The sequence below is a fragment of the Akebia trifoliata genome, chromosome 11 (assembly GCF_017979445.1).
Source record: "Akebia trifoliata isolate Shusen 1 chromosome 11, ASM1797944v1, whole genome shotgun sequence".
Classification (NCBI taxonomy): domain Eukaryota; kingdom Viridiplantae; phylum Streptophyta; class Magnoliopsida; order Ranunculales; family Lardizabalaceae; genus Akebia; species Akebia trifoliata.
The window spans coordinates 44,133,996-44,191,507 of NC_141385.1; the positions used below are offsets into that span (position 1 = coordinate 44,133,996).

A 57,512-nucleotide genomic window follows, 5' to 3' on the forward strand; every position below is an offset into this window, starting at 1 on the left:
CTCTCTCTCTCTCAGGTTGATGGATCCATAGCGTTGTTCAGATTGATGAGGATGAGATCTAGGGTTTTGGATTTCACAAAATATATTAATTTTGATTTTTTGTTTCCCAAATGTGTTAATTTTACACGAAACAAAACCTAAAAACAAATAAAAATTTGATGATTGAATCTTGGATCAACATCTCAGGTTTTTATTTTTAATAATATTAATTCTGATTGATTGTGCAGACTTACAGTGCTACTTGTTCTACCAAATACTGGATTCTGAACTCATTACAGGTAAACTCTCCAACCTGAATAAAATCATGTTTATTTTCACAACCTAAAAAAACTGAGGATTTCTTTGAAACTCTCTTTTGTTGGTTTTTATAATTTACTCTCTCTCTCTCAATGATCCCTTGGTTTTTTGTATAAATATATCTTTGTTTGTTGTATTTTTATTTTTATGTTTTGTGCTTTTATGTTAGAATTTGAGTTAATAGTGATGGTTTGCTTGATAAGAAATGTGGAAAAATCATGCCTTTTTAGGTGAAGTGATTACTGATGAGTACTAGTTTTTTACTTTTGGAATTTTCTCATTTTTTTGTGTTAATTTTTATGGGGTGGTTGGTTTTCTTTGTGTTCTGTGCTTTTATTGTTGAAATTGCTTGAATTGTGATGGTTTGGCTGTTAGGGTTTGTAGAAAGGTCTATCCTTTTTGGGGGGAAATACCCAAATAGTAATTGGTAGAGTTTCTCTTTTGTGGGATTTTGATGTTTATTGGTCTGTGTACAATATATGTGCTCTATTCTGAGAAATCCTGCACTTATCAGAAGGGGTTCTGTTGTTATTATGGAGTTTGATTTGAGGATGGTTGAATTACCTTCTATGGAGTTCCTCTCAGACCAAAGTAATCTTTTTTATAATATTTTTAGTTATAAGTATGTGAAAACAAGATAATGGGTATTACCTCCAAGTTTCATTTCTTCTTATGTCAGCTTCTTAGTATTCTGCACTTACCCTTATGGAGACTTGCTGGATTAGTTTAGTAATGTTTGTGAACCAAATTAGATTCTATGCTGTTTGTTTGACATAGGTCCTTGTATGGGCTTCCTCTTTATGTTGTTTGTTTGACATGGTTCAAGTTTATGTTGATGTTTTAAATAATCTAAATCCAAATCTTATGTAAATAATATCCAGTGCAAACAAACCTGATCAGAAAGTAAGTTAAATAAATCATAGGGACACTCCTATTTAAGGCATATTTTTGAACGTTAGTCTATTAATTTGGCATTGAAGGCTTTGTTCTTATACAGTCTAGTCTTCAGATTCCCCTTTGAATGGTTTTTACTTATCGATGGATGCATGTAGGAGGATGTGCTAGAAAGGACGAAAAAGGCCAAGGAAAAAGAGGCACGTGAAGCACAAGGGTTCATTCCCCAATCTACAACGATAACAACACCGACCTCCACCAAAGATGCTGCCGATCCAGTAATTTCAATATCATTTGGTCTTATTTAGTTTAATTATTGTCAATTATTTGTAGCTTCGACAGAATTTTCGATCTTAACAAAGAGGTTTACATGTATATTAATTTTGAGTTATTTAATTTAATTTGGAGCTTGTTTTATGATTTTTCTTTTTCTGATTTTTTTTTTATATTATTTCGTTCATTGTGATTGGTGGATTAGAGGACCGTGCTATTGTTTGTTAAACCTCCAAATTTGACGGTCATACTCTATGGAGTTTTTTTTTGTTTTTTTTAAAGTCCATTCTCCAATAATTTGATAGTCCAGGGCCGTCAAAAAAAAAATTCTACAAGAGAATATTTGACGGGCATATTTGACGGGAGGGTCCATCAAATTTCTCAAAATTTGACGGGCTAAGACCGTCAAATATGAGCCTTTTTCACATAGTGTACCACCCCAGCATTTGGGATTTTGATTACGTTCAGTCACTAAAGAGTGATTACACGGTGATTATATATAGTTGTTGATCTAATTAATTGATAATGTTGTTGCATGTTAATAGTCTTTACTCTTTATAATTAATTATATGATGAACTCATCCGTCACCTTTTCATTCTACTATTCTAGGATAATCTCGTAGTTCTTGGTATGTAATTAAAAATATGTTGTTAGATAGATCCATTTTAGTTTTCCATTGAGGCCACACCATAACCAACGCTTGAGAGATCGATAGTTGTTCATAAATACTAATTTTACTGTTAATTCCACAGGAGGAGACGTTGGAGAGACGAGCCCAAAAGTTGGAGAATGTAAGGTGTACGATCAATGCTGATAGTGTGGCACTATTAGAAAGGCTAGAACTGGTTGATGACTTTGGAAGGCTAGGATTTGGGTATCTGTTTGAGAAGGAGATCAAGAGAGCACTCGATTTCATATCCATTGAAGACTGCAATCTTGGGACTGAGGAGGGTCTCCATGCTACAGCACTTCGCTTTAGGCTCCTTAGACAACATGGATATGAGATATCCCAAGGTACTAGCTAATTACTTTTAGCCTGTCCCTCAAATATCAATACAGAGTGCTGATTATGTAACTCAACCTGACAGGGTGACTCAAAAACTCACCCACATGGCATGGGTAAAGAACCGTAGATTCTCTCCCTCGGGATACACAATCTACCTGGCCGATCTGTCATATGCAGTTGTGTATCCCGAGCGAAAGAATCTATGATTCTTTGCACATGACACATCGGTGAGTTTTTGAGTCACGCTGTCAAGTTCAGTTACAAAATCATTAGTCATCAATAAATCTTCACCAAGCTGACTCAAAGCTTGGTCAAGTCAAACCAAGAAACTCGATGGAACCAACTCATGGAGTCAATTCATCAACTTTGCCGAGTCAACTTATATATATAATGTTTACAAGATTGTACTATATCTTTTCAAATCTAAGGTAATTCAATATAATTTTTTTTTTATCTAATTATAAAACTACATGTTTACGAGATATAGATGTTTTTAATGGCTTCATCGACAACATGGGCAGTTTCAAAGCAAGCCTATGTGAAGATGTTAGAGGAATGTTGGGTTTGTATGAAGCTTCTCACCTTGCTTTTGAAGGAGAAAGCATCTTGGATGAGGCTAGAGGTTTTACAACTACACATCTAAAAGAAATTAAGGGGCCCGTAGCTCCAAGCCTTGCTAAACAAGTGAATCATTCCTTGGAACTTCCCTTGCACTGGAAGATGCAGCGATTAGAAGCAAGATGGTACATTGAAGCATGCAAGAATTACATTAATACTGATTTACTTGAATTGGCAAAGTTGGATTTCAATATGGTGCAAGCTATACACCAGAAAGATCTGAGAGACTCATCGAGGTAAGGGTATAACAATTCTAAAGAATTTTATGCTTAGATGATCATGGGTTGATTCAAGTTCACTCAAGGTGGATCCTATATTTATCCATTCTGCTCTTCTATTCCATGTAGGTGGTGGATGGATCTTGGCTTGGGTTCACACTCTGAGTTGAGTTTTGCTCGAGATAGGTTGATGGAGTCTTTTTATGGACCGTTGGAATGATCTTCGAACCTGAGTTTGATTATTGCAGGAAAGAACTTACAAAAGTAAACCAACTACTAACAACGATTGATGATGTTTATGACGTCTATGGTACCATAGATGAACTTGAGCTCTTTACTGATGTCGTCGAGAGGTTGGTGGGATATATGTTCTGATTACTAATTATGCCATGTTTTAATCATCATGATTCAAATTTGGTGTGTATTTACAGATGGGACATTAATGCCATGGAACAACTCCCAAATTATATGAAGATATGTTTCCTATCTCTATACAACACTGTTAACGAAATGGCTTATGATATTCTCAAGGAAACGGGTTGGAACATCATACCCTACCTAAAGAAAGTGGTATTGCTTCACTACTTTCATTTCTATTTACATTTTTATCCTCTTGATCAAGTCATTATGTATGACTTTATAATTTTCGTGATCATTTTTATTTATCTCAGTGGACAGATATATGCAAATGTTACTTACTGGAAGCAAAGTGGTATTACGACAAATATACACCAACGCTAGACGAGTACTTAAATAATGCATGGTTTTCAGGAGCGCCTGTCATGCTACTTCACTGTTATTTCTTTCTAAAGCAAATCACAAAGGAGTCATTATAATTCATAGAGAGATATCCAGACATTATACGTTGGACATCGATGATTGTTCGACTTACTGATGATTTGGGAACTTCTACAGTATGTAACCTACAATTTTTAACATCAATTCAATGTATGTTATAATACTAGAATCCTTCACTAAAAACTTGCACTTATATTTTTTTTATTATAGGCCGAGCTTGAGAGGGGCGACGTGCCAAAATCAATCCAATGTTACATGCATGAAACTGGAGTTTCTGAGAAAGTTGCTCGCGAACACATTAGTCATTTAATCAGCGACGTGTGGAAGAACATAAACAAATATTGAGTAGATAATTCCCTTTTCTCTGAAACTTTCATTGGAATTGTAGTAGACCTTGCTCGAATGGCTCAATGCATGTACCAATATGGAGATGGACATGGTGCTCCAGATAGAGAGATGAAGGATCGAGTCGTCTCGTTATTGGTTGAGCCAATCTCAGTAATTGATTCGGGTCTTCTTGTTGCTTGTTTAGTCAGAATCTCTACATGTTTGCTTTAATGTTTAGTTTAATGTAATAGCTAAATGTATTCATATTTGGTTTTCAATGCATTGCCCAAGACTACAAGTCATGGAAGTGTTATTCTTCCAACACCAAAATATCGTGGTGTTTTACATACATGAGTAACAATCCCAGTATTTTTTTTTTTTTTTGGTGATGTCTACCAAGTATATATATGTCTACAACATAGCAATTGTCTCCGGATGCATATATATCCTTGCATACATTAGGCTTTTGATCATAGGGGCATACCATCCCTTACATCTACCTAATTTCTTTTCAACTTTGTTTCTAGGACATTGTTCCTGAAAAAATGCATCTCTTGGCCTCGCCAGGTACACAATTTTTCATGCCAAACCTTATGAGTTCCTTACAAATACAAGCTCTCTAAGACAATCCTAATAGTCTAGTCGGTCAATTCGTATGAATCTTTCTTTTGTTTTTGATCAATAAGCAACGGCCATAAAGGCCTCTGCCCTATTTTAAAAAAGAATGCCAAAGCTGTGGAAAATTACAAGTCAAGTCCTCCAGAACAAAATGAAAGATAAATCAGGGGGAACAACATCTTGACTTTGAAGAACTGAAAAATAACAAAGAGCACCTCTTCAATTGATCTCAACAAAACTAGGTGCTTCCAAGAAGGCTGTATCTTCTTTAGCAAGCATTGGACAACATAAGAAGAATCAGAATTGATGAAGACGTACTTTTGTGAAGCTCTCTTGGACATAATATTTCAAACCTTCAAGAATTACTTATAACACATTTTGAATTTCTCATATCATTGACATCAGAGTTGGAAGTGCAATAGATCTCAAGGTATCGGATTGATGGAAAAATCCTCCACAATACATACACCTCAACCACGTTTTGTGAGTGTTGATAGAGTTTGCATTATTTTTAATCCAAATCATACTGATTTTCTAACAAAAAATTCCCTATATGTAAATCACTTTGATCTTTATTTTTTAATATAATTTAGTGAACGAGTATTCTAATTCATGTCATGGGGACCCTATAAACACTATGTGAAAATGCGGTAAATTTGACGGACCATACCCATTGAGTTATTTTCGACGGGTCATGTAACTGTCGAAAAGGCTTTTAAATTTATGGGCACAATGTGTGAGTAATTTTCCAGAAATTTGACGGCTATGACCCATCAAATTTTTGAAAAATTGAAACATGAACATTCTATTTCTGTTCTCTAGGGCCATGCCCAGTATTACAGCATCTAATAACTTGTAACCTACAAATACGATATCCATATATTTCAATATAAATATCAACCATCAACCACGATTAACCCATTCATACTTATCCAATTCAATCTATCCACGTTCCATCTACTAATACAGTTTCATCACTCATAATATCTACCCTGTATTTTCATTAAAAGGTAATTAAAAAGAGTAATGTTAAAGACACCCCACGTATTAATAAGGGAAACCCACATACCATAGCTAAATTGTTTTATGTTAAATGGTTTAAAAGTTTCAGAATGAGCTGATTTTTGGTGAGGATTATCTTTATGGTGAGGAGATAATCCTCACAAAAACAGTCCATTTTGAAATTTCTAACCCCATCAAAACAAGTTCAAGAATCGGAAATCATTCATTTTTTTGTAAACCAGTTTTGATAGAGTTAGAAATTTTGGAATGTGCTGATTTTGGGTTGAGGATGATTTCCTCACTATATAGATCATCCTCACCAAAAATCAGCTCATTTGAAAACTTTTACCTATATAAGACCCAAAAAAAAAAAAAATGGTTATGGTGGGAGTGCCTTTGACATTACTCAATTAAAAATTTGTTTTTTATATTTTATATTAAATGTTGTATAATAATAATAATTATTATTATTATATTTATATTATTTTGAATTGAATTTTATCGGATTTGATGCATAAAAAATTAGCCCATTCCGAAACTCTGGACCCATGTAAGACCAAAACTTTGGCTGTGAGGTGGAGTGCCCTAGGGAATAATTAATTGGGTGCCTAAAAGTAAAAAAAATTAAACTACTGTACATATATGTACCGGGTTCTGGCAAATCGGGCAACCCGAGGGTTGTGTCCAAGCCCAATCTGATTGAACTCAATCAAAAAATTTACAGCCCGAGCCCAAGATCGAATCTGAGTCTCTTGTGCCTAGACCTAACCAATTGTAGGGTTGAACCCAACAGGTTCGGGTTTGACCCGCCCAAGTTGCAGCCCTACCTTTATGAGACAGGGTATGAAAATGGATTCATTCAGTTTTTTTTTTTTTTTTTCTGATTTAAGTGGTGAAGAGATCTACGACTTGTGGCTTGATGGAAATGCAACATGCTTTTTTCGGTTTCATGCAACAACTTTTGAAAATGGAAACGTATTCATTGATTCCTCTTCTTTCTGAATGCTTTCCCGTATTAGCTCTAGATGAAGAGAAGAGCATGGTTTTAAAACTTGTCCGAGACTGAGACGTATCACCAGAGTTAACTCGGCATCGGAGTTGCACGAGATCAACTCACAAAATCACTTTTTTGACCAAGATTTAGGACTCATGTTCAATTTATTGATTTTTTGAACAAGATGTCTCAAACTAATCAGAAAACTTGTCCAAGACGATTTGGTATAGGGCCTGGATGAGACGATATGCGAAACCAAGTTTTAAAACCATGGAGAAAAGGGTTAGGGATTGAGGAAAAAAGGAGACAAGCTTCTATTGGCACCCAAACTATTACTAATTACACCCCAATTAAAAATAAAGAAAAATGAGTAAATGGATAAGAATTAGTAAAAGCTGGGTTGCCAATAGAAGTTCTTTCAAAAACAAGAAAAATTCAGATTTTTTTGTTTAAGATTTTACATGAGCCCAATCATAATCGTACCAACTACTAAAATTTTTTGAACGGGTGTTGTAATGTTGAAATAATAATTAGACACAAACCTTTTTAATGTTTGAATGGTGTGGTCTAACATTTAATTGAGGTGATAAATAATTTATGAAATTGGGGTACCAATAGCAACTCTCAAAAGAAATTGGTTTTGGGTCGAAAAAAACAACCGGCCAAGGTCGACGAATTTCTTTACAACTAGATTAGCCCGTCGAAAAAAATTCAAGTGGCCAGGCTTGTCGAATTTAGCACATATTCAGAGTCGAATTTTGGCGTTTTCATGTGGTGAAATCCTTGGGATAAGGCATTGATGACAGATGATTTTCTGAACTCAATAAACACCCTATTTCAGTTGTACCACAAAAAAAAAAATGTAATTAAAAATTTGATATTGCCAATGAGAGGGTTAAATTAGATTCATTAACTGCATTAAAGTCCCATTGAACTTGATCAAACAATTACTGAAGAAGTTAAGGGTATGTTTGGCTCTAGGGATAAGGGCAAGATTTTCTTGGATGAACACAAGTGATTTGTTTAGTCGACTTTTTCAACCACTAAATGCTGAATCACTTAAAGATAATCAAGTTAATGATTAATTGGATTCTACTCGGTAGCATCAACTTGAGTGATTGAATTGAATTCAAACAAGCAATGGTATAATACATACAATGAGCTCTTGAGGAGGAATGTATCAACAATTTTTAAATTTTACATTAGTATACTCAACTACTGTATAAGGTGAGTAATAATAATGGAAACAATCTGTCAAGAAATCAGAAGAGCTTGCTTGCAAACTCTTCAATGGTTGACGAAGAAGAAGACCCAGCAAGATTTCTTAGTTCAGATAAGCTTCTTCCAAGCTGTAGAGCCACCTTCATTTCAAACAATTCCCCATTCTCTCTCCTTTCAACCATTTCTTCTTCTAGAGTGGATTTTATCGACTCTTGCAACAATTGGAAGGATCCTGCACAGCTCCGATACATCTCGAAGACCATTCCAACTTGCCCACCATGCTCCAATGTGTTTACTACGCTCGCCAACGCTCCAGCAACGACACCCAACAGCACGGGCCATGACCCATGAGAAGGAGATCCAACAAAAGCGGACCCAAATGCTGCAATGCCAGTAAGTAAAGGTCCTACAATTGCTAAAATCTTGTTAACTTTCAAGACCAACTTGCTTAGCTTCACATATTCGGCTGTGTCCTTCCTTTTCATCACCCCCAAAATTTCCTTCATTTCCTGTTCAAGCTTACCACTCCAACCATTTTTCTCCAATTTTCCTTTATTTTGTTGTAATCTTTGTTGTTGTGGCCACCACACAGCAGGCTCTACGGTCTTTGGGAACTTGTCGAGCATCACTCCTCCAAGCAAGGGAAGTGGGTAGGCCTTGTCGAGCGCCAATACCTTCTCCATCGCGTCATTTACATCCATAGAGGTAGGAACACCAAGAGCAAGTGTTGTTTGGATTTCCCCATGGAGTTTCTTGAACCACCTTGTCGCATTCCTTTGCTCTTCAGCAAGTTGTGAGGGCTGGATCTTGTTCATCACCAACAACATCCCCGTTGCGGCCGAATACAATAGAGTGGAGGACAACTTAAGAGCTAAAATGGGTGCTCCAATTCCACCAATTGATGCTAGTCCTGCTATGGTTGCGGCCGTTACGGTGATACCATTGATTGAAGTAAGTAGAAGATTGTTCCAATTATTCCTCTGCTCTCCGATGTTAGCGTGCATCTCCACTCTATCCGCTACAGCCTCCTTGATCGCGTGAAGCTTTGCGATAACCTCATCATCTCTTGTATTAGTAGTCCTCAATATTTCTTCATGTATAGTGGTTGTGTGTCCAGCTTTTTTGTTTAATTCCTCTACCAAGTTTATAGTATGTAGCTTTGGAAGGGATAGACGCTGGGTTCGGACTTTCGGGGCATGAAGAGCGGCCTTGCTTCCTCTTTGATGACAACAACACGCCGAAGAAGATGATTGTAGGAGACTTGATGAAGCTTGAAGGGCTGTCATATTTTCAAATTTCAGTCTGGGATTTGGATTGAAGTTGCAAGGAGGTATGATGTTCTGTGGTAATAGAATGAGAAGTTCAGGGTCTCATCTCATTTATATAGTGTAGTTGGTGAAGAGTTGGGGAAGAAATTGAGTACTTTTTCACAGCTTGAATGGGCCAACGGTTAAGACTTTTTCTTCTCTTTGTCTTGTTCGCATTCATAGGTTGACTTTCTACCAGAACAGGTAAAACCTTGAACTTGGCAACTACTTCAACGTGTTGACGGAATCTAGACCACTATGTTGGCCGTTATCTCGTAAAAGACAATTACGGCTCTAACCTTACAAGTCCATGGCTACATTCAAATCTTAATTAATACAATATTTTGTTTAATTTTTGAATAATTTAGAAATGACACTTCAAGTTTAGGTGAATATTTGAGAACGCCCTCTTACTTTCAAACAGACGACATTCCCCTTTCACCTGGGTTTACTTTGGAAAATTCATATATATGCTTACATCTTCAATAAAAGAAATCCTTAATTTTTCTTGCAACATCCATGACTTTTTAAGCTCTTCAACTTCCATGGTAAATTAATAGAGCTTCTATTGCCATCAACTTTTTCTAACACCAACATAAGATGTGTGTTAATTCTTTGGTGTTTTACATATGAACTGGAGTGGTCTTAGTAAAAGTTGGTGTGGCAATAGAATTACTCTAAATTAATCTTTGACCTATTCAACATTGCCTTAAACCCATTGTTTTTCAATTTTCTTTGTCCCTCTTGAAGAAAATACTTGAATTTGTTAATTCAAAGTTTTTATCTTCTTTATTTTCCAAAAAAAAAAAATTGGATCCAAGGTTGAAGGTAGGGGTACAAAAACGTCCACAGTTCATTTTTTTCATTTTGGTGTTCAAGTCAGAACTCCTTGACCTAGGTTTTGTCTAGAGACTATATGAAATGATGTAAATACCATTATCTTCATCCTCAAGCTAAGAAATCTGATTTTTTCTCCTAGAAAATTTGTTATTTTCAAGCTTAAACCTAAAAGATAAAGTATTTTTAACAAATTTTTTTTCCAAAAGCGAATCTTCAACCTTAGGGTGAAGTTTTTCGCCCTCTTCTTCAAGCTGAAGATTCTATCTTCTTCAACTGTAGTTGAATTTCACCCTCTTCTTCATCCTTAGGGAGAACCCTATTTTCTCATCTTCTTCAACCTTCAAAATGCAAGAATAAGATAAGGTTTTGGAGAAGTTGAAGATCAATGGACTTTTGGGAAGGATTTTGGTAGGAGAATAGATTTTTTGATAGAAAAATCAATGATTTTCTACTATACATTGAAGAAATTCTATATTGAAAATGGCTAATTTTAGAAAGAAAATCAACTAGAACTTCAAGATGATGGCATATAGGTCATTTATGTTAGTCTCTCAAAAAATACTTAGGTCAAAGGAGGCATGTTATCAATTTCTTAACACAAGGGGGTCTCTCTAGTATTGATGGAAAAGTGGAGGGAGGCATGGCTTAGTCATCCTATATGTCATAATAATTGAAGCTTCTTTTACTTTAACGCTTTCAAATTAATCCTCTAATTACATTAATATTTGATTTTTTGCATCATTGCATTTTTGTTATCTACTAATTGAAATACTCATCAATATTTCATTGTAATATTTGTTTTATAATACTCAATACAAGAGTAATAATTATTTAAGAAATAAATAATAATAATAATTAATGAGATTCTTCAAGAAGGTTTTCCAATAGTTTGGGGGCAGCTTTTCATATTTTGAGAACGCAGATGGGAGAAGGATTAATTCCCAAAGTGCCGGAGCAAGGTTTGAAAGTGGAAGCAGCATCCTCGGTAGACTTGGGTTTCTAAGTGTGGGAGTTATGGTCCATGTTAAATAAGGGAAAAATAATTAAAATATAATATAATATTCTAGCATCATCATATTGACTGTCATTTTAAAGAACAATGATGAATGCATGCCGTTTTGGTAGGCGGATGACTTGGCAAGGGCATAGAGCCACACATCTTTTTCTTGTGTATCCCGATGAAAAAGATCTATAGTTTTGTATCCTAACCCTGTCAGCCGTGTACCAAAACCGCATGTATTCATGACGATTCTATTTTAAAAAGGTTTAAGTATTGGATGAATCATAAAAAATGATTCATAGAAAAATGTATGATCCCAACCATTAATCTGTTGCATCAACTCGAGTGATTCAATTTAACAAGAAATGGAAGAATATCATACAATTAGATCTTGAGTATTAATGTATCAACAATTTTTAATGTTATATTTGTAATCATGTACAAAAGATGAGTGACAATAAAGGAAACAATCTTTCAAGAAATCAGAAGAGCTTGCTTGCAAACTCTTCAATGGTTGACGGTGAAGATGCAACAAGATTTCTTAATTCAGATAAGCTTCTTCCAAGCTGTAGAGCCACCTTCATTTCAAACAACTCCCCATTCTCTCTCCTTTCAACCTTTTCTTCTTCTAATATGGACTCTATGGACTCTTGCAACAGTTGGAAGGATCCTGCACAGCTCCGATACATCTCGAAGACCATCCCAACTTGCCCACCATGCTCCAATGTGTTTACTACGCTTGCCAACACTCCTGCAATGACACCCAACAGCATGGGCCATGACCCATGAGAAGGAGATCCAACAAAAGCGGACCCAAATGCTGCAATGCCAGTAAGTAAAGGTCCTGAAATTGCTAAAATCTTGTTAACTTTCAAGACCAACTTGCTTAGCTTCACATATTCGGCCGTGTCCTTCCTCTTCATCACCCCCAAAATTTCTCTCATTTCCTCTTCAAGATTACCACTCCAACCATTTTTCTCTAACTTCCCCTCATTTTGTTGGAATCTTTGTTGTTGTGGCCACCACACAGCGGGCTCTGCGGTCTTTGGGAACTTGTCGAGCATCACTCCTCCAAGCAAGGGAAGTGGGTAGGCCTTGTCGAGAGCCAACACCTTCTCCATTGCGTCATTTACATCCATAGAAGTAGCAACACCAAGAGCAAGTGTTGTTTGGATCTCCCCATGGAGTTTCTTGAACAACCTTGTCGCATTCCTTTGCTCTTCGGCAAGTTGTGAGGGCTGGATCTTGTTCATCACTAACAACATCCCCGTTGCGGCAGAATACAATAGAGTGGAGGACAACTTAAGAGCTAATATGGGTGCTCCAATTCCACCAATTGATGTTAGTCCTGCCATGGTTGCAGCCGTCATGGTGATACCGTTAATTGAAGTAAGTAGAAGATTGTTCCAATTGTTCCTCTGCTCTCCAATGTTAGCGTGCATCTCCACTCTATCCGCTACAGCCTCCATGATCGCGTGAAGCTTCGCGATAACCTCATCATCTCTTGTATTAGTCCTCAGTATTTCTTCTTGGGTATTGATTGTGGTTATGTTTGTGTGTCCACCTATTTTCTTTAATTCCTCTACCAAGTTTATAGCATGTAGCTTTGGAAGGGATAGACGCTGGGTTTGGACATTCGGGGCATGAAGAGTGGCCTTGATTTCTCTTTGATGACAATGTGACGAAGAAGATGAATATAGGAGGCTTGATGAAACTTGAAGGGCTGTCATCTTCTCAAATTTAAGTCTTGGATTTGAATTGAAGTTGCGAGGTGGTATGATGTTCTGTGGTAATGGGATGAGAAGTAGTGCAGGGTCTCATCTCATTTATATAGCGTAGGTGGTGAGGTATTGGGGAAGAAATCAAGTAATTTTTCAAATCTTGAATGGGCTAACAGTTTAGACTTTTTCTTGTCTTTGTCTTTGCATTCATACGTTGACTTTGCAGCTTATACCAGAACAGGTAAAACCTTGAACTTGGCAACAACGGTATCAAGACGGAACCCACCCTCAACTTTTTTTTTTCTTTATATAACCTTATGAATTTGGGTCACTATTTGAATTTTCCCTCACAATTAGTCATCTTCAACCTCCTCCCCTTAGAAGAAAATCCTAGCTCTGCCCCTGCTTTGTCGTCTCTCATTCAAAAATGATATGACATGCACATTAACCTTAGTCGCCCCTTATAAATTAATGAAAAATCATTTAAACGAAAAATAAATAAAAAAACCTTTTTTATATATTCAAATTTTTATCATTCTCTTAGATGACGACAATGATGATGATCATCAAATTAATTTTTAATGTAAGATCCAAAATACTTAGACCAATGTTTTAAATACTTAAAACATAGTTCTAAAACTCGAGTTAAATGTCTATCGAACTGAATCAACTCAAAAACTTGCCAGTAAAATATAATATATTAAAATAATTTTTAATATTTCAAAATAAATAAAAACATTTATTTTTTTATTGACAAGAAATATTTATATATATAGGGTCCCGTTCAGCAACAAACATTTTGGCAAAACATTTTTCAAAACATGGGTTAGAGGTTTTGGAATGGGTTGATTTTTTGTGAGGATGATCTCTACGGTGAGCAGATCATTCTCACCAAACATCAGCCCATTCCAAAACTTCTAGCCCCAGTTTACAAGTTAAAAAATCTTGGACCGTCCATTTTTTGTAAACCATTTTTGATGGGGTTAGAAGTTTTGGAATGCACTGATTTTTGGTGATGATGATCTCCTCACCGTAAAGATCATCCTCACCAAAAATCAGCCCATTCCAAAACCTCTAACTCATGTTTTGAAAAATGTTTTGCCAAAATGTTTGTTGCTGAACATTTCCCATATATATATATAGGGAAATGTTCAGCACCCTAAGTTTTACCACACACTTTAACAAACGTTTTTTGTCCTACATGGGTTAGAAGTTTTGGAATGGGCTGATTTTTGGTGAGGATGATCTCTATGATTAGAAGATCATCCTCCCCAAAAATCAGCCCATTCCGAAATGTTTAGCCCCATGTTTACAAGTTGAAAAATCGTGGACCGTTCATTTTTTGTAAATCATTTTTGATGGGGTTAGAAGTTTTGGAATGAGCTGATTTTTGGTGAGGATGATCTCCTCGCCATAGAGATCATCCTCACCAAAAATCAGCCCATTCCGAAACTTCTAACCCGTGTAGGACAAAATGCGTTTGTTAAAGTGTGTGGTAAAACTAAGGGTGCCGAACGGGACCCATATATATATATATATATAGGGAAATGTTCAGCACCCTAAGTTTTACCACACACTTTAACAAACGTTTTTTGTCCTACATGGGTTAGAAGTTTTGGAATGGGCTGATTTTTGGTGAGGATGATCTCTATGATTAGAAGATCATCCTCCCCAAAAATCAGCCCATTCCGAAATGTTTAGCCCCATGTTTACACGTTGAAAAATCGTGGACCGTTCATTTTTTGTAAATCAATTTTGATGGGGTTAGAAGTTTTGGAATGAGCTGATTTTTGGTGAGGATGATCTCCTCACCATAGAGATCATCCTCACCAAAAATCAGCTCATTCCGAAACTTCTAACCCATGTAAGACAAACGCGTTTGTTAAAGTGTGTGGTAAAACTAAGGGTGGCGAACGGGACCCATATATATATAACCAAATAACTAAGTAAATTTTATGACTTGACTTGGTGCATTTTTGAGCTGATTCTAAAAGTCAGTTCCATCGAGTTTGGGACCGAGTCTTTGCAAAATCAATCAAATTGATGGCAATGTATAGAGCTTTTTTGGTCAAGATTCTATTGGATTTCATGATTGACTCAATCCCAAACTCAATTGACCAACTTGCCAAGTCAACTATAAAATGCACCGAATAAGGTAAAAATTTAACCAAGTTACTTGGTTATAAAAATATTCATAAATTAATATAATTTTATTTGACTCATTTGTCATCTTGTGAATTTTCTTGTTGAATTGATTATATGGGCATTTGAGTCGAGTTTTAAAATATTAAATATTATCTTGAGAGCTTGAAGAAGAGGGTGAAAAACTTCACTCTAAGATTGAAGATGACTAGTTTTAGGGAGATAATCGGTTAGGATTGAGGAGATATAATTTTAAGAGCTTGAAGAGGAGAGCAAAAATAAACTATAATTGAAGAATATAGAATCTTAAGCTTAAGGAGGAAGGCTAAAAACTTCACCCTAAGGTCGAAGATAATTGATTTTGGGGAAAAAAAATCTAGATTGAAGATGACTAGCTTTGGGAAGAAAATCAACTAGACGTTGAAGATGAGGCATATAGGTCATTTGTGTTAGTCTCTCAGAAAAGACCTAGGTCAAAAGAGGCATGTCATCAATGTCATAACAAAAGGTATATCTCTAATATTGATGAAAAGAGGAGGGATAACATGTCATAATGATTGAAGTTTCTTCTACTTTGAAGGTTTCAATTTAATTCCGTAAAGCATAATTGAAGCTCGAGATAGGACTTTTTGGGGTCCAAGCCTCAATGTTGCCATCGTGGAAGGAACCTTTCAACTGTTTGAGTGATTCTACTTCCCATTATACTTTAGTAGAGATTTCCAAGACTAAATGATGTTGTTCCAGAAGCTCCAAAACTTGTTTCTGTGATGCCATTGGAGTACTAATGTGGGTGTCTATCTTGTATTTGGGAGAGATGAGAAGAGAAGAAAAATGATGGAAGAAATGGATGTCCAAGTAAGGATGGCTCTTATACAAGTTGTAAAAGAGTTAACCCTAAATGTAGAAATATAGAGATAGAAGATAAAAACAACCATCGAACTCTTGCGTATTTGAGAGAGTCAAATCCTCCAAATTGGATTAAAAGTTCTCTCTTTATTCATTTTTATCCTCCCATATAAATAGATATGGAGAGTTCATACTTACATGGAAATAATTCCAATTTCAAATAACCTAATCTCCTATAATCCCTCACTAAATTACATGGAAATCCTATTGAAATAAAAAGTTGTTGAGAAAGATTAAAACAAATACTACCAATTCGGATTACTAGAGAATATTAAGGAAAAAATCAAGTAAAGAGAACTTATTCTTGGAGGAGTCTCCATCCAAGTCAGCATAGATGAGTTGATCTTTTGGGTGTAGATCATGGTTTCAAAACTCGTCTGAGACCGAAACGTATCGTCCGAATTAACTCTGTAGCAAGGTTGAATGACATAAAAGCACAAGTCATTTTTTTTTTTACTGAGATTTAATACCTCATGTTCAATTTTTTTATTTTTTGAACGAGACATCTCTAATGTATCGAAAAACTCATTTGAGACAACTTCGGGCCTGGACGAGACGAGATGTGAGACCAAGTTTTAAAACCATGGCCTAGATCTCCCATGCACATGTCACTTTGGCAGGGTTATTACATTTTCCATCATAGTTTACTATTAAAAATCCATAGACTCTTTGTAATTTTTTACACATTGGGTTTCTCACTTATTGATATTCTTTTATTGTAGAATTCAAGTCAAAATAAAATACCAAAACCTAGAGATTGATTCGGCCCTTCTCAAACGCGGTCTAACTAAAGATACTTTGGCCTCAATGTTTTCAAATCTTAATCTCCCCTCCAACCCCCCTTAAAAAAAAGTTTATCACATCCACATCAAGATTCTATCACCATTTTCAACCACTGAAGAAAAAAAAATCCTTGATTTTTATTCCCAAAAGCAATCATCTTTAATGTCTTAGTTAAATTTTTTTTACTTCATATCTTCAATCTTAAAATTCTATCACCATACCTTTTGTGTTATTTCAAGTAGAAAAATCAAGAGTTTTCTTGATGTTTAGAGGAGATAGAGAATAATTCATAGATTGCAATGCCTAATAAGTAAATAATAATCTTACTATAGAGATTAAAGAGCTTGAAAAATAGTAAACTTTTGGGTGAAAAATCAATGAGTTTTAGAGTGTAGATGCGGGAATTTAACTGATTTCATATTTATTTATTTTTTGAATAAAATAAGGTCAAGGGGGCATGACATCATTTGAAAATAAAGAGGGCCTTCTTGAATATTGACCAAAACATGAAGGGGCATTTCTAAATTACCCAAAATATAGCCATACATATAGTCTTATTCATACTAGTAAACTATAACACCATTTGTTGAATTTTTAAATCATCATGATGATTTAACTAACCCACGTGGCATACTCAATTGATACCCCTGACGTGACAGGCCTAAGAATCGTAAATTTGCTCTCCTTGGGATACGGAACTACGATTCCCCATAACAAATGTGATTTTGTATCTTGAAGAGAGTATAAGAGAGTAGATCTAGGATTTTCGAACCTACCACGTCAGGGGTGTCGATTGAGTATTCCACGCAGGTAAATCAGATTATCACGATTCATTTTAAAAAGAGAAAAATGAACCACTAAACATTAGGGCCATTAGCTCCGTTTTTGTTATACTGTATTTTATACGAATGTTAGATTTTGTCTTCACATCGTGAGCAAGGTAGCTAGAGACTAGAAAAATCAAGTTCAAGGTTTTGAATGTTGATAATATAACACGGTTTTGGTGCATATCCTTGACGCGTTTGCTCACAGTCCAACAGACGTTTGACATGTGGTACAAATGACATTAATAATAAAGATATTCTCTCTTTTGTCTGTTGGCCACATATTCATTTTTTTTAGATTTTAAATCTTTAAAGGGTTGTTGGGCCACATTGATCATCACATTTAAAATCCAATGCATAGTCTTTTAGATTTCAAGAAAATATTAATACTCAACAAAAAAAAAATTAAATATATTAATTTTTGAACTTGAGGTTGAAAATGCATCAAGCACCCAAATTTAAAAATAAAATTTAACTGTAAAAATAATTATTTAAATTTTTTTTTTTTTAATTTTAAAGTTAACATAATTTTATCATCTACGCCGCCATTGCTTCAGATCATGTTTTTAAATGCCACAAGTTGATTAGAAAGTTTTTTTTTAAACCATGTGCAGGAGAGAGAAAATGGCTGCAGGGCGTTATCCAAAAACCGAGTCATATTATCAAAATTCCAAGGTTTTACCTGTTCTAGTTGAAAGTCAACGTAAGAATATGCGAACGAGGCAAACAAAAGAAACAGTCTAAACCATTAATCAATTCAAAGCGTTGAAAAACTACTCAATTTCTTCCCCAACATCTCACCACCTACACTATATAAATGAGATGAGACCCTGAACTTCTTATTCCATTATCACAGAACATCAAACCAACTTACAACCTCAATTCAAATCCAAGACTGAAATTTGAAAAGATGGCGGCCCTTCAAGCTTCATCAAGTCTCCTATATTCATCTTCTTCGTCGCATTGTCATCAAAGAGGAATCGAGGCTGCCCTTCATGCCCCGAAAGTCCGAACCCAACGTCTATCCCTTCCAAAGCTAAATACTTTAAACTTGGTAAAGGAATTAAACAAAAGAGCTGGACACACAACCACTACCCATGAAGAAATATCGAGGACTAATATAAGAGATGATGATATAAGAGATGATGAGGTAATCGTGAAGCTTCACGCGATCATGGAGGCTGTAGCAGATAGAGTGGAGATGCACGCCAACATCGGAGAGCAGAGAAACAATTGGAACAATCTTCTAGTTACTTCAATCAATGGTATCACCGTAACTGCGGCAACCATGGCAGGACTAGCATCAATTGGTGGAATTGGAGCACCCATTTTAGCTCTTAAGTTGTCCTCCACACTATTGTATTCGGCCGCAACGGGGATGTTGTTGGTGATGAATAAAATCCAGCCTTCCCAACTTGCCGAAGAGCAAAGGAACGCAACAAGGTTGTTTAAGAAACTCCATGGGGAGATCCAAACAACACTTGCTCTTGGTGTTCCTACTTCTATGGACGTAAACGACGCGATGGAGAAGGTGTTGGCACTCGACAAAGCCTACCCACTTCCCTTGCTTGGAGGAGTCATGCTCGACAAGTTCCCAAAGACCGTAGAACCCGCTGTGTGGTGGCCACAACAACAAAAATTACAACAAAATAAAGGAAAATTGGAGAAAAATGGTTGGAGTGATAAGCTTGAACAGGAAATGAAGGAAATTTTGGTGGTGATGAAAAGGAAGGACACGGCCGAATATGTGAAGCTAAGCAAGTTGGTCTTGAAAGTAAACAAGATTTTAGCGATTTCAGGACCTCTACTTACTGGCATCGCGGCAGTTGGGTCTGCTTTTGTTGGGTCTCCTTCTCATGGGTCATGGCCCGTGCTGTTGGGTGTTGTTGCAGGAGCATTAGCGAGCATTGTAAACACTTTAGAGCATGGTGGGCAAGTTGGAATGGTCTTCGAGATGTATCGGAGCTGTGCAGGATCCTTCCAAATGCTGCAAGAGTCCCTAGAGTCCACACTAGAAGAAGAAATGGTTGAAAGGAAAGAGAGTGGGGAATTGTTTGAAATGAAGGTGGCATTACAACTTGGAAGAAGCTTATCTGAGCTAAGAAATCTTGCCGGGTCTTCCTCGTCAACCATTGAAGAGTTTGCAAGCAAGCTCTTTTGATTTCTTGAAAGATTGTTTCCATTATTATCACTCACCTCATGTAGATACAAATGTAACTTTAAAAAGTGTTGTTACATAAACCTTCAAGACCTCATTGTATGATATTCTTCGATTTCTTCTTAAATTCAATTACTCAAGTTGATTCACTAGATTAATGGTTGGGATACATGCATTTTTCCATATGAATCATTTCTTATGTTTCATCCATTCCTATCCTTTATATATATAGGGAAGCGTTTAAAGGCCCTAAAGAGAGCCTAACATTTTTCAAAACAGAGTTAGAAATTTTGGAATGGGCTGATAATTTTGTGAAGATCATCTCTATGGTGAAGAGTTCATCCTCACAAAAAATCAGCTCATTCCAAAACTTCTAATCCTAGTTTACAAGTTGAAGAATTATGGACCGTCCAATTTATGTACACCACTTTTGATGGGGTTAGAGGTTTCAAAATGAGCTGATTTTTGTGAGGATGATCTTCTCATAATAGAGATCATCCTTACAAAAAATCATTCCATTCCAAAACTTCTAACCTATACATTGAAAAATGTTCGGCACAATGTTTGGCTCTCTTATATATATCTTGATCGTGTATTTGTGAGATCCAACAATTGAGATGTATCATAGAGATCTATAATGTATTCTTAGGAAACATCTTTTATTCGAACCATTGGCTGTGACATGTACATTGCCGGGATCGTGTGTGAACATATGAGTTCATGTTTCATGAGTCTACAAATCTTGACCCATATACACACACGCGTTTGCCCATGCCTAAGGCATAGGCATTTCAAAACTTTTAACAATTTTTTATGTTTGCAAATTCACCAAACACATGCATAAAAAATTGAATAATTATGAAAATGATACACTTTTGAACTTATTTTCCAAAAGATAATTTTTCATTTTCAGAATAATTTTATATACCGAAAATATCCCTTTAAAAAAAAATACAATGCCAAAAGGATCCCATTGACACCATGGTTTAACTCGCCTGAAACCGAGATGTATCGCCCAATTCATCTCGGTATTAGGCATGAACGAGACGGATGGACAAGTCAAATTTTCAAATGAGATTTAATACCGACATTCATTTTTCAAATTTTTGAACGAGACATCTCAATCGTATCGGAAAACTCATCTGAGATGACTCAGTATCTGGTATGGACGAGATGTGACGCAAAATCAAGTTTAAAAACCATGATTGACACTGATTTTTTTTTTTTAAATAAAAAAATCTTTGTCAATGGAATCTTTTTGACAATGTACAAAAATAAATTCTGATCTCATGTCAAAAGGATTTTTTTTGTTTTTTTATTTTTATTTTTGAAATTACTCAATGTCAAAATGATCCTTTTTTATATGAGATCAGAATTTAATTTTTGATATTGTCAAAAAAATCACATTGACAAAGAACATTTAAAATAAAAACTCAATGTTAACAAGATCCCTTTGACATGAGGTCAGAATATATATATATTTTTTGTACAATGTTAAAGGGATCCTATTGACATTGAATTTTTTTTTTTAAATGGTATTTCAGAAAAAAAAAAAAATTTACCATTTTACTGTTCAAAGTTTGTTTTTTTTTTACCATTTTGGCAGAATAAAATTATTTTCAAAACTAGTAAATTACTATTTTCTTAAATAAGTTCAAAAGTGCTCCATTTTTGGAATTATGCCAAATGTTTGGCCATTTTGGTAAATTTCTCTTTTATGTTTCATATATGCATTTCATCATTGTCACTTTCAGCTTGTTTTTTATTAAGTGGTTCACAAGATTAGATTCGACGTGTTCTTTCCCTAGAAAATATGACATGTGATTATATATTTCCGAATAATTCCGAAGACGATGCACTTTTGAACTTATTTCCCAAAAGTATACTTTACCATTTTTAGAATTATTTTATTTATCGAATATATCCCTTTAAAAAAAATACATTGTCAAAAGGATCCCATGGGTTTAAGTTGCCTGCGACCAAGATGTGTCACCCAAGTTGTCTCAGTATCAGGTATGAACGAGACGTCTCAAACGTATCAAAAAACTCGTCCGAGACGATTCGGTATCTGCCATGGATGAGATGAGATGTGAAACCGAGTTTTAAAACCATGATTGACACTGAATTTAAAAATAAAAAATAAAAAATCTGTGTCAATGGGATCTTTTTGACAATGTACAAAAATAAATTTTGATCTCATATCAAAAGGCAAATTTTTTTTTTTTAATTATAAAATTACTCAATGTCAAAATGATCATTTTTACGTGAGATAGGAATTTAATTTTGTATAATGTCAAAAATATGACATTAACAAAGAACAATTAAAATAAAACTCAATGCCAATAAGATCCCTTTGACATGATGTCAGAATTTATTTTTGTACAATGTTAAAAGGATCCCATTGACATTGAATTTTTTTAAAATGATAATTTTGGTAAAAAAATTATCATTTTATTGTTCAAAGTTTTTTTTTTCCATTTTGATAAAATAAAATTATTTTCAAAAATGATAAGTTATTATTTTCATAAATAAGTTGAAAAATGCTCCATATTTTTAATTATGCCAAATGTTTGCTTCGTTTTGGTAAATTTGTCTTTTATGTTCCATATATGCATTTCATTATTTTCAGTTTCTACGTGTCTTTTTACAAAGTCAGAACTGGTGGATCACAAGATTAGACTCGACATGTTCTCTCCCAAGAAATCATGACATGCGAGTATGCTATTGGAACAAAAAACTATTGTTGGAGAGATCCCTGACAAATAAAAAAAAGTAAACTATTACTATGAGTGCACGCGTGATAGGCGTCTGTAGAAGTATACAGTAAAATAGGGATTGAAAGAATGTCCAACAATGATGTTGGCATCGTTGCTTGAGAATGGCATACTAAGATCATGTAAGGTAGAGCTTGGCCTTTGATATCACATAGATTGACATGAAAATATTGATTCTCTTGATAAAATAGGTCTTTTATTGAAATAATAAAAATAAATCCTTACTAAAGATGACAAATTAATAAATAATATAATCAAATTAATCATAATATGATCACCATCCTTATTCTTAAAATAACATGATTTGGTGTATCACAGTCATAATTACAAAATTCTCCAAAATTTTCAAAAAATTCATAAAATTCTCTAAATTAAGGGTAAACTGATTAATTTGATCAAATGATGAATTAATTGACGACCCTCAAGTAATCATGGAATATGGTAACAATTTTAACTTTCACCTCCAAAAAGAATATAATATTTAAAAAGAGGTTGAAGATGGTAGATTTTAGTAACAAATCCAATAAAATATTTTAAATAATCTCTGAAATTTTCCTAAATATATCCGAATAAACTGAATTGAACCCTCACTGAATAATTACTAAATCCAAACTTTATTACTATAATCACAATATATCTTATTATAATGCATCATAATCAATTACTCTAATTGACCCACTCATTGATTTTTAAAGTGTTAATCTTGTTGTTTTCCAACACAGTCCCATGGATTAGATAAACAATGATTTTGCTATTTTATATTATAAAACAAAGCGATGAATGAACTCATAAGTCATAATCTATCATGATGGTAATGATCATTTGGAATTAAAAGGAACATTCGTCAGATTCAATGCAAGAAATGGAGAATAATAATAAGAAGAAATGAGGGATAGATAGAGAGACGACGAAGAAGAAATGAGTTCAGTAGGCTATTGGGGGGTACAATGAGAATTAGAAAAAAAAAAAAAAAAAAAAAAATTAGGTGCGCGTAATAAGACACTTTGTCCTTAGAGATATTTTCCAAAACATGCCCAACTTACATCAAAATTCTAGTTCCGATATCTGTTCATTTTAATTCTCGAAACATGTTTTTCTAGGGAATTCGTCACTTTTATATCAACAAATTCATTGATATATTACCAACGAGATCATTCATATGACAAAATCATTACTATTTTATCAATGAATTCATTAATTACAAAAGTGATAAATTGACTAAAAACAATATTTTTTGAGAATTAAAATGAACATTCGTCACATTCAATGCATGAAATAGAGATTTACTTTTGTCTTTAAGGTGGGTATTGCGAGTAATTGGAGACAAGAGCCCAGATCGTATGTACGTAGAGTAAAAGATTGAAACCCTCCCTTCACACCCCGAATACATGCCATGTAAATATCCTTAGATTATGACTTACGTGACGTGTATTAAAGTGTGAGAGGAGGATTTTAATCCTCTACTCTCCACCTAGGGTGCAAGTAGGTGGTGCAAGCAATTAGGTGTGTGCAACTAGAGCTACACTTTTAATGAGAAAGTCAAGCAAATTTACGTCAGACAAAAACTGGAATTGAGTTGTATATTGTCGACCCTCTCCCATTCTTCTTGAAACCCTTCATTTTGATATTTTTTTTTCTCCCAAAGAGATTGGTTGTCTTCAATCAGGTTCGAAGCTCTAACCTCTCTCAGATCTGTTTTCATGGCTAACTCAGAAACATAGGTTTCTTATTTTTGGAATTTTAATATTGTTATCGACCTTGGATAAGCATAAAATTTTTGATCTCTTGTTCTGTTTAATCCCTATTTCCTTCATCCACTATTGTTGGTTTGGATTTTTGAAACAAAATCTCCAATTGATTGTGAAATTGTGATTCAGATTCATATAATTGTTAGATCAGAACGCTTTAGTTGCTAAAGTTCCGAAATAAGTTCTTAAAAGTTTGGTTTTTGACGATTTGGTAGGCCTCAAGAAGCAAGAATGTTGGGGATTGTGAGACGAAAAGTCGCTTGTGAAGGCGCCAATGCTTCGGTAGGATCCGAATTATTCTTTTTTTTTTTTATTTTTATGTGTTTGTGTATCAATCTTTGGGTCATGTTGTTGAAATTTATTTAAAAATATTTGATTTTATTAAGGGAGTCAAAAGTGTTTTTTTGTTTTTTGTTTTTTTTTTTTGCTTTCAGATTCTAGGGCAATCGATACAGAAGATTCGGCCTGCGGTATCTGCACCGAGAAGCTACACTTCAGCAAGCAAAGAGGTATTATATGAATTGCTTCCATTAGTTGCCTTAATGTAAATTACTCAGATTGAGAAAAAAAATCATTGAAGCTTGTTATTGTGTTAATGGTGAAATTGGAAATATTTTCATATGCAATGAGGAAGGTCTTTTAGTCTCTCACATCCACTGACCATACAGTTGTGTTCCTCAAGGAATCTAAAGATCAATTCAGGTTTTTGAGAGCTCTGCTGTGTTGTTGTGAAGCTATTTCGGGTTTACATATCAATCTTTAGAAAAGTTGTTGGGGTTGGGCTGCTAGTGATCTTCCAATTTTACCGGTCATTTGGGGGTTGGTCCTGATTCTCTACCGTCTTCATATATAGGTCTCCCTCTTGGGGTGCCTTACAATAGTTCTAGAATTTGGGTTCAGGTGATTGATAAGCTTGAGAAGAGATTGAGTATGTGGAAAGTGAGGTACCTTTCAAAAGTGGGAGGTTAACATGGATCAAGAGTACTCTTGCAAGTATACCAATTTTCTTCCTCTTTATTTTCGATTCAGAAGTTGGTAGAGGCAAAAATGGATAAGTTAATGAGGGATTGCTTATGGAGTTATAAGTATGAGAATAGAAAGTTTCATTTGGTGAAGTGGAAAATTATTTCTTCCCCCAAGAAAGAATGGAGGTTTAGGGATTGATGGGTCGAAAAGATTGAACAAGGCACTTTTGGGCAAGTGGCTTTAGAGGTTTGGAGAGAAGATGAGTAGTTTGTGGAGAAGGGTTATAATAGCAAAATACAGGGACAAAATGTTTAGTTGGGAGAGCAGGGAGGTTATTTCCTCCTATGGCCTAGTATGTGGAAGGGGATTCTCAAAGTGTTTCATGGTTCAACAAGGAGATTATTTTTAAGGTGGGTAGAGGTGATAGGTGAGATTTTGGGAGTGCAGGTGGTGTGACAATCTTTCTCAGTCTCTTCAGGATCCTTCCCTCTATGCAGCCTCGTTGAAGAGATTTTCAACGGTGCAAGACTGTCGGATTTGTAATGGGAAAGATTTCTCATGGGATTTGGGCTTTAGGAGAAATTTGAACGACTGGGAGATCAATGAGGTTGCATCACTTCTTGATCTCATTAGCTCCTATCATCTTGTTGAGAACAAAGACGATTGAAGAGACTGGTGTGTGAGTTAGGACAAAAGATTCTTTGTGCATTCCTTCCATAAAGTGCTCTTGCCCGCTTTTACTTTATCCTTCCCGGAAGTTGCAATTTGGTCCCCCCTTATCCCTTCCAAAATTTCTTTTTTCATTAGGACAACTTCCCTTGAGAGAATTCTTTCTCTTGGCAATCTGATTAAACAAAGTTTTTCAACTCCGATTTTTTTTTTGCTTCCTCTGCAAAAAGGAACGGGGAATCCGAGAATCACCTTCTTTTGCGTTGCCCCTTCTCCGTTTGTATTTGGTCCCACTTCCTTTCTCTTTTCCAGGTGGATTGGGTTTCCCTTATGGAGATTTTATCCTTTTTCATTGGGTGGTCTCTTAATGTGTTCTCCAATAGAAGGAGATACATGTGAGCCATTCTTTCTTTTGCTGTGTACTGGGGGCTTTGGAAAGAGAGGAATAGAAGGGTGTTTCAAGGAGAAGAGAAGACTCTTCAAGAGGTATTACTGGATATTTGGGGCTTGCTGTTTTTTTTGGAGCAAGTTAAGCAAGGATTTTGACGGGGTGTTTATTGAAGATTTTGTATTTAAGTGGGATTCGCTCTATTGTGTTCAACACTCTTGTGGGTTGTATGCTTGAGTGGCTTATGTTTAACACTCTTGTGTGCTGTATGCTTGAGTGGCTTGTGTGTTTTTTTCTTCTTTTTTTTCTCTTTCTTGTACTATGTTCTTTTTGTGTAGGGTCCACCTCAGCCTGTGTCTTTGTTCGTGAGAGTTTTGTTGCTTGTCCCTTGTTGTTTTGCTTTTTGTTTGGTTTCTTTTCTTTGTTTTGGGTTGGTCCTCTCGACCCCCATAGATTTTCTTTTTCTTAATAAAATTATCTTTACCGATAAAAAAAAAAAAAAATTTAAGCTTCAGGTGATTTGTATGTTTTTTTATTGTTATTTATTTATATTTCTGCTTTCTAGTTTTTCTTATTGTGTTTCTTATGATTTATGGGCTTTTGTTTTTCTATGCTCTCAAATATGTTCCAAGATTTGGTTTTTCTTATCAAACAGTTTTTTTTTTTTCTCTCTTCTTTTGGTTATTATTACGAGATGGGTTTGTTAGTCATGTTTATCATTAGAGTTATCGTCTTGGGAGTTGCAGCATCTCTTTGTCAAGTTTCCATGATACTGCTGCGTGCGGAGCATCTCTGTTAAGAAATTATAGCTTGATTTATTGTCATTCTTGGGACAAGATTCTCACTCCTATTACTTTACATGCATCTGTGCAGACGTATCTTCTTGGAAGAGGATCTAAACATGTTCGAAACTTCAGTAGCTATATTATGCCAGGTAAGCTTCTAAACTTATTATACTCCTTTGGTTGCTTTGTACAAACCGAGTACTATGTGCTGGTTGTGTCATCTTCCTATAGATGGATTACAATAACTCTCTTATATCATTTCAGGTGGTGTGGCTAGTTTGAAGCCTACAAGGTTAGCATTGTCTTTTCCTTCTTTGTACTGAAAAATTTTAGGGTATTTTAGCAACACACCATGTAAAATTGGTGATATTAGGGTTTATCCCCTTGCAAAATGAATGATTAGGCTTACCCCCCTGGACTGCAAGTCAACATTGTGTTTTCTTGATGATTTAACGATGAAATTTTGATTTTTTTTTAAAATGCTCTTTAAATATTTAAATTACCAAATTAAAATTTGGAAAAGATCAAAATTTCACTGTTAAATCATCAAGAAAAAGCAACTTTGACTTACGGTCAAAGGGAGTAAATCTAATCTTGCATTTTGCAAGAGGGTAAAACTAGTATCATCAATTTTACAGGGAGTGTTTCTAAAATACCCATAATTTCAAGGAACACTTTTTGTGAGGATAGCAATTCATTTTCTGTAACTTATAACACTTCCAAATTGTGGCTTTTGAAACTTAAATTCATCTCAACTCAACCAAAAAGGAAAAAAAAAAAACGGGAGGAAAGGGGGGGGGGGGGGGGGGGGTGGATTCTTTCATTTTTTGCTTCATGCCTTCCGCTCAGAATTTGTATGGGGAATATGCAGGGAAGTTGTTGCCTCCCTTCAAAAAGACTATCCTGTCCTAATGTGGAGTAGGTCATTTTCTTCAGACAATGGTACGATGTTTCACATGTTACACTTGGTATTTTTTTCTTTTTTTGATATATTTGAGTAAGTTCTTTTGGTTGGAACCAGTGTAATTTAAAATGCTTTATTTCCAGATGCAGGTGACCTAGTTGATGCGGTTGTCCCTTACATGGGAGAATCTATTACTGACGGCACTCTAGCAAAGTTCTTGAAAAGTATGTTTTCCTTGTGACCATCTTGCAATGCTTTCGCTCATTATTATTGTTAGGCTGTGTATGTCATCGAGTTTATGTGCATAAATATACATAAAATCTTGTTTTGTAATTCATTCCTGTGATATTGGTAACAGACCCTGGTGACAGTGTACGAATTGATGAGCCAATTGCTCAAGTTGAAACTGATAAGGTATCTACAATTAACACAACATTTGTTTTTAAATGTTGTAAAAATATGAAACATTGATGGCTACTGTCAGTATGGAATAAATATAAATATAATTCTTGACTTGTATTAATTGTCAGGTAACCATCGATGTTGCTAGTCCTGAAGCTGGAGTTATCCAGAAGGTATAATATCATTTAATCCTATGTTCCCTTGCTTTCCCTTGTAAAATAGGTGTGCTTCTGAATTGAACGGTTTTATGTTTTTAATTGATAATTGATAGTTTGTAGCCAAGGAAGGTGATACTGTGGAACCAGGAACCAAGATTGCTGTCATTTCGAAATCTGGTGATGGTGTAGCACATGTTGCTCCATCAGAGGAAAAATCACCTAAAGATGCTCCTCAGCCATCCCCTCCCGCAGAAAAGGAAACGGTGGAAAAGCAAAAGCCTAAAGCAGAAGCTGTTGTTGTCAAGGAGAAGCCCAAAGCATCTACTCCTCCTCCTACTAGAGCGTCGGCCGCAGAACCTGTGCTTCCTCCAAAGGAACGAGAAAGACGTGTAAGACACATGGTTTGGTTTCCCTTGGTTCTTTAAACTTCCACTATTAATGATAGGTTGGTTCATAGAATTATCATGATTACAGGTTCCTATGACGAGGCTTAGAAAACGAGTTGCAACACGTTTGAAAGATTCTCAGAACACATTTGCGTTGCTGACCACGTTTAATGAAGTTGATATGTAAGTTTAGTTTCATAAGTTCCATATTCACTTGGAATGTGGACTGACCATCTTTGGTTTTCACAACCCGTCATTGCTTTGAAATTTTCTGTTTAGTCTGTCCGGTTCTCCTTGAATTTTATATTCATTGGTTACATAAAAGGAACCGTCATCATCCTCATATTGTGACGCCAGAGCTATGCTTTGGGCCATTAAAGTACTCTTATCTGGTACCATTGACCTAGGTTCAATTGCTGCCATATCTGAGATACCGATCTCATTAAAACAGGCTTACTGATCTAAAATGTAATCTGTATCACATTCTTCTTTCTTCCATATATTTTGGGTAATTGTGAAATTTTACTGACTTGAAACTATTGTGCATTCTATTATGCAGGACTAACTTGATGAAGCTCCGTTCTGATTACAAAGATGCATTTTTGGAAAAACATGGAGTGAAGTTGGGACTCATGTCAGGATTTGTGAAAGTATGGATGGACTTTGCACTAGTTAGGGCAATCTTATTAGTAGGGCAGTCAATGGACTGGGTCAACCCAATGATCTGATCAGATGACATTGGGTCTGGATTGAGGAATTGGGTTGAATCGGCCCTAATTTGTGGATCGTGATCCAACATGCCATTGGTTTCAAATTGATTCCAATCCAAAATGAATCTTTTTTACAATTTTAGTTTTCTGTGCATTGAATTTAACAGAGTTAGATCAGATTCGCTCAATGTTTGGCCTACAACTGAAATGGGCTTTGGTTAAACCTTAGCTGACCTTAGCCCAATCCAATGACAGTCTTGCCTAGGTGTACTGTCAATGGATTTTTTTACATTTTCCCTACAGTTAAGATCTCATAAGCTTTTTGTTTTTATAAATATTTTGCCAATGCATCTTTTAATATTGTATTAAAGAAACCAAATTTTTTTATAAACAAATTTATCTTTGTAAATTACAAGCTGTTTATAATTTGGAAATTCACACACCTTATGTGGCAACCACATGGAAGTTGGAAACCACCTTCCCTTTCTAAGAATATGTCCCCAATTTTCTACTTGGTACTCCTCATTCCCAAGCACCAGTAAGGATGAGAATTTGAGTATTGGACACATACAACCTATTTTTGACATGTAAATGTTTTACTTTTATCTTTTGGACCCCATCTCATTTATCCTATCAATGTTTTCTATTTTTGTTTTTGGTCCCGTACATGATATTCTTTATTTTTCAGGCTGCTGTTAGTGGGCTTCAGAATCAGCCAATTATCAACGCAGTCATTGATGGTGATGATATCATATACAGAGATTATATTGATATCAGTATTGCTGTTGGTACTCCAAAGGTTTGTTAAATGTCCAATTGATTCCGATTTTCTAAATTACCTTTTTTCTTTCTAGTATTCTCTATTCACATATCAGAATATTCAGGTTTTAGATGTATGATTAGCAACGTCATAGTCATTTAGACATTTAAAAAGTTCCCATAAAACTCTTGCAGTATTGATCAGTAAGTGGTGCTATAATAAGGTAAATATGATTTTGAAGCGGATGAAATAAACTTGTAAGAAAAAAATAGATAAAATCAGAGTTCCATTTGAGATAGCATTAATATTTAATTTTGGATTAAAATATTGTATGGGTAATTAGAAATTGGTTAATTCTAAATTTATATTAAATTGTCTGCAATTTTTTGTTTTGTTGTTGTGAAAAATGGTTCAACCAGATCCTTCATGGTGGATGAATTTGTCCTAAGCAGAATAATTAAAAGAGTCAACTATTTGGACAGTATTTCTGCAAATAACTACGGAAACATCAACAATATGTAAAAACTGAGGATGGCAATAGCAGAACTTATAGTTTCATGTCTTTTAAGAAATGAGCTGAGGTTTCAGTTAGTAAATACGCGGTTTAAAGTTCAAAAGGAAAAAAGATGGAACCACCCGAATTTTATGTCTACCAACTTGTTCAACACATGTTATTAAATTTGGCTCACAACGTAGATGCTTTTTCCAAGCTTATTCCTTGGACGCATCCTCTTCTGTTGTTTACTGTCAAGATGGAGTTTTCTGTTCTTAATATAATGATGGATTTATGTGTGTAATTTGGGTCGCTTACTCTGAATTCCTTTTTTTCTTTTTTTTTTCTTTTAAAGGGGCTTGTTGTTCCAGTTATCCGCAATGCAGAAAAAATGAATTTTGCTGAGATAGAAAAGTCAATTAACACCCTCGCTAAGAAGGCAAGTGATGGCACTATATCAATTGACGAGATGGCTGGAGGCTCATTTACAATATCCAATGGTGGTGTCTATGGAAGCCTTTTGAGTACCCCCATCATCAACCCCCCACAGGTATAATCCCTGTACTTCAACTTGTTTTTATCTCATTTACATTATCCTTGAAAAAAATATTGGGTTGGTTGAAAATCCTTGCATGTATGGAACTTTGTGCTTTTAATTATGGTTTTTCCTGAATGATTGAAAAGTCTCAAATAAAATTCTTTTGGCAGTCGGCGATCCTTGGAATGCATTCGATAGTGACCCGTCCAATGGTTGTTGGAGGAAGCGTTGTCCCAAGGCCAATGATGTACATTGCACTGACGTACGATCATAGGCTGATTGATGGAAGAGAAGCAGTTTTCTTCTTGCGCCGCATCAAGGATGTTGTAGAGGACCCTCGCAGACTTCTCCTTGATATATGAATGTGCTTCCAAGCAATACTTAAAGATCTGTTGCTATGCCTAGATTTTGGTATAAAAATTCTTAAATCAAATTGACCTTTTTGCCAAGAAAACTAAAATTTTGTAGGAGTCCTGCAAGTTTAGTTCAGCAAATTATAAATTGTGGCTGCATGATGATTGAGTTGAAATGAGAAACCTTATCAGATTTATATTTTCAAAATTTGTGTTTGACTTTAAAGAGATAAGAGTGGCAGGATGAGCCTTAGCTCTATTTCCCAAATGATACTTCGGGCTTTTTGGCAGGCATCTGTCGTTATTGTGGAATGGTGATTATTAATCATGTACTAATTTTTTTTTTTTTATCGATAAAAATGAATTTATTGAAAAACAAAGAGAGCGAGGGGGGGGGGGGGGGGTGGGGGGTGGGGAGGGGGAGGAGTTTGAAGGGATAATCATGTACTAATTGACATGCCAATCCATCAAAATCATATCCCAATTTGCTTAGTTTGCTTTTGTCCGGACATATTTTTGATTGTTTGGGTCTGATACATCAGCCTACATTAATTATGTACTAATTGACATACCAATCCATCAAAATCATATCCCCATTTGCTAGTTTGCTTTCGTCCGGACATATTTTTATTTGTTTGTTTGGGTCTGATACATCACCCTACATTAATCATGTACTAATTGACATACCAATCCATCAAAATCATATCCCAATTTGATTAGTTTGCTTTCGTCCTGACATATTTTTGTTTGTTTGGGTCTGATACATCACCCTACATTAATCATGTACTAATTGACATACAAATCCATCAAAATCATATCCCAATTTGTGTAGTTTGCTTTCGTCCCGAAGTATTTTTGTTTGTTTGGGTCTCTGATACAACATCCTACAGATTTGCATGGTGGGGTGGGGATTAGATTGAATGCCGTCTGAACGAAGGTAACGAGGGGATTGATCCATGACACTTTTGTAATTTTATTTATTTATTACTTGGGTCTTGTGTCTTTGGTTGACCTTCCATATGAAATCAGTTTTGTTCTCTCCAGAAGAATTTATTTTCGTTATAATTTCAGCAAGGTACTGACTAGTTGCACATCATATAGTACCGATTGCACTCCAATACTTAATAACCACTTGCACTCAATTGTAATGATCCAACTTCAAAAACAAAAAGTTGCACTCTTTTTCTTCTTCAGATGAACAACGGCACCAAAGCTTCATAATCTATCAATATTTGGGTGCAATTGGCACAAGGTGATGTGCAACTAGTTGGTACCTTTTAGCAAATATTAATTTTCTATTGTAATACAGAACAAAAATGCAAATGTACAGGATTGGTAGAAAAAAATATTGAACTACATGATTTCATAGTTTATGTCTCCTGACTTGATTCACATTATTGTTCAATATGTTTCTTGTTTGATTTCCATTTCTTTCAGGACGATATGCTACAGAAGGTAAGAGCATCATGTGAGAGCATATGAACAAATTCATAATAAGACATTAAATTCGGCCTTTTAAACCAATGAATCCTAATAAACGTTTTTCAAATAATTCATGAACAGAATGCCAGCAAATAATTTTTTTTCTTCAAATCATGGTACTTCTTCATCTATCATTTGGCAGTTGGATACCACGTTAGCAATCAGTCCTTCAAAATCGCAAAGTTTTGCTTTTGATCTTTTGATTAAATGGTATAAATTAATTTTTCCGGCACTCTTAATTGTTAACTATGCTTTTGATCTTGTTATACAGAGTATCGTGTGTTTTAGAACTTTGATGTTATATACTTCAAGGCTTTGACCTTTTATATGAAATCACTCTTGAGATATCGTCATCTAATAAACTTTCTAAACACTAAATTGGTTTCCATGGGAAGTTACAATGCATCTGACATGATGAGTTCTAGTTGATAGAACAACTCAAGTATGACATAATGCTTCAGTTCTCAAAATAATTTTCACCATTGGCCTCCTCTTGCTGAAAAAAATTAAAAAAACAGGGAAAAACCTTACATTGGTTACCTCTTTACCTCTTCTTGCACATACTTGAAAAGCTTTCGCTAGTAATACTGTATTTCGGGATTGAACAAGAAATACAAGTCAGTGTCCTCTATTTCTACCGGAGCATCTGAAGAGCCACCTATGGTCCTACAGAAGGTGGAGAGGGGGAGAAGGAGCAAATAAGGAGTAGAGAGAAAGATTGCAAAAGTGTGGAAACTTATCAGACAAAGCAAACAGCTTCAAACAACCAGCAAACGAATCAGAGAAAAACAAGCTTACACTTCAAATAGCCCTTGCTTCTTCTCTTGTAGCTTTAAAATTTTCTCCTCAATCGTATTCTGAGTAATGAATCTCACAATTCTACGAAAAGAGAGAGAGAGAGAGAGAGAGAGTACAATTATATTATGCCCAAGAAAAAAAACAAAAGGGAGTCGAATAAATTGCATATGGTTTCTTAGGAGTTAGGATCAGAAAGTACTAATAAGATGAGCTGAACCTGATTGGTTTGTACTGTCCAATTCGGTGAATTCGATCTTGGGCCTGCCGTTCCACAGCTGGGTTCCACCAGGGATCCATCAAGAAAACCTTAATCCATCCCACAGAAGAAACTAAGTAATCAGAACCAAGTAGCACAATCTTAAAAGCTAACAGAAGTAGGGAGCGGTAAAGGTACCAATAAGTTTAAAGACATTACATAATAAAGCTGCTATGGAAACAAGTAGTTAAATACACTTATTTGGAGAATTTATGCACTCAATAAGAGTGGTGTGCCAGGATTGAAGGGCTGCAAGACAGTCATGGCCCCACTGAGGTCATCTAAAACAAAGCTTAACACATTGGGTAATTGAAATTGTACAATTTCTGTGCCTCCCCTCCCCCTTTCAAAATAAAAAATAAAAAATGATTTCATGATTTTTTTTTTATAAGTAAAATTTATATTAAGAATATGAAAGAAGAGCAGGCAAGAAGACCAGTCCAACTATAAAAACCTAAATGATAGAAACCTACACCATTGATTAACAAACCCACTCCCATCCAATCAAGAAATCTTCAAAGAAAACTCCTTTAAATTGTTTGAAAACCTTTCCTCAGAAAAACAACAGATACATGATTGAAATGATCATAACCCGCAAACAGTGCTCCATATCTTGCATGTATGTCATGTGTAAGGAAAACTAAGCAAGAAGTGGCCATGTCTTGAGACAAGTAACTCCTCCACAGGAAAGGGGAACCCAGTGTCAAGAATTTTAAGGGCATTTGGCAAGCAGAATGGAACTCACTTCTATTTCTCCAACAATAAGATGGAAAACAATCTTTTCTTTCTCACAAGATGGAGATTTTTGTACTCCGGACACCATAATATAAAAAATTAAATAGAATTAAAAGGGGGGAAAAAAAAAGAAGGTTTGCTCACATGTGATGCAACTGTGAGATTGAGAGCAACACCTCCAGTTTTCAAGTTCAGAAGGAAGATCCTGCAATCTGGATCATCAGTAAATCTCCTTATTGCAGCGTCTCTTGCAGCCGTTGTCATACTTCCCATTAGTTGAACACAACATATGCCAGACTGCAAAAGGGTCAATGCATTAACATTGCATCTCCTCTTGGTATGTGCCACTGATTAAATTCTGCAATATATTTAAAATTTTACCTTCTGGAGGGAATAGTGTATCAAATCCAAGAACTGTACGAACTGGCTAAAAACAATCCCTTTTGCAGAGCCATCCTTTTCAATCATGAATCTGATCTCTTCCTTCTTTATGACCATGCCGATTGAATCATTAGTAAGAAAAGAAAACAATAGAAGAAGATGGTAGCAAAAACATGCATATCTCGGGAAATCCTAGAGTAAACTAATTGACATCTGAGGACATAGTGATCCAATACATTTGAAACATCAGTTTCTTCATAACCATCTGAATAAAATAGGATGTCATGCAGAAATATCTATGAATTAAATGGTTAGGATCATTTATATAGGTAAACTTTGCCTTAGATGATCTCTATATCTACCAAAAGATGAGCTCTAATTGCAATTGGGCATCATATGTACTGCTATATATATATATATATGTGCGCCTGCAAAGTCGAGGCTTGAAGACAACGAGAAAATTAATAGATACCCTTCGTTGAAGAATAACAGAAGAAATCAGTAAAAATCACTGCATTGATCTTGTTTCCAATTGTTCTAGTGGGTCATTTGATGTAAGAAAGAATGTTTCTAGGAAGATCTTTCCAGTTCTCTTGTGTCACATAAATGGTGCAGACCAATAGGATCTTTTAGCGGAAATTCTAGTATTAATGCAAGATGTATTAAGAAATTAATGGTGATTAGGAGTCTATCCTATATAATTATTATTATTTTTTTTCAAGATGTAACAAGTTAGATGCAATGCTATTGTGTTATAGTGACGATAAAGCTTCCTTGGCATAAACAAAAATGGTTGGATAAAAGTTATTTGTGAAAGCTAAAAAATTCTAGCCTAGTGGAGGTGATAATGTTTTAAGCAATGGTCTAGTCATGAATTGGAGGTTAGAGCCCTTTCACGAGGTATGCCACTTACTAAAGAAAAATTCTTTCTTTATTCAGAAGCTATTTTCCCCCTATACACATGTACACAATTGAGTAGGGACACTTCCTTGCACCCCACCAGAAGCCCAAATTAGTTGGCAGTATTATTACCTAATAATGAATCACATACAGACTTAATGTGCACAACCATCTTCTGCCAGATATTTCTCTGAACTAACAAGAGGAAATGATTTGAGTGTACATAATAAAGTTAACCTAATCATGGCTCACATACAGATATAATGAAACAACCTTGTTTTGCTAGATTTTTCACAGAACTAAAAAGAGGAAATGATTTGAGCGTACATACCAAAGCATCAATTTTTGTGCTTGTGTGAAAATTTCGAGATTTTTGATACGGTTTATAATACTTGAACATCGAAAACCCTTGATGGGTGTTTTAATGCCTTGATCCCCTGGTTTCATCTTGGCTGTAACATCTGCAGTTAATGGCTTTGAACATGAGGGACATGACACCTGTCTCCCTCTAAAGTACTCTGTCAAACAGGCCTTGCAAAAGACATGCTTACAAGAGGTGACCTGAAATAGGAATAGAAGTATGAGAAAGAAAGAAAAAAAAGGAATCCTTAATTAGGTGATTGATAGATGGGATGATTATAGAGAAAAACCAACAATTTCCAACCACTCTTAGCTACTCGATGAAAGATTATAATGATGATAGCTCACCAAAGGATCTTCGGCTGGGTCATGACAAATACTACACTCTTCCTCATCATTCTCAATATTACTTCTACATGTCAGAGTTGTAATTTTAGAAAGCCTAACAAGGTATGGATGGTTAACTGCCTGTGGATTAAAAGAAACCGATTAACCATGTGAATTGGCAATAACAAGATTGAAAGGGCGATCAAGATATAAAAGAACAGGCTCCCATCACATTAGAAGCAAAAAAGAACAACAGTGAGGATGTTCCTATCAAACTTGAAAGCTCAGTGAGTGAGTCAAACTTGATGAGATCTTCGCAAAGTTTTTTTTTTTTTTTTGATAAATATAAATTTTATTAAAGAAGAAGAAGAGGAGAGGAGGCTGAGTTAGCCCCCATACAACAAAACAAGAAAAAACAACAAGACAGTAAAAGCACAGCCGGCGTGATGCTACGGATCACAAATGTCACCCCAATTAAAAACAAAATCTTGAAAGCACACTCCCTCAAATTCTTTACTCATCTTAGACCAAAGAAAAAGTAACCGCAAAATCTCTAAGATCACTTTGTGAGATGAGCTATCCTTGCTGTGGAATACCATGTTGTTGCGCTCTCTCCAGATACCCCAAGCAATGGCGGATGGAGGGATAGCCCAGAGATGTCTCTTCCTAGAAGTGAAGATATTGAAACTCCAACCCTTTAAAATCGCCAACCAAGATAAAGGAAGAACCCAATCCATCTGTAAACGAGATAAAAAGAACATCCAAATAGCACGGGCGAAAGAACAATAAATAAGGATGTGATTGACAGATTCCCCGTCCTTTGAACAAAGATAGCAAAAATTTGGGGTAATCCATCCCCAAGAAATCAAATTATCCAAGGTGAGGATTCTACCCAACGAGGCAAGCCATAAAAATAACGAAACTTTAAAGGAACAAGAGTGGACCAAATAACAGATGGAGAGAAAGAAACCTCACACGACGGGATCTTCACAAAGTTTTACTTACAATTCAATAGAAAAAAAACTTAAGGCAAAACACACACACACACTATGACACCTCATGTTCCCATATTTTTATATTTTACCAAAAAAGAAATAACCAAAAAAGTAGCTTAAAGTTCTCCTAGATGTTTACAAGATCTGGAGTAGAAGGGACCAGACTATATACAACACAAGCTCCTTTATTGTCTTTACTTAAGCCGTATCATTATGTTCGTAAAAGGAAAAAAGAGTTTTCCACAGTAACATTAATGGCACTTCCTGCTTAAACTGTTGCGAATTCAAGTACTACTGTGCTTGATTAACCAAATGTATAACAAGATAACCTATTTTCCGTGTAAGTGTTCAACTGCTCATTACAGTCTTTCATATACATTTTCTTAAATTTTCCCTACACAAATGAAACTTAACTCTATCATAGTCCATCATCAAGTCATAGTTGAATCTCTTGCTTCCAAAAGTACAAATGCATGACAAGAAATCACTTACAAAGGGAAAATATCTCAAAAAATACCATAATCCAGAAGTATAAATGGCTAAGGTTAGACAAGGTCAGTCACTCACCTGCCGTAATTGCACAAGTCGTTGAGTGATGTGAGTATGATTATATGCCAAAGTTCCAGCTTCAACAAATCTGAAAAAACAAAGCATATAACACACAACCATGTCAATGAAGTGATAAAACATACAATTGATTAGTCAAACGAAAAAAATATTTATTGAAGCTACATGAAGCTGTGTAATCCAGCTGGTTTCATGACCCAGTTGAGACCAAGATGCATTGCAAAGACATCTTGGTTTTGGCAGTGCCAAGACATAATTCATGTTAACCATCCAACTACTCCTTATGACCGATCTGTTGGAGAAGAGGAGAACTATGAATATAAGAGGGTCACAAGGCTTAATTGGGGTATGACACACCCGAGAGTGGAGGAAAATACACACTCAATACTCCCCCTCACCCATAAGGGTGGAAAGATTTGAACCTGTGACCTATACAGACCTAGCGCTCTGATACCATGTTAACCAACCAACTACTCCTAAAGATAGATCTGTTGGAGAAGGGGAGAACTATGAATATAAGATAAGAGGGTCATAGGGTATGACACACCCGAGAAGAGGAAAATATACACAAGCATTTCATCATTTGCAATGGGATCATTCGTGCCAGACTTGTCTTGTCTGAATCATTTACCACATGATGCAAATGTATTTCATTATTCATAAAGCTATTCGTATCACTATATAAATTTTTTTGTAACGAAGTTGTCTCATTAATTCAAAGACATCTTGGTTTTGGTAGTGACGAGACTACTCACAAGCATTTCATCACTTACAATGCGATCATTTGTGCCAGACTTATCTTGTCCAAATCATTTACTACACAATTCACATGTATTTCATTATTCACAAAGCTATTTGTGTCCGCTATATTTTTTGTATCAAAATTGTCTTATTGATGCAAACACATCTTGGTTTTGACAATTGATGATATCTAACTTAGAAGCATTTCATCATTCACAATGGGATCATTCGTGTCATACTTGTCTTGTCCAAATCATATACTAAACAATTCACATGTATTCTATTATTCACAAGGCTATTCGTATCCACTGTATTTTTTGTATCGAAGTTATCTCATTAATACAAATCAGGTCATTGTATATTTTTCTTTAATTATTGTGATTTTTTTGTTAATGATTTGTGGATCTCTCAATGCCTCACCTCATCTTAGATGCATATTGTTTAAGACATCAGGTATTGCATCCAGATGATCCAAAGCTTTTCAAGTTAACAATCTTTCTTTTCTCTGATTGTGACTTTTGCTTCCTCGTAAGTGTTCATCTTCATCGTCATCCACAACTTGTCCCAATTATTGGGCTACGCAATATGAATTCCAATTCATTATTTTTATCCATCATAAATCTATTCTTTAGTCAAGTCATGTTCACTTACATTTTTTCTAACAAGCTTCATCCTTGTCATTTTCAGTCTTCCTCTAGCCATTTTGGATCTCTCAATTACACCAAAGCATTCATCGCTGGTGATGTCAGTTGCCATTTTCTTTTTTCATATACTCAAAAACCATCTCAAACAAATTTACCTTATCTTATCTTGTTAAATAAGTCTATTGCTATTAGGTTTTTAGTCTGTGTGTCCTTTTTAGTCTTTTCCTCTTCTTAGACTATGTAATACTTTTAAAGCCTAATTAGGGCTAATTAAATAACACTTACTTTTCTCTCAATTTTAACTTGGTAACAAAGCTAGGCTCTCTCTCTTTACCTCCATCGACCCCCCATTCCTTCTGCTACAAACTCTATCGACTTCCTCTTTCTTAAATCAACACTCCACACCTCTCGTCTTCAATACATATCACCCCTACGGGGGTTCTTTGTCGCTACACACCCTAATTGCATCATGCGATAGGGAGTTGAGAACTATTTGGAGCCTGCGATCAGGTTGTAATCACAGCAATGCTGTTGTTTAGGGCTGGCGATAACAACAAGGTGGCTAGTTTGCTGAAGATCGAGCCCTGCGACACCCAAAGTGGCTTTTTTTTAGAGTTGCGACAAAGCAGTTGCTGTTGTTTTGAGCAGGCGACACCCAAGGTAGCTGTTTTGACCCTTCGCGACACATCAGTTGCTGTAGTTTTGAGCAGGCGACACTCCTTGTGGCTGTTTTGAGCCTTGCGACATAGCAGTTGTTGTAGTTTTGAGCAGGAGACATCCCAGGTGGCTATTTTGACCCTTTGCGACACAACAAGTTGCTAGTCTGAGGCCTATGATCACAGCAGGTGATTGCTCTGACTTGTGCGACATAACAGGTTGCTGGTCTGAGCCTTGCGATCACAGCAGGTGGCTATTTTTGAATCTTCGATCACAGTAGGTTGTTATATGAGGGTGGCGACAGTTTTTTGAACATCTACGGAGGCTTGCGATCACAGCAGGGTGTTGTTTGGGGTTGTTCTCACAACAGTATTGCTTCTTGATTCCCTACGCTTGCGGTAATGACTACTAAGGTCATCCACAGCTGTGTTTGATCAGCTTTCATGCCTCTTAAGATTGTGCATTGTCACCTTTAGGGTGCTGCGATCATTTTCTCCTAGAGAGTCGTCCCCTCATCTTACTTGAACTCTCTTCAAACCAAAGTACACGGATCCTTTGATGGCCTCTGAGACATCCTCTTCCTCGATCACTAGTAATAGTAATGGATTGAGTGGTTTTCCTTCTCACTCAACCGACTTTTCAGGAATTTAAATTACTACCGTGAAATTATATGGTCCTAATTATCTCCTTTGAGCACAATCGGTTGAAATGTTCATTGGTGGAAAAAGAAAAATCAGTTACCTCACAGGGGCGGACAAACAACTTGCACAGACCGACACTTCTTACTCCCATTGATTTGTTAATGATTTTATGGTCCGTTCTTGGCTGGTTACATTTATGTAACCACACATTGCAACTGGTTTTATGTTCTCTTCGACAACAAAATATATATGGGATTCCGCAAAGAATCTTTACTCGCAACGTCAAAACAACGTCTAGATCTTTAACTTAGAGCGTGAGATTTCTTGTCTTTCGCAAGGTGACTCTTCAGTTACCACCTATATATCACAGCTACGTGTTCGATGGGAAGAGTTGACTTCTTATTCCTCTCCTACGCCTGGAAGGACCCTCTTAATGAGACATTATATGCGTCGATTCTAGATAAGAATCGGGTTTTTCAATTTCCAGCTGGTCTCTGAGATGAGTTTGAATATGCGAGAGTTTATTTATTGCGTATGGATCCTTTTCCGTCCCTACAAACTGCGTATTCTTATATCTTGACTGATGAGAGTCGTCGCGCAACTGTCCTATCTCATTCTTTAGGAGACCACTCCGCTATGATTGCTCGCCTATCTTCTCCACAGCCCCCCAGTGAGTCTTTGTCTACCCGTCAGCGACATAAGCATGATCATTGTAAAAAGTTAGGTCACGTGAAGGCTCGTTGTTATGCACTTCATGGTCGTCCTAATCAGCAACGTCAACAGTTTCAACGATCTTCAGCTTATGTAGTCTTTCAACCGACAACTGATTTAACACTTTTTTCAACTACTACCTCCTCATCGAATTCGGTATCTCTATCCCAAGCCGAGCTTGATAAGTTTAGGAAATTCTTCAATCAAATGGAGACCTCATCTCAGTCGATTTCTACCTTCGCTCACTCAGGTACCTTTGTATTTGCACATAGTATTTCCACCACTTCCTCACCATGAATCATTGATTCTGGTGCCTTAGATAACATGACCGGTATGTCCTCCCTGTTTAAAACCTATAATATTTGTTCTATCATCGCAATGTTCGCCTGACTGATGTTTTTTGTTTTCTATAGTTGGTCAAGGTCATTTTCCTGTTACATCTTTTTTATCCTTAACTAACACACTATATGTTCCTCAACTTACTACTAACCTTATATCTGTTAGTCGCCTTTCCAAAAATTTGAATTGCAGTGTAATTTTTTATCCCTCTAATTGTGTCTTTCAAGATCTAGGGTTGAAGAGGACAATTGGCACTGGACGTGAAGTGAATGGATTGTATCTCTTGGACGTACCTGGTTCACCTAGCACCCATTCTGTTTTTCAGCTTAGTAGTAGTAGTCAGTCTAATAAAGCTCTTGTAATGCGTTGGCACTTACGCTTAAGCCATATTTCTTTTGGATATTTAAAACACATGTTCCCTGCTTTATTTAATAATAACAATTTGCTTGATTTTTCTTGTGAAACTTGCCAATTTGCTAAACATGTGCGTTCTTCTTATCCTGTTAGTATGAATACTACTGCACCTGCTTTGTTTGACCTAATTCATTTTGATATGTAGAGTCCTTCTCCTATCACATCCACTCTTGGTTTTCGCTATTTTGTCTTGTTCATCGATGATCACAGTCGTACCACTTGGGTCTATCTTATGAAACAAAAAAGTGAAGTTTATAGGATCTTCAAGCAATTTCTTGTTATGGTTCATACCCAGTTTGGTCGTACAGTCAAGACCGTTTATTCTGATCATGGTATTGAATACACCTATAGTGAGGTTTTGAAACTTTGTTTAGAGTCTAGCATCGAGCATCAAATGTTCAATGTTAAGACCCTTCAGCAGAATGGTCATTCAGAACGAAAAAATCGCCATATTCTAGAGTTAGCTTGTGCCCTCTTTATTGGCATGAACATGCCACAATCCTATTGGGCCGATGCAATTCTTATTGCTGTTTACCTTATTAATTAGACCCCCTCCCGGGTTCTTCAGTTTGTCACGCCCCTTTATCCCATTTTCCCCTTTTTCTGCGTGTATTTGGGTGCGTCTACTTTGTTCAAATTCTTGACCAAACTCGTACTAAACTTGACCCTAAGTCAGTAAAATGTATCTTTTTGGGTTATTCCTCTACCCAGAAAGGATACCGTTGTTACCATCATCATTTCAACGACGTTTCATTTCTTGGGATGTCTCTTTTTTTGAGCATACCCCATACTATAATGGGTCCATTGGCATTCAATCTGAGTGGTTTCCCCTAGATTCCCCTAATGATCCCCTCCATGTTTTCTTTCCTCTTCCTTTGCATGTTCCTCCCTCTCCACCCCATATCAGTTTGTCACCTCCTCCACTGCAGGTTTTCTCTTGGTGTCCAAGCGATACTACCATCACTCCTATGCCAGACTAGCTCGCCTCCTCGCTTCCAGCTCCACCTCCTTCTGTCCCTTGTGATGATCGTCTTATTGCCACTCGTAAGGGTAAACACTTGTATTTATCCCATTTTTAATTATGTATCTGATTCTGCCCTCTCATTCTTTTATCGGAGTTTTTTTGCTTCTGCTTCTATTGTTTCTCTTCCTACTATAGTTGCAGATGCTATTACCCATCCTGAGTGATGAGCAGCTATGATTGATGAGTTGAATGCTCTTGAAAAGACTCAAACTTGGGAACTTGTTCCTCTCCCACCTGGAAGGAAAGCTGTGGGATGTCGTTGGATTTTCACTCTTAAGCATAATCCGGATAGTTCTATTGCTCGTTATAAGGCACGTCTGGTGGCTAAGGATTATACTCAGGCTTATGGGATTAATTATCAGAAAACATTTGCTCCGATTGTCAAGATGAATACCATTCACGTTCTCCTTCTGTTGCAGCTGTCAGAGATTAACCTTTCTTTCAATTAGATGTCAAGAATGCATTTCTCAATGGTGATCTTCAGGAAGAAGTCTATATGGTCCAACCTCCTAGGTTTCTTACATCTGCTTTTTCCTGCACATGTCTGTCGTCTTCACCGTTCTCTTTATGAACTGAAGCAGTCTCCTTGCACATGGTCTGAGCGCTTAACTAAGGCCATACATCAATTTGGATTCCATCAGAGTTCTTCTGATCACACCCTTTTCTTGCGTCACTCTTAAGGCAAAATCGTTGCTTTGATTGTTTATGTGGATGATATTGTTTTTACTAGAGATGATGATGATGACATTACCGAGGTAAAAACTTACTTAGGACGTCAATTTGAGATTAAGGACCTTGAGCATCTTTGCTATTTTCAAGGTATTGAGGTTGTGTGGTCCCAGTCCGGTATATTTATTTATCAGTGTAAGTATGTCCTTGATTTACTCAGTGACTCCGGTCAACTTGGTTCTCGTCCCATTAATACTCTTATTGAGCAGAATCACAGGTTGGCTGATTCTGAGGGGGAGTATGTGTCAAATATTGGCCAGTATCAGTGTCTTGTGGGAAAATTGATCTACTTGTCTATGATTTGCCTTGACATTGCCTATGTTGTTAGTGTTGTAAGTCAGTTTATGCACTCACCTCGAACATTTCATCTTACTGCAGTCTATCGTATTCTTAGATATCTTAAGGGATGTCCTGGTCGAGGTATTTTGTTCAGTAATCATGGTTATCTTCGCGTTGAGGCATAGACATATGCAGATTATGCTGGTTCAGCGATTGATAGACGGTCTACTTCTGGGTATTGTACTAAAGTTGGTGGTAACTTAGCGCAGTAAGAAGCGGGATGTGGTTTCTCGGTCAAGTGCTAAGTTAGAATACAGAGCTATGGCACTTGGAGTGTGAGTTGTTATGGCTCAAGATCTTACTAGCTGATTTGTGTCTTTCAGTGCCAGTCCTTTTCTTACTAAATTACGATAATAAATTAGCTATTAACATAGCGGCTAATCCGATTCAGTATGACAAAATGAAGCATATCGAAGTTGATCGTCATTTCATTAGAGAAAAGATTGTTTCTAGACGGATTTGTACTCCCTTTATTCCTACATCTCAACAACTCGCTGATGTTCTTACTAAAGGTGTTAGCAAAACTGCCTTTGAAGGTGTCTTGTTCAAGTTGGGCGTTGTTGATATCCACGCACCAACTTGAGGGGGAGTGTTAAATAAGTCTGTTGCTATTAGGTTTTTAGTCTGTGTCCTTTTTAGTCTTTTCCTCTTTTTAGACTATGTAATACTTTTAAAGCCTAATTAGGGCTAATTAATTAACACTTACTTCTCTCTCAATTTTAACTTATCTCCTATTAGAGATTTGAATTAAGTAATTTATGAAAAAAAAACTTGCGTGATTTATTCATGAAAATATAATGAGAAATCTTGCTAAAATCACAAAAAAGGTCTCAAGAGTTTTGAAAAAGAAATTATGATTTCCTGCAAACTATAATTTGCAAAAGGACATCATAATTCCATGAATGCACAAAAATCCAAAAACAAACCTCACTAAGTTTGGGAGAATGACCAAGGTAACCATGACTGAGCATAACATTGAAGTTCTTCTAACTACACAAACAAAAAACAAGACTAGAAGGGGAGTGTGGAAGCATTAGTCCTTAAAGCCAGCTAGTGAGAACAACTAGAAAGCATCCACATCATCATGCATTTCATTGTACTTGTGTGAGCATAAAGCCATACCTATGGATGACTATTCACTTACCATCGAGATGTGCAAAACTCGAGGACCATCCTCAAGATATATGAATACCAATAAAGATCCCGAGGACCATCATCGGGAAATCATTAGAAGTAATCTAGAAGGGAGACTAATAGAGGGGGATCAGTTGGTCATCCTTGGGAGGACAGAGGAATTCTTGAGAAATGAAAGATACTAAGCGCTATGCCCTGGTTTGGCAAAAGTGGTTGAGAATCGTGTAAAATGCTGGGATAAGTTTGAACTCCGAGAATCTGAAGAAAATCAAGGGATTAGATCGTACTTGACTCCAAGAAGGAAAGAGATCATGGTTGAATCCTATAAGAAAACAAGTAAAAGAAACATAAGGAAAGATGCCAAGAAAGAAGAGAAAACCCACGACTATAAATGTATATAAAAATTTTTATACGAGGGTAATTGATTCTAGTCCAATTGTTTTTGTGAATCTGAGTTTGACATCGGAGTTTCTTTGGCATGTACCACACCGGTGCTTAGATAGGAGCTTTTGTGAATCTTGAGGTGGAGGTGTGAATTTTTCCACCACATCTTTGGCATGGTCCATGGGAAAGAGCAGGCTAGATCTTTCCCAACCACCTTTTAAACAAGAATTATGTTGCGATCAGTTCAAAATTATTTCTTAGAGTTCGGTTTGTTAAGAATTTAAAGGATTTCCCTACTCTTTTTTTTTTTGGTGTGTGCATGCTTCAAATTCGGGACTTTTGTAAGGAGATAGATCTAGGTGGTAAATTTTTAGTCCTTTGGGATGGAATCTTCTATTAGCGAGTTGGTTTCCTGCTCCTTTTTTCTATATATCCTTCTATAAAAGGAATTTTCCCTTTTTTGAACTAATTAACTTTTTTATTTATCAGAAAAAATAACAGAAAAGAAGCTGTTTTCTATAATTAAATACACAGACAACTAAAGTAGAAAAAAGAGCGAGAGAGTGCCGCACCCATAAAATTCTGTCCGAAATCTTCCAAACAAGGCTTCATAAAAATCTTTTTCCTCACTATCCAACTTGTCCAACCTCAAGGTTACCTAAAAAAACAAACTTAAGAGAAAGTTAAGATGTGACTGGCTAACAGATTTGCTCAGCTTGACATAAAACAAGAAATTAGAACAAAATCACATACAGTTCTAGGTGGAAGGGCAAGATCAGCTATTTTGTCTTTTTTAGTGCGTCTTAGCACTACGCTTTTCAAAATTTTGTGCTTTAGTAAAATCAAAGCTCTTCTTTTCATATCATCATCCTTGAAACAATGTCCTGGTGCAGGGACAAACTAACATAGAGAGAATATGAACAGTTATTGCAAGCATAAAAGCATTAAGTAAGACATGTGCACCGGAAAAAAAAAAAAACAATAGCAACAACAGTAACAGGGCTCCCATAAACTCGATTGGTTGGTGCTTTGTACTTCAACCTTGTAGATTCTATCCAATGTAGCAAGGACACAGGTTTTGGTGTTCGACACTTATATGAGTGTCAGACCTTTTGACTTCCACAAAACCAGTCACACCGTACTGTTGACACATTTTATTCAACATGTTGGGACTTGAATTTTTTACACAAGTTCAGTTCAGATTAAATCTAACCCCAAGGGAAAGCCGAGCCTTGATAAGCTCCTCAAGAAGGGTAGGTCAAGTGTTCGAAACCCCACAAAGCAATGAATTCCTCGAGGCCACCCTCCAGGGTTCGGTTGACCCTCGACTTAACCAGTTGCACGTAGGACTTTCCGAGGGGCGGTGCATGTGACCGTGGGATTAGTCTCACTCGAAGGATGGGGATACCCCCACGATAAGCAAAAAAAAAAAGTTCAGATTTAACCTACAGTATAGAGAGAATGTATTTTGATAAGTTGGTTTAGATTAAAATCAAATAAAATATGGAATTTTTGTAACAATCTACCAAAAAAATTGGATGCAAGTAAGAATGTCCCCTACATTTTCAACTTTGGGATAAATTCTAGGCTAGATCCATCCATCATTGACTCAAATTGGAATGTAACTAGCACCATGTGTCTGTGAACAGAAAGGGTGAATATACACTCAGCAATGTCACAATCTCTACTACTTACTGTTCTGTCATGTATCAAATTCCAAAACCCACTCAAATAACAAGGGGGACAGGTGGCGCCAATGGAAAGGTAACAACAACCAAGGCCACTTTGAATTCAAGTAAGACAAGTTTTCCTTGAGTCTTCAGGTTTTGGATTTCGGATTCTCAATAAAAAGCAGGGTAGCTACAAGACGAAGTTGAACAACATGCCTCCTTGAGGTATTCTGGAAGGGTTCCATGAGGAATGAGAGCAAATGATGAAGGAAAGAGGATAAGAGATGAGATTAGGGTTAGAAAATGAGTTATCTTCTTTTGTTGCCCTTATAGCGTATTTATAGGTAAAGGGACGTGAAATGATTGAAATGCCTCTCTCCCGCCCAACAACTCGCAATGCTATGAATTCTTTGAAAAAATGCATGAAATGAACAATCTCGTGGTTGCAATAATTTCTTGACTTCCAAACCTGCTTCCTCTGTGTCCTCACCCACAGCTGTTGTGCCTTTCCACATCACTCATAGTCATCCTAAGTGACACACATGTGGTCTGTTGGACCAATTCATTTTTGCACCATCTCCATTTATGCTATGCCCCTGTAGGACGCATATGTTATGATGATCTCTACAGTGGGCAATCCATAATACAGATTATGATGATACTCGGTTAAATGAGACAAAAAAAAAATGCTTAAGAAGACAAACAACTATGGCTAAAAGTGCACCAGAAAGCCAATAAGCGTTTGAAAAGATGAATGCTTGAGAAGCAAATGGCATGGCTAAGAGCATGTCAGAGCACCAATAGCTATATGAGAAGACGAGCACCTGAAAAAGCAAACAGTTGTGGATAAAAGCATGCCATGGAGCCAACAAACGTTTGAGAAGATGAACGCCAAAGAAGGAAAGTCATTATGGCTAAGAGTGCACCTAGGGAGTCAATAAGCTTTTGAGAATTCCAAAGAAGGCAATAAACAATGACTAAGAAAGCGCCATGAAACCCATAAATGTCTTAGAAGAGAACGTCTCAGAAGGAAAATAATTGTGGCTAAGAGCGTCAGAGAACCAATAAGCATCTAGAAAGGTGAGCACCTAAGAAGGCAAGCAGTTGTAGCTGAGAGCGCCAGGGAGACTATAAATGCCTAAGAATACGAGCACCTAAAAAGGCGAGTGGCTATGGCTGAGACTTGAGAATAATAGGGAGTCAATAAGCTTGTGAAAGTGCTTGAAAAAGACAAATGACTGTCATTGAAAGTGAGCTAGAAAGACAATAAGCATATCGGAAAATGAGTATCTAAGAAGGCAAAAAGAACTGAAAGTGAGCTAAAAAAACAATAACACTATGAGATGATAAGTGTCTGAGAAGGGAGGCAGTTCTTGTTGATAGTGTGCCAAAAAGCCAATAAGTATTTGATAAGACGAGATTCTGAGAAAGCAAGTGATGGTTGAAAGCACACTAGAGAGCCAATTTACATTGTTAAAACAACAACAAAAATTCATCTTTATTGACTAGAAAAACAAGTGTTCATGACGTCTCCTGGTTTGTGTCTTTCTCGTACCTGGACAACATAAACCTAAACCAATTACCTGAAAAAACAGCTAACAATTAGACAAAACCCTGTACCAATTAACCAATGAAGACCATAGGTTTTGTGATGGGTATCAAAATATTAAATATCATTACCAAGAAAGTTTTGTTGGTTTAATTGGGCTCTTCTTTCAACGCAAGTGGTGTCACCTATGTTGGTTTGAAGGAGGTGGTAGTGCTAGTCAAATCATGATTTCCAGCATCAAAGTCCGATTGAATAGCCAGATTAAGTACTTTCAAATGATGGAAATTCAAGAAGCTTTATTATTAGAAAGAATCATGATGTCCCAAGCTCATGCAAATGAAAATGATGGTTAGCAGCAATGGTATCCATTAGTGAATACTAAAACTTGATGATAATGGCCAAATCTCTAACCAAAGTTTGCAGCTGACATAACAGATGAAAAATGGAGGATTTGTTTTTCTAAGAAGGTGTCCGTCAATGAACATCAATGGTGACCCATTCTCTAACCAGAGTCTGCAGTTGACATCATAGATGCTTATTGACATGAAAGCATTAGAGGTCTAGGTTCATTTATTGTGCCTTTATCAACATATTCCAACATCTCATGAACAACATCCCAATCATGATATCCAATTTTTTTTTTAAGTATGCTATCCAATTGACCTTCAATTTCCATAGTGACTGGCCTCACTATATTCATCTCAGGGGTTTTCCAATGTAAGAAATATCTCAGCTGTGAATATCAAAATCCTCTCTTGAAGTTCCATATGCCAAGAAACTAGTGATGCAAATGTCATTCTTTTAATTCAGCTTTGATATAAGTTCGTAAGGAATTGGCAAGAAAAGAGCATGTCTTTTTTTTACCAGATACATATATGAATTTTCAGAGAAAAGGAAGGAAAGTTGCTATTGTATCCTAGAATGGTGATGTCGGAGAGGATACTGACTTGGATGGGATTTTTTTCTCCCTTTTTTTTTCATTTTGAGATTTTAAAGGTAAGAGGTTATTTTGACACTCTAACATAGATGGGGATATTTTCATCCTTTCAAATACCATCTAACAAAAACGTGATGTAAGTCATGTTCCATCGTGAGTTAGTGACAGCATGAATTAGTCTAGAGGGTTCCTTAAATTCAAATGTATAGAGGAAAACTCTTACTTTATTCCAAAAAAATGCCTTATTAATCATAAAAACATAATCACAAAAATATATGCAATGCAGCTGTGACGCTGTGGGTTCAGGTCCAGCTTAACTTATCAAAAATAAATATTTGGATAAAATTAAGGTCTGTTTAGGAAGGTTTATCTACATAATCAGAGGTCCTTGTTCCATAGGTCCCAACCCTAACTTGCCCACAGGGATTAGAAAAAAAAAACAACCACCTAACTTGCCCAAGTAAAAAAGAAAAAACTTGTAAAACTCACTTTTCTCCACCAGCGAAAATGATTCTTTGGTCCATGATTACATGTCGAACATTGGCGACTGTCTTGTTGGAGAAATCATTATCAAGACACAGATATAACAATAATTTCATAAGGATGCTAAAAAATTTGAACAAAACAAGAGGAGTGCAAAAAAAGAAACAAACATAGTAGGAATATCAGGATGGTCTCCAAAAACTAGAGTTGTAGATGCTATTACTTAAAAACCAATCCAAACTTACACATGAAACATGATGCCAATTAAAATATTTCCATAAGGAAAGAAAAAAAATTGGATGTGTCAAAGGAGAATCCACAGGTGTTGGAACTCTACACGTGTCCATCATGGGTATTTCACTCATTTAAAAGATTTCATGAAACTGATATAAAAGGTAGATATTTTTGTCTACTTGATATGATTTTCCTGGTAGACCATTATTTGGCAAACATTCCAAACCTTCCTGGTCAAATATCGCTATAAGGAGAAACTGATATAAAAGGTGGATATATTTATCTAGTTGAAATGTTTTTCCTGGAAGACCATTTGTTAAACATTCCACAACTTCCAAAAAAATTTTAACAAAAAGAAGAAATATGCAATTCTTAATGGGATACCTCAAAGCCTGAGTTTTGTGAAAAAATGAGGCTGAACCTTTAATGGCCCATCTTGCCTACTTCAAAAATAATATCATTAACAAGAGGAAAGAAACATATCAACAATTTTTTACAATAATTACCTGTCAAGTAATTTGCAATCACAAAGCTTACAGAAGAAATATGAGTAAGGAAAAACTTTCAGGAAACGGACCTGTATACATAAAGTACCAAGTCTATCAGCATCCAAGTAATATATATAAATAATAACTGTCAACTTGAAGGAAGTTTAGAGTAGACCAACCAGTGAAAAAAGCTCTCTAACATTATTCTGGACAGGTGTGGCACTTAAAGCCCATTTATACGAAGATTCTAAAGCCAGAACAGCCTTTGCAGTCTTACTGCATCTATTTTTTATAGAATGGGCCTATGTCAACAATAAAACCATGAACGTTAGGTAGCAAGAAAAGAAACTTAACAGCATTAGTCTGATAAACTGTAAAACAATAATGAATTTATTCACACAAGTTCAGATAGAGCTAAAGAATGGGTATTAATGCCATCTTAGAAAATTCACAATAGAACACCAACACAAAACATTTCTCCTAAAATAATTGTTATGATCCCACAATACGTACCTCATCCAAAATAATGCGGTTCCACTTCACGGAATGTAAAATTGATATCTCTTGGTCTTCCTTCACCACCTTGTTTCCCTTCTTAGATGGCATCATAGACTTCCTGTATTCCACCTCGAGAGTGGGGTACGTCGTCAGGACAAAGTCGTACTCAGAAAAGTGATTGTGACTCTTTCTTTCAGACCCATAATAAACGAACAATTTGATGCTCCCTTCTAAGGTGGACTTAGCAATCTCTTCTTCCCATTGCCTTATAGCAACCACGGGGCAAATGACAAGTGTGCATTTAATTTCCGGTAACAATGGGAATGATTCAGAACGTGTTTGATTAATGGCCCGTTTGGCAAGAACGAGGGCAATGGCCTGAATAGTTTTCCCCATCCCCATCTCATCTGCGAGGATTCCCCCTCTATACTCAGATTCCTCTTGTTTCAAAGCCCAAGCCAACCATTCCTTTTGGTAACTAAGTAGAGGGACGACTAAGTCAGGGGATGCCTCTGCAGTTTCTTCCAATTGTTCATCCTCATAATCCAAATCAAGAGATATTGTTTCATTCGCATCCATCCATCTATCCGCCTCTTCCTTCCAAACCTCCCATTGTAATGGCAACTTATCTTTTCTCTTCTTTCCTTTATCTTTAGCATCTAAGGACTTTTTCCCTTCCATTAAACCACCTACAGTTTCATAATTCGACATAAGTGTTTGATCTATTCTACTCCATCTCTTACATCGATCACAAGCCAAAAATTCTAAAATTTTCCTCTTGTTTACAAGAAAAAATTGAAAAAGATTCAATTAAAGAGAGAAAGAAGGATATACCTTCATCACTGCTTCTGGAATCAGAATCCGACTGTGAATCACTATCTTCTTCTGGAATCAGATTATGATTACAAGAAATCAAGAAATGATAGAAAGAATCAGTGAAGAACAATCGAATTGTGTCAAATTAATTGAGAAAGCGTAGATTTCACAAAGAAATTTACCGTGAGCTGGGATTTCCGAAATCCTCAATCGAGGAGGACGTTTCATGGCTGCTCGCAAGAAGAGAGAGAGAGATTAGGGTTTGTTATTGGAGATCTTCTCGAAAGAGTTTTAATGGCGGATCCAGTCAGGTCAGTTTAATCGACTTGTTTCTACAGTTGGAAAACTTCGGGTGAAGAAGAACCTGCGGTTTCCTGGCGGGAAAATACCTCGTATAAACTGCACGTGCTCTTATACACGTGGCAACGTATACATCAGCATTGGTGACTGGCCCACTCCAACTCGAGTATGGCCCATGTAAGCAAAATAATTTACGAGTAAAACATTTTTCCCATATAAAATAGGAAAGATAATAATTTTCAAGAGGGATATTATTGGAAAGAGTGCTGATTTTCTAATTCAACCTGACCCAATAACTCAAAAACTCAGGTGGCATGTGCAAGATTTTTTTCCTTGTGATACACAATTACACATATTTATGGAGATGTACAATTGTATATCCTGAGAAAAAATCTATGATTCTTGTGCATGCCACATTAATAAATTTTTGAGTTAGTCTGTCATAGTTGAGTTAGAAAATCATTACACTATTAAAAAATAAGTAAAACAATAAAGACAATAAAATTAGAAGGGTATTATTGGAAAAAAGGGAAGTGAGGACAGATAATAAAGTAGGTAGGCTCATCCAAGTAGATACAAGTACAAAAGGTAATCCAGAATAACAAACATCAGTTGGTTTGATCGAAATCGTAGTAATCATAGCATTAGCAATAACACCCTCTACTCATAGTAAACTCTTCAAAAATACAATGAGATGGATAAAAGATAACACAATTGTAGACACTTAAATTGGGATTTGTTTTTCATGCAAAATACCCTAAAATCCACAAAATTGAAATGGCCCCAAAGCTCAAATCTTCAAAAAATTAATTTATTTTTCAAGTTAATGACTTAGTCCTTCTTTCTACATGGCCCATGGGCCAAAGACTTACCTCACCCCTCCTCTACACCATCATCACTTCTCAATCCAATCCAACTCAACCCACCACCTAAGCCCATTGGACTTATAATCTAACACCATACCTATTCAACCCACTACCCAACCATTATCCCAAACTCAACCATTCTACCTAAGCCTAATTTTCAACTCAATTCCAAATATTACAACCAATCACTCAATATCATAAAACAGGGACACATGTTACCATCTCTACCCACTTCCTTCGTTCAACTATCTACCCCATTACTTTTCTCTAACAAAATCATCTATCCACATCACAATCTATACCTTTCTCTCATTATTTTCTTCAAACTCATCTAACACACCATCTCAACATTTTTGGATACATGTCACTACATCCTTTACCCTCCAATAAAAATCAACAATCACTCTCTTACACACCCATATTCTTCTAATCAAAACTCACTCCATTCAATTCACATATCACTCAATCAACAAACCACTATTTTATACCCTCATTCTTTTAATAAAAAATAACTCATTTTAACTCACTTAACATTCAACTCAAATGGGTTGGATTACAAACAACCCATTTATATTCCTTTCCACAAAACTTCTCCATCACTCCTAATTTACACACACCCTCTCACAAACTCATACCATTCTACCCAATCTCACCTCCTTATTCCATTTTCCCCCTAAAAGTTATTTCCAAAATCTTATAAAATCTCATCCCTCTCAACATAATTCTTCCTACAAAAAAAAAAAAAAAAAAAAAAAATTTGAGTTCTCTATCAAGCATCACTCTCACTTAACTCACTTTCAAGTCAAACATCACTCTCAATTCTCAACTCCCTCTTATGATATCTACACCCACAACTCTCAACCATCAAAAGTCCAACACCTCCTCATATTAAAATTAAGTTAAAAAAACATATTACTTGAAGGTTAAGAAGAAAGCAATGAGGAAGAAGAATGAGGTAGGAAGGACTAAAATAACAAAAAGGAATAAAGTAATTTCCTCCTATCTTCCCTCCAACATTCACCTCTTCTACTTCTCTCATTTCACTTTTGTTTTATTTTTTATTTTGCCTTTTTTAGAACAACCCTAAGATGTGATGCAATTTCTTCTCTACTTTCGATAGATTGGGCTCCAGCTCAGTCGAAAGGGTAAATATTGAAAAAAAAATTTCAAAAAAAAATTTTCAAAAAAATCCTTACACTAATGCACCCACCATAAAACATTTTCAAGATTAAGGCATTAGGCCATTTTCTTATAAAAGTGGTCCCTTGATCGAAGAGTCTACATTTTTCAAATGTATTCAAAGGAATGGACCATAAAAAGACCCCTTCCTCAATAAGGAAGCTCTCAATGGTTTAAATCGAAATTAAAGTAGTCCTTCACACTTGATGGTACAAATTGATTTCCCAACATTTTTATTACTTTCCAAAACTGACTGAAATTACCACCTAGGATGGAGGGAGTAAGGTGTCTAACACCTTCCATGTTCCTTAATATGGACTTCCTTACTTAGATCTAGGGTGGACCTATAATCTTTATCCGTACGAGAATCACTAACAAAAAATGATTTTTTGAAAATTACTTTTCGGATGTTCATTCACACTCTTTTCCAAAAAGGAATGTTGGGGACTCTAAACCCAAGTATGATAAATCTTTAGAATCGAAAATCTCATGTCTACAATAATAAATAATCTTTGAAGAAGATTACTGATAAATAAAAACTTGGTAAAAAGATGTGGATCATACAACACATGAGAGAGTGAAAGAGAAGGAGATAAGAAAGTGGTTCCTAGGGGCGAAGCCAGGATTTTGCCCAGGGGTAACTAAGAGTAGAAATTTTTTTGTGGGGACAACTAAGAGTGAAAAAAAATAGTTGTGGAGGCAATTAAGATTGGGAAAAAATATTTGTAGGGGTAATGGTACATTTTTTTATCCATCGCTAAAATCTGTTGCAATATCTCACTAATTTATGGACTTAGAAAATTATTGTGGGGGCAAGTTCCCCCATAACCTCCACTCTAAATCCGCCCTTGGTGGTTCTTACCCCCAGATGTATCAAAATGAGAGACTCTTTCAGAGTTGAACTCATAACATATTATCTTAACAACTTGGGCCTTCATAGAACTCATACTGTCCAATGAAGAGACTGTAATATCATATGGGGAATCAGAAATAGTAATAACTGTTGTATGGGCAACCATATGAGCAAGATAACCATTAAGAAACCCATATAAACGGTAGCATTGATCACAATAATAACCCAATTTCTCATAATACGAACAAGTAGTAGTAAAGTGATCACGACCTCGACCTCAACATCTTGATTATTCCTTCTCCCAAAACCCATAAAAGGTAAGCATATAATGTTGCTCTTTGCCAAACACAACATTGTACACAAATCGAATCGAGAGAAAAAACGTCGTCACGAGGATCTGAGTCTAAAGCTTCTCATACTCAAATCAAAGACCAGTTAAAAAAAGTATAAATTTAATGTCTCTCAGTCTGTCCACCAATGATCTTGGCTTATTCAATTGACAACTTTAATAAGGACCCACAGTGGTTCAACTCCTCCCATCGACGTTGAAGAGCCCCATTGTATTTACAAATCAAACTCCCATTCTACTAGAAGTGAATAATCTCACGTGTTAGCTAATAGACGCGGGCATCATTCTCCAAGAGAGCATAAGTCTCTATGAGATCTTCACAAAGCTCATGAATAGTATCATAACATATGTAATTTTTAGCAAATTAGGGTTCTATGGTATGCAAAATCCACCATAAAATAATGCAGTTATCAACTTCCCAATTATCAGCCTCAGGAGACCCATGCAAATGCATAGGAGTTTTCCTTTTAAGAAATCTCATCTTCAAACAACCCCCAGTATAAAACTTGATAATCCGAGACTAAGCCAAGAAATTATCACCATTGAATTTCATATTAGTGATAGAGTGAGCAAGAGAATCATATAGAGACAAAGGAACAAGACTTGAACTCCATTAGTTGAAAATCAAGATTCACAATATCTAAAAATCCTACCTATCAAGAGAAGAAGATTGCTCTATTGATTAAAAAAATTATATAAAAAAAATGCTAAAACAATCTAAAAATGAAATAACAAAGATTGGCAAAAAAT

The 57,512-nt window shown here is 36.0% G+C and overlaps 2 protein-coding genes and 4 pseudogenes across 5 annotated transcripts; 3 read left to right on the top strand and 3 right to left on the bottom strand.

The window, feature by feature from the left end:
• Positions 1 to 2,208: 2,208 nt before the first annotated feature.
• Positions 2,209 to 4,927, top strand: LOC147391931 (alpha-terpineol synthase, chloroplastic-like; annotated as a pseudogene). The gene is made up of 6 exons (XR_015182956.1): positions 2,209 to 2,479; positions 2,959 to 3,325; positions 3,437 to 3,660; positions 3,739 to 3,877; positions 3,979 to 4,221; positions 4,316 to 4,927. The product of XR_015182956.1 is annotated as an alpha-terpineol synthase, chloroplastic-like (transcript).
• A 3,169-nt stretch (positions 4,928 to 8,096) lies between these two features.
• On the bottom strand, positions 8,097 to 9,681 carry LOC147391932 (putative F-box protein At4g22030 pseudogene; annotated as a pseudogene).
• A 2,006-nt stretch (positions 9,682 to 11,687) lies between these two features.
• Positions 11,688 to 13,196, bottom strand: LOC147391933 (putative F-box protein At4g22030 pseudogene; annotated as a pseudogene).
• A 5,300-nt stretch (positions 13,197 to 18,496) lies between these two features.
• Positions 18,497 to 20,110, top strand: LOC147391934 (putative F-box protein At4g22030 pseudogene; annotated as a pseudogene).
• Positions 20,111 to 24,252: 4,142 nt separating this feature from the next.
• On the top strand, positions 24,253 to 32,190 carry LOC147391935 (dihydrolipoyllysine-residue succinyltransferase component of 2-oxoglutarate dehydrogenase complex 2, mitochondrial-like). 3 transcript variants are annotated; one of them, XM_086459311.1, is made up of 15 exons: positions 24,253 to 24,388; positions 24,686 to 24,752; positions 24,905 to 24,979; positions 27,367 to 27,427; positions 27,543 to 27,570; positions 28,150 to 28,220; positions 28,326 to 28,406; positions 28,541 to 28,596; positions 28,713 to 28,757; positions 28,856 to 29,131; positions 29,217 to 29,311; positions 29,688 to 29,778; positions 30,527 to 30,637; positions 31,447 to 31,641; positions 31,800 to 32,190. In XM_086459311.1, the coding sequence occupies exons 2-15, from the start codon at positions 24,702 to 24,704 to the stop codon at positions 31,989 to 31,991; spliced, it is 1,428 nt and encodes a 475-aa protein (XP_086315437.1). In that variant the 5' UTR covers positions 24,253 to 24,388; positions 24,686 to 24,701; the 3' UTR covers positions 31,992 to 32,190. The 3 variants fall into 3 exon arrangements, with proteins under 3 accessions (XP_086315437.1, XP_086315440.1, XP_086315439.1); XM_086459314.1 differs by having other exon boundaries at positions 28,332 to 28,406; XM_086459313.1 differs by lacking the exon at positions 24,253 to 24,388 and adding an exon at positions 24,421 to 24,443.
• Positions 32,191 to 33,819: 1,629 nt separating this feature from the next.
• Positions 33,820 to 53,598, bottom strand: LOC147391936 (ATP-dependent helicase rhp16-like). Its single transcript, XM_086458223.1, is given in 17 exon segments — positions 33,820 to 34,130; positions 34,263 to 34,343; positions 34,480 to 34,568; positions 35,398 to 35,550; positions 35,635 to 35,739; positions 36,866 to 36,907; positions 36,910 to 37,095; positions 37,243 to 37,362; positions 38,784 to 38,853; positions 47,113 to 47,198; positions 47,294 to 47,440; positions 51,186 to 51,243; positions 51,920 to 51,990; positions 52,081 to 52,203; positions 52,415 to 53,088; positions 53,234 to 53,284; positions 53,398 to 53,598. Coding segments are annotated over 17 exon segments (2,190 nt in total). The 5' UTR covers positions 53,444 to 53,598; the 3' UTR covers positions 33,820 to 34,042.
• Positions 53,599 to 57,512: the final 3,914 nt, after the last annotated feature.

Coding starts and splice junctions, on each gene's coding strand:
- LOC147391935 (XM_086459311.1), top strand. CDS start 24,702: ATGTTGGGGATTGTGAGACGAAAAGTCGCTTGTGAAGGCGCCAATGCT. Junction 29,132..29,216: donor CAAAGGAACGAGAAAGACGT/GTAAGACACATG, acceptor TCATGATTACAG/GTTCCTATGACGAGGCTTAG. Junction 30,638..31,446: donor TTGCTGTTGGTACTCCAAAG/GTTTGTTAAATG, acceptor TTTCTTTTAAAG/GGGCTTGTTGTTCCAGTTAT.